The sequence below is a fragment of the Sprattus sprattus genome, assembly GCF_963457725.1.
Source record: "Sprattus sprattus genome assembly, chromosome: 1".
NCBI lineage: Eukaryota > Metazoa > Chordata > Actinopteri > Clupeiformes > Clupeidae > Sprattus > Sprattus sprattus.
In genome coordinates, this window is record NC_137920.1 from 20,169,134 (window position 1) to 20,240,817 (window position 71,684).

Genomic DNA, 71,684 nt, shown 5'->3' on the forward strand with positions numbered 1-71,684 from the left:
CACTTCTCGCATACTTCCTCGTCTTTTGGAAATTTGAAAAGGCTAAAAGAATGGGAACTGACGTTCGAGCAATATGCTGCAACACACCGTGAAGGCATATTTACAACTGATCCTTAAGAAATAGCCGGTGGCTCCCTGAGAAAATGTGTTTTCTGTCAGGAAAAATGGCGACCAAGTGCAACAGAGTACCTCCGTTTACGTAATTTAAGTTTTTTCATGCAGGGTGGAAGTGAGTCGCTTGGGAAGTCGGTAGCTCAGTGGCGCTGCATTCAAATGATGATTTTAACAAGTCAAATGTGTATATTTTTCCTCAACATATATATATATCGATTGTGAAATACCACCTTCGTTCTATTTATTAAAAAAAAAATAGTACTGAGGTGTCATATGCACTTTAAGTCATCTTGAACAATTAAACTGGCTTCAGTTACTATCCATTGCATAAAAGTTATAAGTGCATTTTCCCCCCTATCTTTCTGAATGCGAACCAACATACCATCACTGTTGTTCCTGGTGGTTGAAGGATTTTCCAGATCCTCAGACAACTCCAACGCAGCAACCTTCATTAGCTTAGGGATGATGTTCATCTGCCATTTGCGAAGGAAAAGATCAGCTTTCCCCTCAAACTGGCTGGGGGGGGGGCTTCAAAGGACAGATTCACTGTAGCTAAAAATGAATGAATCCGCTGTGTGAGGCTGGATCAAAGTAGTGTTCCTTTTCATGGGTTGAAGGTAGAGAGTGGACATGAGGCATCAGTCAATAATACCAACAATACAATGGCCCTTATTTCTGAAACAATAAACATTTGGTACATCAGTAAAATGTGGGGTGGGAAGGTAAACATCATTTTTTTTCACTCACATATCCCTCATTGTGTTCCTGGATTTTGACACTCAATTTAGGAAACGTGGTGACAACATTCTTGTCAAGACGCACCTTGTCATCACTGGATGGGTAACTGAAAATAACAGACAGCATCAACCAAACCATTTCTAAACACACATTGAAGAGTTCAGAAGTCCACCTGACCTTTTTTGTGGTAAATTGGAAAAAACACAGCTGGCATGATTATCGTATAGTAGGCACTGAGAATATTTCCCTTTATATCATACCTAAATTTTCACAGAAGTGTTTTTTGCACCTGAACTCTTCAATTAGAAACATGTATTGCCATCAGTTATACTCACACTTCACATGTATTGACTAAAATATTAATTTTAAGTATGAGATATATAAGAACAAATTTCACTCCACTGTCAATACTTTTGAATCTCACAATTTGACAGTGTCGTCAACTTACAATCCTCATCTCTCCTCAAGATTGCTGACAGCAACCCTCACAAGTAGCACCCTGTTTTTTGTGCATATGGTACCAGATTTCTCATATTCTGTGAGTATGTTTGGAGCTTTTGATTGAATTAGTACTTTGAGTGCCTCCAATCCACTGTCGTCCAGCCTGTCATGGGAAGGTAGAAAATGTGTCTGTCTTGGCAGGGGAGGAGGCTGGAGAAAAACACAAACCAAAGCAAAAATGTATGAGCCATTGGTGCAGTTTAAAAACCCGAAACAAACATTTAAAACACATATTTTCAACAGGACTGCACAATTACTTAAAAAATTAGCAACAACTATTCAACCAAAGTTTTCTTATCTTACAGCCTTACCGGACATATCAGTTGAATTTCTGCGTCCGCTAGCTCAGAACCCGTCCAGAAAAAAATAACTGAAATGTATCAAGTTCGTTGATGTCTGTGTTACGATCTGTATCAATAAACTCATTGAAGTCGGCATTATACATGAGAAATCAATCTATATATACACTTCAGAAGGTAGGCCATCTTGAGATTTTCATTCATCAAGTAATTCCTTCGCATTTCTTAGGTGGTAACTATCTTGCAGATCTCTCTGCCATCTAGGTAGATAGATGCCAGTATTTTTTTAAAAGCTAGCCTCCATTTGCTGATAAAGAGAAGAAAAACAAGGTTTTAGTCATTATTCACTACAGTAAAAAAAAAAAAAAAAAAAAAACAGACAGCCACTTCTACCATTGCCATTGTTTTGCTAGCTAATCAAACCATGTAGCAAAATTAGATTGATAGATAGTGCCGTATTTGAGTAATGAAATCTTACCGAACTGTGTTTTATTTGAACCGTTCAAGGCTGGTTACTCTGTTGTAGAATTGAACAGAAAAAGAAAATGTAGCAGGTCAGGAACAGACAATACAATGACCAATACACTCAAGCTATGCATTCAAGTTCACAGGAGATTGCTCCCGATTCCATTGTGCCTTGTCTGTGGGGGGGGGGGGAACTCGAACAAACTAAACTTAAAAGGCATTTCACAACCAAACAACACAATAACATGTAATGCTGGTGTGCCGTGAGACTTTTTTCCCCATAGAATACATAGATTGTGCTTCGAGAGAAAAGGGTTTGGGGAAAACTGATTTCCACCACTGGCGTTGCCCCTGCTCTATGGTTATAATATAAAATGGAGCAAACTAGCCAACACGATATGCTAAATAGCTAGCCTTAAAGCTATGGCAAAAGAGTATCTATGATATGTGCTTAAAAGAGCCTTCGTCATTAGAAAACGCAATATGTTACTAGCCAGGTTTCTACTTTCTCTCACTCTGCATGTTTTCAATAGCAAATACAAAATGCCAACCCATTTTACAGATTAAATTATCCAGGTTGGCTAGCTAGCTAACTTGAACTGTTAATGTTACCTTAGCTAGCTACTATGGCTTACATTACCTAACGACTACGAACTGAAGGTTGTCAGTGCAAGCTAGCTAGTCAAAGTTAGCCAGAGCCTCATGGTGTTGGCTACACTCACATTACGGCCCCCATTCAGCACACCAGCATGACAGCACGACAACCTATACACAATGAGCCTTTCATCGTCAAATACAATGCCAGGGTATTAAGCTTTTTATTTTTGAGAACTCAATTAAAGTACAAAGACATTTACCTTTTGTCTTCTGCTGTCGTGTCAGTGTTGAAACTCCGTGGTAACCAGTGCAAGAATGTTCTATTTGGGCGCGCGCAGACCCTACATCGGCCTCAATGCGGGAGGTGTATGAGAGCATAGACATAATACATGTATATGTCTATGTATGAGAGCATAATCTGTATGCTAACGGTATACTTTTAGCAGAGAGGCTAGCTAGCTTAAGCTACTATGTGTCTTAATGGAGTTTTGGTCTACGCGAAATCAGCAACCTAAAATAATATTTGAGAGCTTCAGTTAAGACCACCAATACCAAGCACCATCCGTGTAGCACATAAACAACTAACCGAGTCAATGTAGACGTATAAAAAGTCGTGTAGATAGCTTAATTCACATAAAATATAAAAACAGGCTACACGCCGCCATCTTTGTTCAGTTTCGATGTTTTTGAGTGACTCACTCTCAACCAATCAGAATGCTTGATTTCATCTACCCGTGTTACAACAGTAAATAAACGTATTTCTAATGGGTTTTTTCTGTGTAAAACAACAGAAATATCGTGTGTTTTCACAGTTACAGTGATTTCATGCTATTTTACATTTGTCATGTAAAATCACAGTCTCTTTTTGTAAATTGAATGGTATTTTAAAAATACAGAAAAAATCTGTAAAATAAACAGTGAAATTCTGTTTTATTGCATTTTTTTTTTTACAGTGCAGAGCATTCCCTTTGAAAACATCAGTCCTAGTTAAAAGTGGTTCTGTAGTTCATTCATATCATGTGTTTCATTATTTTTACAATAAAGTAATTTGGGTACTGAAAAGGTATTGTGCTGATAGGGAGCTTTTTTAGTTTAACTTTGGGAATTAGTGTGAGAATTAATTATTTATTTATGTATTTATTATCAAAGTTGAATTTAAATAGCCACTTTATCAACTTTGATAAAGGTCACTTCTTTTATGTAGCTTCCAATATCTGATGACACTAGAGGTGAGAGACTGACTCCAGATCAGCCTGTAGGAGTTAATCTGATGACACTAGAGGTGGGAGACTGACTCCAGATCAGCCTTGGGTGACATTCACCCTCCGATCTTTTCAGTCAGTGATCAGTGGCGTCCAATATTTAAGCAATAAGGTTCGAGAGGCAGTACTGTATCGTCAATAATGTACTTGTTCGAGAGAGTTGTTAGGCCCGACGCGCAGCGGAGGGCCGGCAAACCCTCGAACAAGTACATTATTGACGATACAGTACTGCCTCTCGAACCTTATTGCTTAAATATTGGACGCCACTGCCTCGAGTACCTTATTGCTTTTATAACACGGTTGCCAGCGACTTTATAAATATTAAGTACAATTAAAGTAAACAGTAAGCTGCCTTTCAGCACAAAAAAAGTTGTAGACACCAAACGTTGTGTATCGCATTTCAGTAGCCAAGAGAAAATAGTCCCCCTTTGTGAGGCTGTTGCTATGCAACAGACAAATAACATTGGGAACTTCACGTCTTTAAGACTAGCGCAAAAGCTACGTGTGTTTCAATGGGTTTTTGGTCTAAGCGTTTACAGTCACCTACAAATAATATTCGAGACTTTCAGTAAAGACTTACAATACTCTGCAACATTCATGTAGCACAGAAACAACTAACCGAGTCAATTTAGACATATAAAAAGTCGTGTAGATAGCTTAATTCACATGAAACATTCCCCACTACATTAGCCACAACACGCCGCCATCTTGGTTAGAAATGTCTTTTTGAGTGCGCACTGATGTGGAACGCTCAGGTAGATGAAAACAGGTCGTACAGTTACTATATCGTTGATTAAGGCACACCCCGGAACTAACTCTCAGAATGGTGGATTCCATCTACCCGTGTTATAATTCCATCTATCCGTGCTATAATGCAAAATAAGTGGTCCAGAGGAATGATGCAAGGTTAAGAGGTCAGGCAGGGAAGGTGTCAGGCAGGTTAGTGGACTGCCAAGTAATTCATAAGTCCAAAGCAATTATATTGTTGCGAAGTGGTTATATTAGTCAAAAGTTGAATGAATAGGCAGTTGGAAAAGGTAAAAGGAGTGGCATATAAAAGCATCCAGTGGAAAGTGCAGAATGATTACAGCTGGCTGGGACATAATGACAAGTCCTGGAGTCTGGAGTTTGGTAACATTTACTCTGCCAGGCACAATAATGAAGACACTGCTACACCTCCCCCCTCTTCCCCCTCCAGGAGAGTAAGAGTGTACCTGGAACGGCTAGCAGGCACTCTGTCTTTCTAAAGCGTCTCCTCTGAAACACTCACCCACCTCCACACATTCGATCTAAGACAGGGACTCCTCAGTGTCCCTGTGCCAGATCACATGCTGCAGTAACACAGGGGTCACCCACTCCTATTCATATGTGATGCTGTGATGCTATGGTGAGAGACTCCAGATCAGCATGTAGGAGTTAATCTGATGACACTAGAGGTGAGAGACTGACTCCAGATCAGCCTGTAGGAGTTCATCTGATGCCACTAGAGGTGAGGGACTGACTCCAGATCAGCCTGTAGGAGTTCATCTGATGCCACTAGAGGTGAGAGACTGACTCCAGATCAGCCTGTAGGAGTTCATCTGATGCCACTAGAGGTGAGAGACTGACTCCAGATCAGCCTATCGGAGGTAATCTTATGACACTAGAGGTGAGGGACTGACTCCATTCATGTGTGATGCTGTGATGCTGTGGAAATAGTGATATGTGTATTCTGTTTTTGTCCTTGGATTGTCTGGTGTTTCTATACAGCCATATATTTTGTGCCTTAGCCTGGTTCTTTAAACAACCGTTTTATTTCTGTACTCATGTCATCTCTGCTGTTGGATGCCACCTACACCGCTTTATGAAAGCAGATCTGAGTCACGATTTATCAAGTACAATACTTAATTCCGTGAGCCTCAATGAATGAATAAGATGACTGACTCCAGATCAGTGTGTGGGAGTTGATCTGATGACACTAAAGGTGATGGACTGTCTCCAGATCAGCCTGTAGCAGTTCATCTGATGACACTGGAGGTGAGGGACTGACTCCAGATCATCCTGGGGTGACATTCACCCTCCGATCTTTTCAGGCAGTCATCAGTGGTGCCTGTGTGGATTCCTGGGTTTGGTGTTACTTTGAGTGTGAATATGTGATCAATTAACACCCTGAACAATGTCTGCACCCAAATCTGAAAGAGGATACCCAAGTGTTCGTCCCAAACACTTACAGCAACCTAAACCATGTTACTGTTTCTTTAAAAATATGAACTCAAGGCTGAAGGAGGGTGTTTTGATGGAGACGGTGTTATCTAAGCTATAAAACCTTTTATAACGTCTTTTTACAGAAACACAAAGTTCACTCCGAAACCGTGAACAACCTGTACAGGTGGAATATGTCTTAGTTGGCTATACTTATATCAAGGTAAGTACATTTACCTGTTTTTCCTGAAATTGAAATGGATATGGGTGAAAATGAAAAATGAATGTACATTTGAATCGATAATTGATCTGGATTGTCATGCATATGAATGCTCTAAACAAAAGCGTATAGACCTGTTGGCTAGAGGATTGTCAAGGTAGATTATACACAGAATCTGATGGTCTCTTAGATTTTACAATAGACTTGGCATCATTATGAATAGTTTCATAATATTATCCTTGCTGGTTTCCTGCCTGCTGTTGGTATCAGGTAAGAAACTACAAAGGTAGAGACGAGGGTTGAGGTTTTTCCTGTGGTCACAGAGACCCTTATGGTTAAGCCTGATATTATTAACTCTTATTAACTCTGAACCTTAAATTCTGATTCCTTCAAGCCTGTCCCCATATCTAAATCAGGGCTGCCCACGGGGCACAGAGTGTGTTGAGGTCAGTGCTGTGTGTCAGTGGGAGTTTATCTGGTCGTACCAGAGGAGAGGGGCTGACTCCAGGTCAGCATGGTGACTCATGTAGTCTCCCTTTTCAGCGTATCTCACCATCGAGTTCAAAGGTCATGAGCAGTGGCGGTTCTACACGGAGGCCTGGGGTGGCCCGTGCCCCCGCAGACATGTCCCTGGCCACCCCTGCGGCCACCCCTTGCTGACCAAATACATTTTTTTTTACACCCGAGCGCCAAAAGCGGTACTAATGCGACGCAACGTTCTACATGGGTAAATTAAAGCGGCGCACCAGAACACTGAAGTTTGTTTGCCATGTGTGGTGCTTGTTGGAGAGAGGAGCTACGATTGAAATTTTTTGGCTCGCTCTCTTTCATTAATGGATCGCTGGTTCTTAAGAGGAGATGGTAGTCTGCCTGTGCCATAGTGATCATATACAACTGTCTACCGGCTGAGCTGTTGATTTTTCTGCCACATGAAAGCAGGGAAGAAGGAAAAATAACCACAGCGCTATTTTCAAAGAACCAAAAGATGGAAATATCCTATGCCCAGGGGCGGACTGGGACAAAAAATCGGCCCGGGCATTTTGAACCAGACCGGCCCACTAAATTCGATAACACACCTTTTTAATCTCGAATGTCTACACCAACCAGGCTTATAGCTAGCAGGGCGTCTGCCCTATAGTCTACTAAAAAATAAGAAGAAACGGGACGCCCTACTTTTAGGCAGGACGGCCTAAAGACGCCCTATTTTTCTCCCGTTTTACCTGTTAACTTCGCTGAATGTGATCAAAATTCACCGTTTCAGTCGCTTCAGTGCTTAGCGAAGTCTAGAATCATAGATATGACCTGCCAATTAGAAAATACAAATAGCATTGCTGTATTCCCGCTACAACAACGTTACATCATGATTCCAACGAAACATTGATTCACGGGCTCACAGAAGCTCCAGAAGACAGCTGTCTCACCGCACGTCACTGAACCTACTACTGTATGAGTTCAACAAGAGTTTGTGTGTTAAGGTGGTGGTCTTAATTAATCTAAATGCAATACACATCATACACTTTAAAGCTTTGTTCAGAATACGGAGGTATAAGATCGGTCGATATTTTCCATGAAAATAGCGACTGAAGAACCCCCTGTTCTCGTCTCCGAGAGGACAGGCTGTATTGCTCCCTTTTCTAGAAGGGAGTCTATTTCCTCCTGTAGGAAACGCGCTTGATGAGGTGGCATTAACGTTTGAACTACGCCCCTGAACTTCGGGGGGGGGACGGGAAAACTGGAGCGTATAACGGGCTATCATAATTCGGTATCTGGACAAATTGGCATATTTTCGGAATACCAGGGTTTGGGATTACTGGGCTTTCGGAACAATTGACATGGCACCGCGCACCACTCAAACACACAACATAGAGTGTAGGCTAACGGCTGGCTGTTTCAGAGTACAGTAGGCTGAGGGCTAGCAACAGCTACAGACTTGTCTTGTATTTAGCTATGCAAACGAACTTGGCCATAGAACATAGGTTCTAAGTCAAACATGTTTTAGAGACGTTTTAATTCATGATCAGTAAGCTTACCGTAGGTCGTTGTATCGTATCTCCCTGGCTGTAGCCACCAGCACTGTCATCCACGGGAGCTGATGGCAAAGTTTAGCTAAAGGTAGAAGGTGTTTGCTGATATGATTGGACGAGACCCTAGTCACTCAAGAAGACGGCCAATGGGCCGCAGACTAGCGTGCGCGTGTCAAGCATGTCAAGGCCATGGGCCACGCTGTTTACCGTCCTAATGCATTATGTAGGCAGGTCCAAATCGAAAGGGGTTTGTGTTGGGTCAGCCCAGGGGATGTGATTGGGCCAGCCCAGTGTCAGTAGGGCCGCTGATGAACTAATTTCGTGGGCCAGCCGGTCAGACCATTATATGGGGAAAAAAATAAAAAATTTAAATTCGGGACCATCGGCCCATATTGCACCCCGGCCCAGCGGGCAAACGCCCGGTATGCCCGATGGCCAGTCCGTCCCTGCCTATGCCTGTTGACTTTCCCAGATCTTATGTGTATTCAAACTGATATAGACGAACTGAACAAATTTGATTTCATGACGACAAGAATTCGTGTGGGTCATACAGTCTTTCACGATCCCTTTATTAATTCCAGGATAAAAAAGAGTCAGTTCTCGTGACATAGTCGCTGTTATCTGCCAGTAGGTAACATATCTAGCTACTAGCTTGCTTTAGATTCCTGCGCTAGCAAGAAGCCTTTGATTGCTTACTGATGTAGCCAGCTCTTGCTGCTGAGTTTTCAAAGTTGACTTCAATGTTGTAATTGAATGTATCCCATGATCAGGGTGTTTTCACTACTTTCAACACTGCAACCTACAACAGTTAGCAATACAAGCAAAGGCTTCTTGCTAGCGCAGGAATCTTAAATCAGCAGTAGGCTAGCTAGCAGCTACACAATAACATTTAATGATATGAGGGGCAGATAACATCGCCTGTCATGAGAACTGACCCTTTTTCCTGGAATTAATAAAGTGATCCTGGGTCAAATGCCACAATCACCACAAGTATTTAATCAAAACAGGTTTAATGGGTACCGTTACTTCGGGTCGTCATTAAATGGCAGTCTTCACCATACAAAGACATATGTAGCTACTTAACGGAGTTTTGGTAAACAGTTGTCGTGAATATGAGACTCCTGCTGTCAAATCAGGACCAAACAGAGAAGAGCCCGTCCTGCTTTGGTTCCCGCCCACACAGTGTCAAAAGTTGAATTGATGCCCTGTATTTGCACCCTGTACTGTATTTTTCATTTTCATTTTTTATGGCCCTACCTCTCTTGCACCTGAACTCATTGCTATAATGATTAGTTAAGTAATAAATGTTTATATGTTTTTAAAGTAATTCAAGTTTATAATCTTTAAATATCATTTGTTGCGTTTTTTTTATGTGCCCCCCTGGTTAAACCCTGGCCCCTCCTTGGCCCCCCTAGTAGAAATGGTCTAGAACCGCCACTGGTCATGAGGTAGTGGTAGACGCAGCATTATCAAGACTGTAACTCAGGTACAGCACGAAGCCCGTTCGCTGAGCTCATTGCCTTATGAAATTAGGGCCCAGTGTATGTAAATGCACTAATAGTATAAGTAGTTCATCTTCTTCTGTCTGTAAATTATAGCTTTAATCTTTACCAGATTATCTACCAGAATCATGGTCACCCTTCTACATGCAGCACAGTTATCCAATTACTGTGGACCATCTGGTCACATGACTTTGTTAATCATTGTCATAGTCTGGCAGGTGGCTGCCACGAAAACACTGAATGATGACTGGTTTAATATTTGACCAGGTCAAACTTTATCAGTGCAAGTAAAGATTATGAGAAATCAGTGTCAGCTTTTCAACAGTAGGGGGAGCTCTAAAATGTATTGTTTTAAATCAGTGAGGCTAGTTTGAGTTTATTCCTCCATATCAGTCTTGAATTTTCTGAAGTCCTACGAAGTCTTGAGTTCTTCATGAGTGTGTAGTTGTTAATAGAGGGGGTAATAGTGAATAAGGCCAGTTGTGTCTCATGTTGGGCTCACCTGCAGCTGTGCCTATAGCAGAGGATGTGTCTCTGGACGTGCATGAACAGACACTCCACACAGACATAGAGGCTCAGAGAGACTTTTGGAGGCGTCCCACTATAACTAGCTTTATCTAGTTTAAAACTCTATTTAATTCATAATAGAAATTCAATAAAGTGCCAAAAGTGAGTGTGTGTGAGTGAGTGCTATATTGCTTTTATAAAACAATTCTACCGTCAACAAATTAACATTTCAACACGAAGTTATTGATGAAAAATGTTTATTTCGCCATTGTTTCTCCGCAACAAAATAGTTCCATTGTCAACGTCTTGGTTTTGTAATTTTAAGAATTTTGAATTAACAGTTATCATCAACGCAAATTTTTCATCGTGGAGTGATTCATTATTAGCTGTGAAAAGTCCCGTAACTGTTGGTATGTTGATGAATAGCCTATAGCATGGAACATCTCTCGTCCAATCAGAAACAGCTAAATTACACGATAGAACCCAATTGTTTTATAAAGGTATATGCCCATTGGCTCACATTACTTTGTATTAGTCTGTGAACCCTGATCTGCATCATACATATCTCATCTCTCCCGCCTCGCTCTCTCTCTTTCTGTCCTTTTTTCTGCTTTTCTCTCTTTCTATCTCTATTACTCACTCTCTCTTCCTCTCTCTCTTTCTCTATCTGTCTCCATCTCTCAACCTCCTACCTTCTTTTTTCTGTCCCTCTCTTACCTCTGTTTGTTTCTCTTCATTACTCTCTTTTTTTTCTCGTCCTTCTTCTCTCTAACCCTTCTATTCTCTCTTCCTCTTCTCTTGCTCTCTCTCTATCTATTTACTCACTCGCTCTTCCCCATTCACCCTTCTTCTCTCTCTCCCTCTCCTTCTCTCTGAAATGCAGAGGAACACTAATGCTATCTGATTTTTGAACAATAGGGGGAGCTCTAACATCCCAAGGGCCCTGCAGCATCTGTGTGTGTGTGTGTGTGTGTGTGTGCTACAAAAGTCTGAGGGCAGCAAAGGAGATAAGGATAAGGATAATATTATCATATCTTTTACTTCACTGTTTCAAATACTTCTTTGAACTGTTATGTATTTCTTGGAATTACAATACATTGCTAATTGTTAATCTGTAGTGTTCTCTCTTACTAACTTCCAAAAGTTACAAGGAGTCTGTTGTGTCGGGCGTTCACTGGATAATAATATTACAGCTTTGATTGCATGATGGACCCCCAAGCTATAGCTCCCCCTGGATTAGCCAAAGCACCCTCATAGCACCCCCAAGACAATAATGGTTGATTTATAAATTTTATTTAATTTAATTTTGCTATATTTATTGTGTGATAATAATATTTCCCTCACAAAAGATAATAATAACAGATTGGAATAAACAGATTGTTTAAGACCCAGGGCAATCATTCCTCAATAACCTTTGACCCAATTTTCACGTTGCACGCTAAACGTTGACATTCCCCGGACGGTTGAAGGGGAAATCGTGCATGCATTTAAATGAGCATGGCTATGTGTGTTCTGTCGGAAGCAGCCTAATGATAATAATACAATCGATTTGTATATTGCTTTTCATGGCCCCCAAAGACGCTTTTGAGAACAGACGATATGGTGGGGAGGTGTTGTAGTAGAGGACCATGTGACACATAGGCTATCGACCTCATGTCACAGCACGCTTAGTAAAACGCTGAGCTCCCCCATAGCACCTGCAAAAATAAAATCTCTGGCACCGCCCCTGAACAGAGAGGATGGCCTGTGAAAATGGACTGTGGTCAGGTTACCATGGCTACGGGGCCTATCATTCTGCTGCTCTCAGTTCCATTTCTTCTAAAAAAAAACAGCCTCTATTTCCCAGAAAGGACTGTGAGGTTGGAAATGTATATATACAGTAAGTATATATATATGCTTTTGGTAAGTAAACTTACAGTTTCATCAGTCAGATCAGCAAATAAATGACAGTCAACCACAAAAGTCTGAGGGCAGAAAAGTACATAAGGACAATAATATTACAGTTTTGACTTTAGTGTTTTCTAATACTTCTTTGATCTTTTTTGTAGTTCATCATTCTTGGCATTACAATAAATAGTTGATTGTTAATCTGTAGTATTGTTTCTTGTAGAGTTGCTAACTTCCAGTAGTTAAAATGAGTATGTTATGTGATGGGTTCACTGGGTAGAGGCGGTCCTAGATTGAGGCAGAATTGCATGATGGTATAAACACACAAAATGTTACTGCTTGTGTCAGGATACTAACAACAAATGTTATACGGTAGAGTCAGTCCCTGAACTAGTTTACAGACAGCTGGATAATAATGTGGATACATCCGTATGTGATTCCTTTGTGAACACAGATTAGTCCTTGGTGAATGAATGTGTAAACTCTAAGAGAGATATAATATTACTGATTACCCTTTCGTAACTACAAGCCACGAGCGTGTCTGTAGTGGTTAATAATATACGCATTGGGAACATATTGGTCAAGAGAGAGCTTATGCCATCTGAGCAGTCTCATCAGGGCACTTGATAAGACAGATCACGCATAAACCTAAAGCCTCTAGATAACCATCTCTCTCTGCGCCAGCAGTGGCTTCTTCTAATAACATATTCAAGAGAACTGAAAAACATTTTTAAAAACCAACATGTGTGCTGAAGAAGACTTCATATCCACACTGTTAAAGTAAGCAGTTGTATCACACCATAGCCATACTTGTTGAATAACTATTTGTTTAAAGGGAAAGGTTTGAGCCCCTCCCCTTGACTGATGGCAGGAAATATGTGTTTATTTCCTCTCACACAGAAATGTTCTGTTAGGATTTGACACACGTCTTGAACCTCGAGGTCTACAACACTGGAAGTAAGACAACAAACAAAGTAAGACAACAAACATTTCAATCTATTTCAGACACTTGTTGTAGAAAATATGTACTTTATGACAAGCATAAACAAGAGGCAGTGGTATTACTTACAAGACATCTAAAAAAGTTGGCAAACCTGTTGAGGTAAGGAATTTAGCACTGCTCTTAAAAGTGTTATTGTGGCAATATACCCCAAAACATGTGATCTATGCTCCACTCTCCCCTCTGATTGTATGACGGCTGAAGAGATGTTCATGTTGTGAAGCAAGAAAGAATGGTGTCATACAAATCCTACCTGTTAATATATGAATGTATCTCATTTGAGAATGTAGTTGCAAGGGTTTTAAATAATATAAGAATTTAGGAAATACATACATACAACGATATGCAGGGTCATTTTACGTATGCTGAAAGGCAACAGACTAACTGTTGTAGCCTCAACAGCAATGATTTCCTGTGAAAAGGGTCTGTGGTCAGGTAACCATGGCTACGGGGCCTATGTGTGAACTGCTATAACCTCTGAGCCTGCACAGTAACATGCAAAAGCCAACTACTGTGTTTTCTTGCTGGCCTATGCTAATCAAATCATCTATTAATGTTTTTACTTATTATTATTACAAAGTAACAATACTTTTACACAAGGACAGCCTCCTTTACCCACTTCAGCATTGCATAGACTTTAAACCACATTATCCATATAACTGGCAGAGTTCACTTGTTTTATTGACGTGGTTATTTTTCCAGACTAGCTTGTTTTTTGTTAAGTTTAATGTAGGACTATTGTCTAAGTTTGGCTATTTTGCCCATTGCAGTCAGCATCAAATTGTTTCAATAGTGGTTTAATTTCACACTAGTGTGACAAACTTGTGGGCTTAGTGCACAGAGTGGTTACCTGGCTGTCACCAATGATGGCAAGTTAGGGAGATGTGGATGCTGCTATGCAGGGTGCTTTATTACACTTCATAAAAGAGAAACACACGCACATAATGCATAGGGATATAAACATGAAGCCTAATGTGACAAAAAAAGAGGAAGAAAGAGTTGAAATCACATGATGCCAGGATCAGCATGTTTCACTTCAAGTCACATGCTTTCCCACAGCAAGTGGGTTTGCGGTAAAAGAAACAGGAGAAAACTCGACAATAATAACTTGAAATGAGTTAATGTATATGTTCATGTGAATCCAATGCGTGTGTAGTATTCATTGATAGACAGTAACTTCATTAAAGATTTTTGTGACTGGTGGGTTACACTTTCAGAGGAGACTCATCTGCAAGAGTAAGGAATACACAAAATGATATTTAAACAATGAGATCTTGAGTGTTGAACCAAATTATCAGCTTCTATCTTTTCTGCCATTAGAAAGAGTATGGTGTGTTCTTAGTCCATTAACATCAACATTCTGTCACTGTGACACTCAGCTCTGATGTTTGTTTACCTTGCCTGCTGTTGCAACACTGGGCTGCAGACAGAATTTAACAGAAGCAGAAGTCCAAATGAGAGAGAGAGAGAGAGAGAGAGAGAGAGAGAATGTGTGTGTGTGTGTGTGTGTGTGTGTGTGTGTGTGTGTGTGTGTGTGTTTTAAAATGCCCAAGGGCAAAAACAAGAGAGGTGCTAATCGCCTCAGGTTGTCTGGTTAGAACACAGATGTCAAAGTCCCGATGCCTATGTAAGAAGATGATGAATGCCATGAATGCCATGGACCGTGTAATAATGATCCGTGATAGCATTGAACTGAAGCGTCTAACCGTGGTTTCTACAGAAATTATATAAATCCCAGCCATACAAATATCTACAATTAGGGAAAATGAACGTGGGTACAATTGAGCATAAATGTTCATACCGCCCTCAAATAATATATTAAATAGTGAAATAAAATACTCAGTCTATGGGAGGCCAAAAGATCAATCAATGTGCTGCAGATCAGCATAGTGTATGTGTAGTGGTAAAATGGAACAAAGAGAGGACTAAAGAACAGGTGCTGCAGGCCCTCAGCAAGCAGAGAACATCCAAGAGGATCAGAGAGAGCGAACTCACATCAGGAAATCTTTTTAAATGTCCCCGCCAATCAGCTGCCATCTAGCCACGTTGGCCAGACCAGACAGCTCCCCCTGTAGCCTGGAGGGAGAGGGACGGCCCCAAAGTCTTATTTACCAGGGTTTGAGTGAGGCAGACCCAGCACGGGCAAGCTGGGCGTTACAGTATTTACAATGTAATTATGAGTCACGCAATGTTCCAGAAGGCCGTCTCTTGCCAGGAATGTTTTGATGTGAAGTTGAAACCTGACACTGTGACATTTTTGTTTTTCACTCATATAGCTGACGTTAAATTCCAGTGATAAAAGAAGCTCCACCAGTCTGGTGCTGTGGGTTTTCTGAGCAACGCTGAAATAAGCTTTGACTGTGGCATGAAGCCATCAGTAGGTAAGTAAGTGTTATCATGTGGTGAGAGTAAAGGGTGGTGGGTCTACAACTGCAGTCGGCAAATCAGCTGTTTCAACCTTTTTGATCCTGGAGATCAAAGTGATTGACATGTGATGTAACTGATGAGGAATTTGATTGAATCAATCCAACCATTTTGCACTTCAACACTTAAGTCTACCTCAGACTCCCGAGTTGTGTATGAGGATAATTTTATTCAACAACAACAAGCTTGTCTGGCTCACTCATGTCTTAGCAGACAAGAGAGAGACACAGAGAACCTGTTCTCCCAGAATGCTCTGGGTTGGGCCTTTCTTAGCAAAGGACACACACACATAAAGAACACACAAACACCCGCATGCACACACACAGAAACATACATATAATGTACAAACAGAAATAGAAGTTATTGTTAATGTTATCTTTTTTAACTTACTTTAAACATTTCAGACAAACATGTTTTTGTGGTAAACTTACTGCATTAGAGGCTTTTTCTATTATATACAATTTAATTATTATTAGTCAAGCAATGTTCCAAAAGCTGCTCTACAGCAGTAAAGGCGTACTGTCTCTTGTCAGGAATGTTTAGACATGAAGCTGAAACCTGAGATTGTGACACAATGACGTTTCTCTTTTTTTTTCACCTCTTCAGCTGACGTTAAATTCCAGTGATTTGAAGAAGCTCCACCAGTCCTGTGCTTTGGGTTTTCTGAGCAACGTTGGAATTAGATTTGACTATAGCATGAAGCCGTCAGAATGTAAGTCAGCTTAATCACTCTTGTATGTGTTCTGGGTTAAACTTGCAGATATTGTGCGGTTAGATGTAGGCCTGGCAGTGGTGACTGCATTTGATGATTTTAGTTGATTGGTGTGGATCATTGAGCGCAGTTGTGAAATAGTCGGTTTTTGGGTCCATTTTCCTTGCTGTTTTGTCACGATCCATTTTTCTCAAATCTTTCTAGAATAATTGTTGATCTAGTACAGAAATCATGTGACTGAGTTTGTATGTGAACTGTGTCTGTTCTGTCCCTTTTGTGGTGTTACTTGGCTAATCCTCTGGAATAAAATCGCTGTAAGGAAATAAACGCATGGCTGAAATTCATGCGTGCTGTTAAACTAGTCTGCACATCTCATCTTGGCATCTTCTCCAGTCATAGATTACTCCAGTGGAATAAAATGTAGTTATGGATATTGAGATGACTACCTTAAAAGCATGCAAAATTTAGCTAACACCACAAACAGCCCAGCTGGCACTAATTGAATCTTGATAACATGCTTACTGGTGTCATTTTAGTGATATTGTTGGCAATGTCGTGCTGTGAAAGTTTTTCGTACATTGTCACTGGGTTTACAACCCTTACCACAAAACTACATACTGCATAGTCTGGATGGCCTGTGGGCAAGATGGCCTGTGTTTATCTTTGTCCTTCTTCTGACCAAATACCATCTAAATTAATTTGAAGATGATGCCAAAATGTATTACTTGTATAAACGTATTTCAAAAAGTGGCAAATTGTTGTAGTGTTGCTCTAATAGCAATCACACATTCTCCCATGACATGTCTATCCCCTATCTCTCCACTCACCCTCTCGCACACACTCTCTCTCTCTCTCTCTCTCTCTTTTCATACATAGCCACACACATTCTGTCATTCCATGTCTATACCACCCCCTCTCCCTCTCTATCTCTCCCTTTCTCTCTTTCCACACACACACACACACACACACACACACACACACACACACACACACACACACACACACATACACACACACACACACACACACACACACACACACACAGGCATGTGAGTTATTGTAAATGTCAATACAAAGTAATGGATGATAAATGGATTTCAATGATTATGAATCGAGATAAGGTTCCAACAGGCTCCCCTAGAACAGTAGAGGCATGTTGTCTCTTGTCAGGAATGTTTAGACGTGAAGCTAAAACCTTAGACTGTGGCACAATGATGTTTACCAGGCATGTGCACAGATAGACCCCTAGTGGTGCTCAAGCACCTGCCCTTTTGCCCTGGATGAGAAAAGTGCCCCTTCTCCTGGAGCCTAATTTGCATTTATTTGAGTTCTTGTGAGAATTTCACCCGATATGCTCCGCGGCGTTCACAAGCCCACGGCGCGCCCCTCCCTCCTCCTCCTCCACTTAGTGCTGAGCGCCAGGCCAAACGGGTGCAGCTTTTTTCTTCTCTGACCCGCAGCATCAGACAAACAGGTAATGACGGTGTTTGTGCAATCCCCGGACGTTGTTTGGTGATAAATTAACCACATAATTAGCACCACTGAAAACATTACCTCGCAACTGGTCCAACGTTTCCAAATAAATTAACAAACACAAAACTCACGAAATCCGTGATTTCAAAGCTTTGTCCAGCTGTTTACTGACGTTTGTCATGTTTAATGAAGAGAGAGAGAGGGAGAGAGATACAGGCAGGCAGACAGACAGACAGACAGGCAGGCAGGAAGGCAGAAAATATAACATAATTATTGAAATGAAAGGTAGGTCTTAAGTTGAGCTACATTACAGTCTGGTGAGGTATATTGTGGTATATTTAGTGTAATGCTGCTTATGCTTCAACTCAGTCAGAAAACAGAAAAAAACGATGTGTATACTGTGTTGTCAGCTCTACAGAGATTATGTAAGTCACCCTTGATCATTATGCACAACATTGATTTATCTCATTTACAAAATAAGCTGCATAATGCCAAGAAAAGAGAGACTCCAAAAGCAGAAGGACAGGGAACTGCAGCAAGCAGCTCAGGGTAGCAGCTCACTTTTTATCTTGGATGAGGCCATCAACTAGAGGGAGAATCTTGGATGTAGCTGATGAGGGATACGTTTGAATCAGTCCAAACATTTTGTGCTTTTCATGTTTGTGTTTGCATGGCTTCGTCATTCACAGAGTCTTGTTCATTCTTTCAAGCCTGTTGTAGGACTGTATTTGTACTGACCTGATACATTTCCAAAGTTGCCCCTTCATAGGAACAGCAGCTTGATTCACACTGCCACATAGTGGCAGGCTATTTGGTTTCCCCAAGCTGTTGGTTCAACTATGTGAAAACATCACAACAGTTTCTTCAGTCTTGCGTTCTGGGTTAAACCTGCAGATATTAATGCTGTTAGGTGTAAGCCTGGCAGTCATTCTGAGCTTTGGGCGTTTTTGTCCGATAGTCGCTTTATGGGTATTTTGTCATTTCTCTTTTGTCAAGATCTGTTTTTTCTCAAATCCAAACCTAGAATAATTTAGTACAGAAATCACGTGACTTGACTTTGTATGTGAGTTGTGTCTGTCGTGTCGTTTCTGTGGGAAAATCCTCTGGACGAAGTTGCTGAGAAGAAATAACCACATGGCTAAAATTCATGAATGCTGTTGAACTAGTTTGCACATCTAATCTTGGCAGATTCCACTGTCATAGATTACTCTAGGCAACAATACGGCTTTGCTAAATAGACAATGATTAGATAAGTACAAAAAAATAATAATTATGGATACGGAGATACGTAACTACCTGAAATGCATGCAACATTTTGAAAACACCACCAAAAGCCCAGCTGGCACTAATAAAATCTTGATCACATGCCGACTGGTGTCTTTTTAGTGATATTGTTTTTCGTACATTGTCACTGGGTTTACAACCCGGACCACAGAACTACAGCACATACTGCATAGCTTGGATGGCTAGTGGGCAGGACAGTTGTATTTATCTTTCCTTCTAATGACCAAATACCATCTAAATACATTTGAAGATGATGCCAAAACGTATTAATTGTACAAATGAACTTCAAAAAGTGGCAAATTGTTGCACAGTGTTGCTCTAATAGCACACACACATTCTCCCATGACATGACTATCCCCTCTCACATGCACTCTCTCTCTCTCTCTCTCTTTTCATACATACATAGCCACACACATTATGTCTGGTCATATCCATCCCCTCACATTATATCATGCCATATCCAGCCTCTCTCTCTCTTCCCATACACCCACACACTCACACATACAAACCCATAATGTACAAACAGGCATGTGAGTTATTGTATATGTCATCTAATACAAAGTAATGGATGATAAATGGATTTCAATGATTATGAGTCAAGATAAAGTTCCAACAGGCTCCTCTAGAGCAGTAGAGGCATTGTCTCTTGTCAGGAATGTTCAGACATGAAGCTGGAACCTGAGACTGTGGCACAATGGCGTTTTATTTCCAGTGATTAGACATACTGGTGTGCTATAGGCTGTTTGTTCTGTAAGAAAGATGTTTGTCTCAGTCCATTTACTTCATGTTCAATTGCTGTTCTCACATATTGATCAGATGAAATTATTGTGTCCTCAGGGACAGCTGAGGAGTGGCTAAGGGACAAGTCCTTTTGACACTGAGGTAAGGTGGATCATGACATGAATGTTGATGAATTGTGGGTTCAGAGAGATGTTGTATGCATTGTTGGTTGACTTGCAGACTTCAGCATGTGTATAATGAGATAAAACAATGTCATGGTCGCAGTGTTATTGTTCACAGAAATCGACAGAAATATAGTAAAGTAGCTCCATCTTCAGGTTCATCATTGACACTGTCACCAGTTACTTACAGGGAGCACTGCCCTCCAACAGTTTGGACTCTATAATCCAAATTATGTATTGTGACTGTCAAATTATTTCACAAACACACACACACACACACACACACACACACACACACACACACACACACACACACACACTGTTTAATGTTCACATGAATACAGACCAATCAGCATATTGGTGCTTAAAGGTCCTGAAGAGACAATCAAATCTACAAATTGCATTACAGGGCATTGTGTCATATCACTATTAACTAACATACTCTTACTGTAATACAACCAGCAATGTTTTTGGTTGTTTAATTCACTTCAGGGCGGTATTTCAGGTATGTGTCTTAGTGACAGCCATGGGTACGTTGATATAGAGTCAGTGAACACTCACACACACACAGCTCCTGTCTGTCACTTCCACCAAGTGATATAGTGTACCGTTGTAACCATACTTCTGTGGGATTATAATCTGTCATCAAACACATATACCTTTATTAACCTACAATAAACACTACTGCAAAAGCTTGGAGGAAAACAGGCATTTATTTCACAATCATAAACATATTAGCAGGTAGATACACCTTAAGATTACTTTAATCCCTTGACAATAAAGTGAGTAAATGGTAAGTATTTGTAGCCTATCTATATAACGATCTTGAAAATGTTTCACACTTTAACATTGCACTGGTGTTACCTCTGACAGTAAACATATCTGAAAATGGAGGTTCTAAGAGGGCGTGTCAGTAAAAGAGTGTAGAGATGCTGTATGTTGGAAGATTTTGTGAGACTATGTTTTCTACTGTTATGTCTGTCTGAAAAAACGCCATTTTATTGTCAGAATGTTAGGAAGATATTGTTGGAAAAATGGATCCAGTATTTACCACAGTGACTATGGGGCAGAGCAATCCATAATTATCTGTGCTCACGTGAACCATCTCTGATACAATGAGTCCAGCCATGTCTGTGAACAGTTTGACTACAATTTGAATCTTTTGATACAGTTTTCCTTTGTGTATTTCCTGCCGCAACAACAATTGTTCATGAAAATTGCCCTTTTTTACAGCTGGCCCAGCCAGACCCTAAGCATCCAGCTTAATATGGACCCCACAATGACCGCATCCCTGAAGGAAGTGCTGAGGAACACCCTGGACAGGCTCTCAGGGGCAGAATTTAAGAGGTCTAAGAACTACCTTCGGGACCAGGGCGAAATCCCATGGGGAAAGCTGGAGAAGGCCGACACAGACGACACTGTGGACTTGATGGTGCAGGTGTACAGCATGGGAGCTGGGGACGTCATGTTGACCATCTTGAGGAAGATAAACCACAACCAGTTGGCCATGGACTTGGAGAGAGATCTGGAAGAATGTAAGTTTGTAGTTCTCAGTCTCTGATGAGGTCCCTGTGTATGTAGGCCAGGGCTGGACTGGGACAAAAAATCGGCCCGGGCATTTTGAACCAGACCGGCCCACTTAATTCGATAACACACCCTTTGGTCTCTCGAATGTCTACACACCAACCAGGCTTTTAGCTAGCAGGGCGTCTGCCCTATAGTCTACAAAAAAATAAGAAGAAATGGGACGCCCTACTTTTAGGCAGGTCGGCCTAAAGACGCCCTATTTTTCTCCCGTTTTACCTGTTAACTTTCGCTGAATGTGATCAAAATTCACCGTTTCAGTCGCTTCAGCGAAGTCTAGATTCATATGCCCTGCCAATTAGAAAATAGCATTGCTGTATTCCCATTCCTCATGGGCTCGCAGAAGCTACAGAAGACAGCTGTCTCACCGCACGTCACTGAACCTACTACTTTATGAGTTCAACAAGAGTTTGTGTGTTAAGGTGGTGGTCTTAATTAATCTAAATTCAATACAATACAATATACATCATACACTTTAAAGCTTTGTTCAGAATACGGAGGTTTAAGATCGGTCGATATTTTCCGTCCTTTTTTGGAACCAGAAAATAGCGACTGAAGAAGCCCCTGTTCTCGTCTACGAGAGGTACAGACTGTATTGCTCCCTTTCCTAGAAGGGAGTCTATTTCCTCCTGTAGGAAACGCGCTTGATGAGGTGGCACTAACGTTTGTACCACGCCCCTGAACTTCGGGGGGCAAACTGGAGCGTATAACGGGCTATCATAATTCGCTATCTGGACAAATTGGCATATTTTCGGAATACCAGGGTTTGGGAATACTGGGCTTTCGGAACATTGACATGGCACCGCGCACCAATAGGCTAAGGGGCTAGCCCACCACTCAAACACACAACATAGAGTGTAGGCTAACGGCTGGCTGTTTCAGAGTAGAGTAGGCTGAGGGCTAGCAACAGCTACAGACTTGTCTTGTATTTACAATGCAAACGAACTTGGCCATAGAACATAGGTCCTAAGTCAAACATATTTTAGAGACGTTTTAATTCATGATCAGTAAGCTTACCGTAGGTCGTTGTATCGTATCTCCCTGGCTGTCGCCACCAGTATCACTTTCATCCACGGTAGGCTACCTGATGATGGCCCTGCCGTGGCAAACATTTCCGATATTTTGGCACATTTGGCAGTGTAGGCTTGAAAAGCAAGCCTCTTCTTATCTCGCAGTTTCTCCGCACCCTCTTTTCGCTTTCTCTCCATTTTGGACTGGAGGATTCTAACGAAACGTGCGTTTCTGTGCACCGCCCAAGCCAAAGGTAGAAGATGTTTGTTGATATGATTGGACGAGCCCCTTGTCACTAAAGAAGACAGCCAATGGGCCGCAGACTAGCATGCGCTTGTCAAGCATGTCAAGGCCATGGGCCACTCTGAGTTTGTTTCCCGTCCTAATGCATTATGTAGGCAGGTCCAAACCAAAAGGGGTTGGTGTTGGGTCAGCCCAGGGGATGTGATTGGGCCAGCCCAGTGTCAATAGGGCCGCTCATGAACTACTTTCGTGGGGCAGCCGGTCAGACCATTATATGTGAAATTTTATTTTTTTTTTTTAATTAAAAAAAAAAAATTATAAATTCGGGACTCTCGGCCCATATTGCACCTCGGCCCACCGGGAAAACGCCCGGTATGCCAGATTGCCAGTCCAGCCCTGATGTAGGCACATGTATTCATCATATCTCTCTCTCTCTCTCTTTGACTTTCTCTCTGCTTACTTTCACTGTGACTGTTTTCTCTCATTCATTTCCTCTGTCTGTCTCTTCCCTCTGTTTGACTGGGTATCTATCTGTCTCTTTGTTATCTATGTATCTTTCTCTTTCATATCTCTCATTCTGTCTATAACCCCCCCCCCACTCCAACTCTCACTTTCAATTTTTTTGTTTGCTCTTTCTTTCTCCCTGTCTCACTTTCCCTCACTTTCTTACTTTCTATCTCTCTCTCTTTGCTATCTGCCCCCCCTTCCACTCTTTCTAAGTGGGAGGCCAGCAGTGTTCCTCAGGTCTGGTCAGAGGGGATGGTGGGGTCAAAGCTGACACCACTGCTCACTCTGGAGGAGCCTCAGCCATGACACAGCAAGGAGGGGGTAAGGACCCAATGTCAGCCATTTCACATTTATATCGAGTGGCATATTTTTTTTTCAACACACAAACACACACACACACATATTACTCAAACCTTGGTCTAGTTTATGGCTTTACTTACATTGGTTTTGTTTCATACATATTGGTCATTATGCACTTGTATTGAACCTTGACTGAAACTGTTAGTTATGTGTTTCACATATGAAAGAATGTGAACCTTGGTCAATGTATTTGTGAGACTTGGAGATTGATACAGACAAGTTAAGTATAGGGATACATAAAGAAAGAAAAAATGTTTAAAACAGTGAGAGTTGCTTAGAGAAAATTAAAATACAACTACACAAATAACTACAGGAATGGTGCAAGTTAAATGCTACACTGATGATGCGTACAAAGCTAAAAAGTGAAAATCATGTATTAAGATTAAGGTGTCATATGCAATATAAACAACTAGTTATTCCCCATTTCACCATATAACATCTGACTTGTGTTGTCTTCAGATGACAATGCAGCAGAGGAGGTTAAAAAAAAAGCATTAATAAAACTGAAGCTTCAGGAGCAAATGAAGAAAAGGTTTCCTGTCATACATCAAGAGTCTGGAGATTCCAGAGTAGAAGATATCTACACTGATCTTAACATTGTAGAGGGCTTCCCAAGCGGTACACATGAAGTGGTAACAATTAACACAAGACAGGTTGGGAGAGGACCAAGCTCTGAAGATAAACAAGTCACGTTGGATAAAATGCTCACAGACAAGTACACAAATGTTTTGACTTTGGGAATTGCTGGTGTGGGCAAAACCGTTGCAGTGCAGAAGTTTGTCATGGACTGGGCTGAGGAAAAAGCGAATCAAGACATAGATTTTGTCTTTGTTCTTCTATTTCGGGAGTTAAACTTGAAGAAAGAAAAATGGTACAGCCTTTTTGATCTTCTTGAGGTATTTTACCCTGATCTCAAAGATTTGAAAAACTTCCCCAAATTCAGTGAATGCAAAATTATTTTTGTCTTTGATGGTTTGGATGAAAGCACACTCAATTTTGAAGTCGAGTCTGAAGAATGTATCTCTGAGCCAGGAGAAAAATCATCTTTGAACATTCTCATAACAAGTCTCATTAAGGGTAGGCTACTGCCCTCTGCACGCATCTGGGTCACAACCAGACCAGCAGCAGCCAGTTTGATCCCTCGTAAGTGTTTCAACTTGGTCACAGAGGTGCGAGGATTCAATGATTCCCAGAAAAAGGAGTTCTTTAAGAAAAACATAAAGAATGAAGAGAAGGCCAACAGAGTCATTGACCATGTCGACAACAATAGAAGCCTTCACATCATGTGTCACATACCAGTATTTTGTCATATTATAGCCAGTGTGCAAGACGAAGTACTGGAAGGGGACTCAGCCAAAACTTTGACAGAATTGTACACATTGTACAATGTCACTCAGATAAAAAGAATGAATGACAGATTCCCGGACAAGAAGATGAATGCAAAGGAAAAAGGTCAGTTCCTTGTTAAACTTGGGAAACTGGCATTCAAACATCTGGAGAAAGGCACCCTGATCTTCTATAAAAAGGACTTGAAAGGTTGTAAAATTGATGTCAAGTGTGGAGCTTTGGAGTCTGGAGTGTGCACACAGATCTTCAAAATGGAAAGTGCCGCAACTGGAGAGAGCATTTTCAGCTTTGTGCACCTCAGTGTACAGGAATTCCTAGCTGCTCTTTATGTTCTCCATAAAGGTGTTCATTGGGCAAATCCCTTCCTCAAGACTTGGAGGGAGAAGATCAGCTGGCTGTTCACACACTCAAGGTTCGACCTTTACAGATTTGCTTTGGAAAAGGCCCTGCAGAGCCAGAATGGACAATTTGATCTTTTTGTGCGTTTTCTCATCGGCCTCGCTCCAATGTTGGAGCCTGAAATCCGGTCCCCGCTGAAGGTGGTCCTTCCACAGTTAGCTATCAGAGAAGTGAGCATTGCGAAAACAGTTCAATACATCAAAGACAAGATCAGGGAAGATATCTCACCAGAAAGGACCGTCAACCTCTTCCACTGTTTGAATGAGCTAGGGGACAACTCATTGGTTGAGGAGATCAACAGGTAAATACATTTATTTTTTAGTTGATGAAACATAACAAATATCTTAACTACTAGAGTATGTTGGTAAAAAATACTGATGACATGGACATATTCCAGATAAACACATGACAATAAAATGTATTCTTTATTTGTAAATTAATTCAGCTAATTTCTGCCAACTGAAATAAGAAACGATCAATTCAATGTTATTATATAGCGCAAAAACAATACAATTGTCTCAAGGCGCTTTACAGAGCCCAGAGCCTGGAGCCCCTTAAGGCCGAATTATGCTCTGTTTTAGACGTAACGCCTAAGCACGTAATTTACACAAGGAACTTGTTTTAGACAAGTTTTGATTTAAGGTTCGTTTTAGACGCAGAGCCGTGTTGCAAGGCTTGTGTTGCGTGTTGCAAAGCAAATTGACGCCAGAACTGTAGATTTATTTTGAGTTAAGTAGGCCTAAGCCTATTTATTGCAGCAGGACAAAGGAAAAAAACTTACCGGAGCATGAAAGTGTAGTGGGCGAAAGGCTTGATGTTATGAATACATGTGTTACACAAAATACAAATGTTGGCAATTCAGTACCAGTGGCGAAAAAGACAGCACATGGCGCAAAAGTTCGTTTATTGACATCTTTTAATGACTGCGACAGGCTTTAAACGATGTGTTTATGAGTTACATTATTCAAAGATGAGGTGGTAAACGGTGAGAGAATCTCATCATGTTGTCAATGCTTGTAGCCTAACTACAATGGTGCTGGCCATCAGTTAAGCCCACGTTAATGTTAACTTTTGTATATGAGCAGACCGGGCTCATTCTATCAAAATCGCGGGTGCAATTGATTGATTCACGTCAATATGAACTCAATGAATGATACCACCATGACTCACAAGTGGTGGAAAATGAATATGAAAGTATTTGTTCGTGAATTAGCACATTCTCTCCTAACAATCGCGGGTGAGAATGGGATATTCTCTAAGGTAACGGCAGGTTACTGTTAACTTTTGTATATGAGCAGACCGGGCTCATTCTATCAATCTCGCTGGTGCAATTGATGATTCACGTCAATATGAACTCAATGAAAGATATCACCATGACTCACAAGTGGCGGAAAATGAATATGAAAATACCTATTTGTTCGTGAATGACCACATTCTCTCCAAACAATCGCGGGTGAGAATGGGATATTCTCTCCATAAATTCGTGGTAATTTAAGCGTTCTATAAGTGTTTAAAGAGGATTTGTAAAGGAGTTCATGTCTTTGGACCTCTTCTGTTATGTTTGTTCCTAATCCATAAGAAAAGGCTTGTGAGACGGTCTGCAGGGTATTCATGATTTAAAAAAATGTCTGGGTCTAAAAAAGGCTGTAGTATGCTATTAACACGGAAACGTGAGACTCTGTGAAAGGTTGTGGTAGCCGGCCAATCACAGCCTTTGCGAGCTGTGTAGGGCCGTAGTGTTTTAGTCGCATAGTCAGGAATTTTGGGCGACGCACTTAAGCACGTAAGGGGGGATATTTTACCGCTCAAGGGGGGGTTATGTATCTTATGTGCTTATGCGTTACGTCTAAAACAGAGCATAATTCGGCCTTTAGTGCAAGCACAATGGCAACAGGGGCAAGGAAAAACTCCCTGTTCGTCAGGAAGGAACCTTAAGCAGAACCACGGCACATAAGGGGGGACCCATCTGCTTGAGGTGGTCCAAGTGGAGATAGGAAGGGGGGGATAGGGGGAGGGTTGTGTGGCAAATGGGGAAGGGAAACAGCAAGTGTTACACAGCATGCATGTGGTAGATGTATATAATACATATACAGACATCAGGTGGTGTATACATGATAAATACAAAAACAGCTTAGTGGGTATAAACTGTGCTCATAGGGTTATTGTTACAGGGGTAAGGAGAGTAGGAATACAAAAACATGTCGGTGGTGACAATAATATATATTGCATATAAATGCTAGCATAGGGTATAGGGTAGGGTAAGTGTACGGCAGTTCGGTGGCGATAGGTGCAGTGGGCCGAGGGATTCTACAGGTAGATCGGATGGAGAGACTATAGCAGCGTCCCATAACGAAGATAGTCTAGACTAGGAGAGAAAGAAAAGACCGAGTGAGTGGGTAGAGTTTGGCTGTCCATATGCGTAGATGAGGAGTAGTGGTGGTGAGGAGCAATGTTTCCACATCCATCAGCAATTGGATCATGCTATAAGAGAGAGAAAACATTTTTGTTTGTAGACATCAATTTGGGAAACAGATAAGAAGATACTTTAAGTAAACGTTGTATTGGTTTACTTACACATACTGTATATACTGTGTGTAACTGCTTAAAGAAACAAAGCTGGGTAGAATTTATATAAGCATTAATGCACTGGAACCGGTAACATAGGGGCATCTTCATTTGAAGGTTTGAATTTGCATCTTCAGAGCCAATCATACTAATGCAAATGTGTATATGTGTTTTGATGCTTTGGCAAAGGAGATGTTTATTTGTTGCAAAAAGATAAGCATATACTGAATATTTTTTTAAATGGTTAATCAATAGCTATTGCCAAGCAATACAAGCTTTTTTGTTGGATTGACAACAGCCCTGTACACCTCAAACCATCACAGCAGCAAAGCACATGACCCACTTCAGCTGTCATCTTTGCCTTGGAAGCAATAGGGATAGACGCACCATGTATAAGCTTGGACACGCTCACTGTATATTATGACGACCCCAATGTGTTAGTGCCCACTACAATCTCCAGAATGTATGTTGTTAAGGAAGTTGAGTAAATTGCATATTGAGAAATAGAAGTTAACTTTGTGTGTTTTTGAACAGGAGGATTCTTAAGTGAATGAAATATGATAAATTGGTGTCTTTCTTGTATGTTACCCAGATACAGAAACTCAGCAGATGAGGCGAATAATCTGACTCCAGCCCAGTGTTCAGCCCTGGCTTACCTGCTGCTGATGTCTTCTAAAGACTTGGATGAGTTTGATCTGAAGAAATACCTGAAATCAGAGGCAGGGCTTTTCAGAATGCTTCCTGTAGTGAATGTCTCAAAGAAAGTTTGGTGAGTACAGTTTTGAGTGGGCTCTGTGGGTAAAGACTTGTTAACAACAATGATCACCTTGGGACCATTCTGAAAATGTATTCTGACATACTGGTCTAAGAGAGATCCTTATTTTATAAACGCTGTGTGTAACTGTGCATGGACATGAATGGATGGGTTATAATTGTATGTAACTGAGATACCTTGACAATATAATGTTTAATTTAAATTTCTAAACAGGCTAAATAATAGTGTCAATGCAGAAGTGTCAATGCAGAATAGTATTAATGTGTGCATACTGTATATATTATTACATACATGCATACATCCTTTTTTTTAAACAGGCTAAATCAGTGTCGACTCTCTAAAGCCAGCTGTCAAAAGATGGCATCAGTGCTGCAAGGGACACCTTCCCTTCTGAGAGAACTGGACATGGGTGACAATTACCTGCAGGATGAAGGAATGGAACTGCTCTCTGTGGGACTAAGAGATCCACAATGCAAGATAGAGACATTGAGGTCAGTTATGAGGCATATATGAAAGACTCAATAGGTGAAATTCAATGACAATTCCTCCAAAATTGTGTGCCTGTGTGTTTCTGTTTATATGAAACATAGAGAACACGCAAAAGAGACAGAGACACAGAGAACACTGCATCTGCTGTCTTTATGTACAGATGTGTCCTGCTGTATTCATCTCTATGAGAGTGTGTGCCGTTTATAAAGTGAAGGGATAAACTTATATGTCTACATTACATCATACATTTTGTAGAAAAGGAATTAACCCCTTTAGAATTGACCACAAGCTCCTGTTCGCAGGTCAATGTGCTGGATCATGAATATTTTGGTAAACCAGTGTCAACACTTTATAAACAAAAAACATCTCAATGATCATTTAGGCCCAAAAGGGAGGATATAGACGAGTTATGTAAAGGAAATTATAAATGTATGAACAGAAGGCTGTATAGTGTAAAATGTGCACATCAACTTTTATTTTTAAACAGGCTAAATCGGTGTGACCTCTCAAAAGCAAGCTGTGAAATGATTGCATCTACACTACAAAGGACATCTTCCCATCTGAAAGAACTGGCAATCAGTGGAAATAAACTGCAGGATGAAGGAGTGGAGCTGCTCTGTGTGGGACTAAGAGATCCACAATGCAAGATGAAGACACTGAGGTCAGTTATGAGGCATATAAGAAAGACTCAATAGGTGAAATTCAAAAGCAATTCCTCAGAAATGGTGTGAGTGTGTCTGTTGTTTCTATTTATGAAACACAGAGAACACGCAAAATAGACAGAGATACAGAGAACACTGCATCTGCTGTCTTAATTTACAGATGTGTCCTGCTGTATTCATCTGTATGAGAGTGTGTGCAGTTTATAAAGTGAAGGGATAAAATTCCAGGTCTACATTAGTTCATACAGATTGCAGAAAAAGTCTAAACCCTTAAGAATTGACGTGAGCTCATGTGCACAGGTCAATGTGTGGGGTCATGAATATTTTTGTAAACCACTTTTGATACAATCACATATTCACGGTCATAGCCACGGTTTGTGAAAAGGTGTGTAAATGTATGAATTGAGGTGCTGAATAATATAAAATGTGTACATATACATATTTACATATATACATAATATATTTTTTAAGCAGGCTTGAAGACTGTGGACTCTCTAAAGCAAGCTGTAAAATGATGGCATCAGTGCTGCGAGGGACACCTTCTCATTTGACTGATCTGGACATGAGTGACAATGACCTACAGGATGAAGGAATCGAGCTGCTCTGTGTGGGACTAAGAGATCCACAATGCAAGATGGAGACAGTGAGGTCAGTTATAAGGCAAAGAAGAAAGGCTCAATAGGTGAAATTCAATAGCAATTCCTCAGAAATGTTGCGTTGTGTTTGTGTGTCTGTGTGCCTGTGTGAGTGAGTGTTTGTTTGTGTATGTCAATTTGATTATATTTTTACGAAAAACAGAAAACAGGCAAAAGACACAGAGATATAGAGAAAACTGCATCTGCTGTCATTATGTACAGATGTGTCCTGCTGTATAAGAGTGTTTGCAGTTCATAAAGGGAAAAAAATCAGCATTTTGAAATGAATTAGAGATCCTAAATGCAATCTGGAAACAGTTTGGTCAGTTATAAAAGATTACCTTAAACAATATAATTTATAAATGTATAGTCTGATTCTGTTGACTGTAATTGTGAAGAGAATCATTTTTTTCAGGCTGAGCCGTTGTGTCATCACACACGTTGGCTGTTCTTTCTTGGCCTCTGCCCTCAAATCAAACCCCTCCTACCTGAAACATCTGGATCTGAGCTACAATCACACAGGAGACTCAGGTGTCAGAGAGCTCACAGACTGTAAACTAGAGACTTTCAAGTAAGTGCTGGGTGTTTATCTGGGTGTAAATAACATTTAGATCTTAGGTGACCATATTCTGGACGGACTGGCTATTCTCCTCATTTGTGTGTGGGTTTTCTCCCACATCCTAAAATGAACACAGTGGCGGTTCTTGGTGTACGTGACACAGGCTGTTGCTGAGGGCACTAAGTTTCAAGGGGTTTGGAGGGAGTTTTCTAATGGAGGGGATGGGAATAGTCTTTTCACTAAGAGAACTAACTGAGGCTATATCCACACTAATACATTTACCTTCGGAACAATCTCTGTGCAGACGAGCATTTTATAGCATGCCTCAAAATGTATATCACATGACCATTTACGTACACTGGCATGCGCTCTATGTTGGGCTGATAACTCTGCTGGACACGGCATTGTTGCAGATCGCTTGAATAATAGCTCACCTCCTCTGCATGTAGGCAGTTGCAGCTTTATGATGATAGGCAGAATGTAACTGACCATCAGCTGCTAGCAAAGACAAGGTCAACTACCCTTGTAATTTGTTATCCACGCTGCATTCGCCTGTAGTAGTCAAGTCTGATGCTGTTGTTTCCCTCCGGAAAAGGGTCACATGATATAAGCATGACAAATCAAGGATGTGTTTTGACAAAGACCAAATCATAAAGCGAATGTGGATGTCTGCATCATCATTTCCAAAAGTGTTTTGACTAATAAGACCCAGTAGTGTAGAGTAGATGCCAGGCGTGAACATAGTTACTGTTTTGAAACTAAAACGTATTGGTGTGGATGTAGCCTTAGTCTGGAACACTATGAGAGGTGCATCTTCTTTCTATTCCTACTTGAATGTGCATATATTGCTCCTTTAAGTCATGGGTGCACATGTCCTGCTAGTATCACCAGTCAGCAGCAACTTCTATTACCCTCATTTTTCTCTCAGTCACAGCATGCTGCAGCCAGGGCTGATGGCAGTCAGTGCTGCTGTTAGATGTCTGTCCCATCCAAAGCTTACCAGAAGTGCTGTGGGTGGATCTAGTTGGCTCTGGTGCCTATACCAACAGTGTTGCTACACTCCTTCCTCCCCTTTTCCCTTCTCCACTTCTCTGTTTCCAGCAGGCTGCCAGACTGGTAAACTTGGTAAACTGGCTAAATGATCTGCGTTGGTGTCAAAACCCTCTCTAGGGTCAGAGGCAAACAGGACAGAAAAAAAGAGAAAAGAAACAGTGACACAAAGCCTGTGAACAATGTTGAAAAGAAAACATACGAAAATAGAAAAAAATTCTTTCAGACTCCAAATAACTTGTAGCATATGGTCACAAACCGAATGGCAATTGAATGTCTGAATTCACTCCATTCAGTCTCATCTAGTTCCCGATTCTCACAACATGGAGTACACTTACAAAGGGTTGAACCCCAGTAAAATGTCAGCAGGCAGAGGAAGCAATAAGGTATCTTCGGCTCATAAAACAAGCTGAAAAACTCACATATAAACAAGGAAATGCAGACACAACAGCAATCAAGCACAAAACAGGCATAAACACACACAGGTACATGACAGCATGGGATTGGTGGGATCCTTTGCTATGCCTCAGGCCTGCCTGCAGACTCTCTGATAGTAAGTGAGCTCCGGGGTTGTTAGTGGACCTCCTCCTCTGCTGTCTTGATGACTCTCTGGTGGTCCTGAGCAGTGCTGACTGAGCAGTGGCGTAACATACTGTAGTTACGACGGGCCAAGGTGCAGGCTACTATGATGGGCCCTAGTCAGTGGCGTAAGGTAGTTATGACAGTTCCTAGTGCATGCCAGTTAATAGTCATGAGGCGTGCACACACACCGTTGTTGTTCTTATGGCACCATGTCTCTCAGCTTGACACCTCACTCCTGTACGCTGTTTTAGGGCTGAACGATTTGGGAAAATAATCTAATCGCGATTTTTCCCCAAAATATTGCGATTCAATATGCGATTTTTTTCATTTTATCCTCTTTTTTTCCAACAAAACGTACTGAATGATTTAAATGTGACCAACACAATATAAGATACATTTAGTGTAAAGTATTCTTTCCCACATTACATTTTTTTATTGAACTACTCATTACAGAAACAAATTGGTGGCTTTGCCACTGTGTATTTAAGTAATTTAATCAAAGTCAAGTATAAACACAAGGCATGCACTTTTTAAAGTGGCTTTATGCAGTAATTGTACTTCAGGGATAGGGTTAGGATAAGCAGTTTTACCTTAAAATAACAGCTTTGAAAAAATTGGGGCGCTACAATGACTTTTAATATGGAGAATCGCCTCTGTGCCATTGCCATACCAGGGTCCGTAGGCAAACGACTGCGTTATGTAGGTGTGCCTGAAGCCGGCCGGTTTTACTGTCTGCCGAACTAGTTAGTAGCCTAATTGCCGTCTTGTGTTGCACTTGCTTGATGTTTGACTGTGTTAGGACAGTTGTTGACTAACTAGTTTGTCAAAGTATCAAAGTAAGCACATTTCAAGAGATTTCGCTAGTTTGAGCCACTAGCATCTCGTTAGCGATTAGCAATTGATCCGTTGTCCTGCTTTAATCACTGTGTGCAAAATGTTCAATCTTAAAAAAGATTTTTTTACACCACGTTGTAATCGTGGACGTTGCAGTTAGAAAATCGTGTTTTACCATATCGCGATTTAATACGCTGTTTCATCACCACCAGTGATCATGCCTATGACAGTAGTGTCATCAGCAAACCTGATGATAGAGTTTCTCTCATAGGAGGCAGTGCAGTCATGTGTGAAGAGTGTGTAGAGCAGGGGGCTCAGCACACAACCTTGAGGGCAGTCAGTGTTCATGTTTAGTGTCTTGAGGAGAGAGGCCCAATGCTGACAGATTGTGATAGTGAGGAAGTCCATGATCCAGCTGTAGAGTGAGGGGATAAGGCCAAGCATGAGAAGTTTATCTGTTAGTGTAGTGGTCGAGGATGGTGTTGAGTACTGAGCTGTAGCTAATGAACTGCATTATAACATGGCTGTCTTTGTTTGCTGTGGAGATCCTTGGTTGATCTAATTTGATAGGGAGAATGAAGGGGGTCCAGTGTGTCTGTTTACAGCTTTATGTCAGCTGTCCTGAACAAAATATCCCAGAAAAAATAACCAGGCTATTAAATATATAACTTTTTTTGTATAGCAGCTTATTTTTTTCCCTGTTGATCTACACAATGTACATACAGTAGTTTTGATTGATGCAAATTATACACTAATAACAAATCAGTTCACAAGCTTAACTCACAGTTTTGTGCTTCAACTGTATTTTCCTCTTTCCTTCTTTCTTGAGGTATGACCATGGCGGAGAGTGCAGGAGTAAACCAACAAGAAAATGTGAGTGTTTTTATAGGTTTTTTTTCCTGAGAAATACATGATTGTACACCCACACACACACACACACAGTATAAGAAACCCTGCTGGTTTCGCTAGTTTGCCTACTTGCAATAGAAATGTGTGATCTTTAATTGGAATGGTAGGTCTTTTTTAACAGTGAGAGACAGAATATCAACAAAAACTTCCAGAAAACTGCATTTCAAGTGCAGATCAAAAAAAAAAAAAAGGTTTTCAACAGCTATGAATTGATCTGCATTTGATTGCGGTAAAAACGTATTTTGTCCCCTAGCATAACAAGACTTAGGGCCTGATTTACTAACAGGATTGCGCCCATTTCTGGCACAAAATGGCGGTCGTAAACATAAAACGGTATTTACTAAGGGGGCGCATTTGAGTAAAGTCGCATATTAACGCTTTGAGGATGTGTCCTGCCGACGGGTGGGATGGCACGGAGACGTGGGTGGTAACGTAGGCGGAAGCGCACTTTAATGGGAGGAGTGCGCCTAATGATGTATTGTGTGGTATTTAATAAACTGCCTGGCGAGCGCACGTCTCCGATTTGCGCGCTAATTCTCCGCCTCATAAAAGCACGTCTTAACCAGGGAGCGCATTTCCATTGAGTCTGAAAACGTTGATATGGCAGCAGTGATAACAGCAAGGCGAAGACAGAGACAGCGCACAGAAATATTTTTTTCAACTCGTATAACACATTTTCAGTTAAGCGAACCACAAATCATTAGACGGTACAGGTTAACCAGCCACGCAATACTTCAATTACTGGACCAGATCAGAGAGACATCCAACCCTCCACCCAGTGATCACATTCCATTCCATCAGTTGTTAAAACTAATTTGCAAATATTGGCCTCCAGATAATTTCAACCAGTTTGTGGAAAAGTGAATTCCCCTTTCCACCGTCAACATTAACATTGACTTATAACTCACGTTGCCCCGCAGACACGGGAGAAAGACACTTCACTCTCGTTGCCCGCAGGAGCGAGAGAGAGAGAGAGAGAGGCATTGAACTCGCGCACACACACACACCCACACACACACAGAGCCATGACTATCGCTAGCTACCCATACAATGCCGCGAGTTCGGCTCTGAACGCAATTGTGGACTTTGAAATCGCAATCTTTCCGAACGTAATCGGAACCATTGATCCCACGTCCATATATATTGTAGTGAACCAATGTCCCTTCTAGAAATTATTAATCTCGCCATGTACACATCAATTGTGTTATAATAGACAGTTAATGCATTAATGCCACCAATAGCATATTCTTTATAATCGTGTTCTTTTAAACATCTCGCTGTAGGTGATGGCGGGCAGAACAACAATATAGCAGCGCACAAATTGAATCAGGTTCAGTGATTGAGCGAACGTGAACCAATATATATATATATCTCCACCTCGCTGAACCTTCATTTTCTCTTCCTAAATAAATACCACGGAAAATGCGCAAAAACGCTGTGCGTTAATATGCGACAGCAGTTTAAGCAGCGGTCGCAGTGTTAGTAAATCAGGCCCTATATAGGGCGGAGTAAACACAGATTGCCCAGCGCGATCTGGTTTGATAAATACCAAGTAAAATGTGCAAAAACACTGTGCGTTAATGTGCGAGCGCAGATTAAGCAGCGGTCGCATGTTAGTAAATCAGGCCCTTAGTACTTGGTGGAGTAACCCTTGTCAGGCACAGACGTTTCTTGTAGCTGGTCCCCAGGTTTAGACACATCTCAAGAGGGATTTTGGTCCACTCCTCTTCGCAGAGCCTCTCCAAATCCTCAAGGTTGCTTTTACGACCCGGCTCTTGAGCCGCAACAAATGAAGAGCCAGACCACAGAATTGTACGAAAATACAATTTGTCCCTATCTAACACAAAACACAGAGTAAAATAGTGAGTGCCAAGCACCAGCACCAAAAACAAATAGTGAGTGCCAAGCACCCAGCCTCAAAAGCATGGGGTATATGCAAGGCCTCCCTTCTGAGGACCAACGGCATGGCTCCCCAGGTGTGGACAATCAGGCTAATTATGCCCTTTCACCACGTAAAAGCTTTTGCACTGCCACTGCAAAGCCAGTAGGGGTTTAGAGGGGCGTAACAGTTGTGTTTTCAATGCCCTGGCTGAGGGAAGGACGTTCTCGCCCACGGCCCATGGCCGCATCCAAAGTCCCCCTGATGCGGTGGAGTCGTCCTGTACCCTTGGCAGAGAAACAGCCCCAAAGCATAATGTTTCCACCTCCATGCTTGACGGTGGGGACAGTGTTCTTGGGGTCATATTCAGCATTCTTCCCCCTCCAAATGTGCCGAGTCGATTTGATGCCAAATAGCTCGATTATGGTCTCATCTGACCAAATCACCAATCCTCCTTAGAATCATTCAAGTGTTCATCGGCATGGGGTAAAATACTTATTCTCCCCACTCTATCTGAACATCTGTATGATTGTGTGTGTGTGTGTGTGTGTGTGTGTGTGTGTGTGTGTGTGTGTGTGTGTGTGTGTGTGTGTGTGTGTGTGTGTGTGTGTGTGTGTGTGTGTGTGTGTGTGTGTGTGTGTGTGTGTGTGTGTGTATGGGTGCAGGGAACAGTCCCTTTCCTACACCATATCCTGATGAGGATGTTCTCTCCTCTTGTCTACAGATGCCTGTGAGGTCACACTGGATCCAGACACAGCACACAGATCACTTTCCCTCTCTGATGGGAACAGAAAGGTGACACGTGTGAGAAAGGATCAGCCGTGTCCTGACCACCCAGAGAGATTTGACTACTCAGATCAGGTGTTGTGTAGAGAGGGTCTGTCTGGACGCTGCTACTGGGAGGCTGAGTGGAGTGGTGGTGGGGCTGATATAGCAGTGGCATATAAAAGCATCAAGAGGAAAGGGATGAGTGCTGACTGTGGGTTTGGACGTAATGACAAGTCCTGGCGCCTCGAGTGCGTTGGTAACAGTTACTCTGCCGGGCACAATAATAAGAGTACTGCCATACGTGCCCCCTCCTCTCGCTCCAGCAGAGTAGGAGTGTACCTGGACTGGCCAGTAGGCACTCTGTCCTTCTACAGCGTCTCCTCTGGCACACTCACCCACCTGCACACGTTCAACTCCACATTCACTGAGCCCCTCTATCCTGGGTTTCATGTTACTTTGGACTCCTCAGTGTCCCTGTGCCAGATCACATGACCTCATCACATGACCTCCCAAGCATGCAGGATCACCTGAGTCTACAGAAGAGTCACACACTCCTGTTCAAACACCACTGTGTCATGCTATGATCAGATTATATCCGTGTCTCACACCACTCTCCAAAATACCTCTTTTGAGAAGGATGTCCAAAACATTCCAGTCACAGCCAGACTTCAGATGCTTCCAGCCCAGCTTACTCTCTCCATCTGGTACCCTGACTCTCATTCTGTATTCGCCATGGACAAGACCTGGTCATAGAATCCATATCCCATATACTGAATGGCTGATACTTCTGTAGAGAACTGTATATACCTCCAGACATTAGAGGATTGTGGACATTATATCTAAAAACTTACCATTTATCTGTCCTCCTACAGTGTCAACTTAAACCAATTATGTTAAATCACAATGTTCTCCTTGTGTAATGCTGACATGTTTTCTGATACAAATGCCATCAGACCTGATATTGTTATGATTGATGAGAGCGATAAGAAAGTGTTCATTCTGTAAATAGGCTGTTGTTTTGATTCATGCCAAGCAGAAGCCTGTGGAAGATCAGTCTCTTTTACAGCAAATACCTGGTTCTGGTTATAAATGTCAGTTTCTTGTATTATTTTCTGCCAGTTTGGGTCATGTGCATAAGCTGGGCATTAGGGGTCTCAGGATAGTTTGATTAAAAAAATTAAAGCAAAAGATTTGTCAAAGTGCTGTTCCATGTCAACCATAATAATTGGTCGTCACATTCGGAGGAAAAGGGGATGTGTGTAGCCATACGATGTGTTGTGCTGCTGTATAATTACTGCTGATTGAGTAACATGATTGGATCATGTCTGAGCAATTAATGCATCTGATACATTTGGGTCCTGAAGTGTATTTGTTTTAAATTGTGGACTCAAATAAAGAATTTGAATGTGTTTGTGTGTGTGCATGTCTCATTGCTATCTCTCTGTGTGTGTGTGTGTGTGTGTGTGTGTGTGTGTGTGTGTGTGTGTGTGTGTGTGTGATCTGTCTGACTGTATGCATGGCATGTGTGTGAGTGTGAGTACGGATATTGTCTTTTCATATCCTATCATATCATACCTGCCCACACACACGCACACACAGATATCAAGAAACCCACACACCCACAAAAACACACACTCACATTTACAAACACAATGTGTCCCAGGGCATTAGTACAATCCCAGAGCACTAATAGCAGGATTGGAGCCAATGGCAGAGGTAGAGAACCGTCGCTGAGAGGGGCAATGGTGGAGAAGAACGGCAAAAGTTCTCTGTGACACAGACTTAGAAGCACAGTCTGACATGTGGGTTACGTGCTACCTCCTCTCAGTCTAACTGACAGTTAACCACAAAAGTCTGAGGGCGGCATAGGAGATAAGGACAATAGCATTATAGCTTTTATTTAAGTGTTTCTAATACATCTTTAAGTGTTTCTAATACATCTTTGATTTGTTTGGTATAACATCATTCTTGGCATTACATTAAATCATTAATTGTTAATCTGTAGTATTGTGTCTACTACAGTTATTAACTTCCAGTAGTTAAAAGGAGTCTGTTGTGACAAGCTTTCGCTGGGCAGAGGCGGTCCTAGATTGGGGCAGAATTGCATGATGGTATAAACACACAAAATGTTACTGCTTGTGTCAAGCTATTAACTGTAATGTTTATACCATAAAGTCCTTTCCTGAACTAGTTCACAGACTGCTGGACAATAGCGTGGATATATCCGTATGTGATTCCTTTATAAACAAAGATTAGTCCTTGGTGAATTAATTGGTAAACTCTAAGAGAGACATAATATTACTGATTACCGTTTGGTAACTACAAGCCACAAGCGTATCTGTAGTGGGTAATAATAAAACTAATTGGACACAGATTGGCCAAGAGAGAGCATAGGCCATCTGAACAGTCTCATCAAGACACCAGATAAGACAGATCTTGTGTTAAACCTTCAGATTATTGAAAACCATCTCTCTCTGGGCCAGCAGTGGCTTCTCTATACAAAATATAGAGAACTGAGGAACATTTTCAAAAACAAACATGTGTGCTTAAGAAGACTTCATATCCACGCTGTGTAAGTACAGAGTTGTATCACACCATAGCCGTACTTGCTGAATAACTATTTGTTTAATGGAAAAGGGTTGAGTCAACAAATCGCACCTCCCCTTGACTGTTGGTAGGAAATGTGTGGATATTTTCTCTCACACAGAAATGTTCTGTGAGGATTAGACACACGTCCTGAACCTCGGGGTCTACAACTGAAGTAAGACATTAAACATTTCAATCTATTTCAGAGAGTTGTTGTTAAAAATATGTACCTTATGAGAAGCATTAACCAGAGGCAGAGGTATTACTTAGATTACTTATTACAAGATATCTAAAAAAGTTGGCACCTGTAAAGGAAAAGTAAGGGCATTATTTAGCACTGCCCTTTAAAGTGCTATTGTTGTCATTTACCCCAAAATATGAGTTCCATGCTCAACTCCCCCCTCCGATGGTATGAAGCTTAAATGGATAATGTTCATATTGTGAAGCAAGAAAGAATGGTGGCATACAAGTCTTACCTGTTCATATTTGAATTAATCTAATTTGAGAATATAGTGGTGAGGGGTTAAATACTATACGAATTTAGGCAATACATGCATACAATGACATGCAGGGTAATTTTACTCCATATACTGAAAAACAACAGACAGATTGTTGTTGCCTCAACAGAGAGGATTTCCTGTGAAAAGGTCTGTGGTCTGGTTGCCATGGCTACGGGGCCTTTTTGTGAACTGCTATACATTGTGAGCTTGCACAGTAGCATGCAAAAGCTGAGCTATGCTAGTCAAATAATTTATGAATGTTTCTACTCATCATTATTACAAAGTAACAATACTTTAATACGAGGACAGCCTCCTCTACCCACCTCAGCATTGCATAGACTATTAATCACATTATCCATATTTACTTGTCACACATGTATTTGTTCCCTGTCAAAGGAACTAGTGGAGTTCACTTGTTTTCATTGACATGGTTATTTATTCCAGCGTAGCTTATTTATTGTTAATTTTAATGGAGGGCTTTTGTCTATTGTTGTTACCTGGCTGTCACCAATGATGGCAAGATAGGGAGGTGTTGATGCTGCTATGCAGGGTGCTTTATCTGCGTGTGGAAGCTTCAGTTGTAGTCAAGATAGATCAAAGGGGGAGGAGCAAGGGCTCATGCAGTCTTTCAGAATTAGGACCCAAATGTAGTTGTCATAGTTACAGAAAACTTGTAATTGAAAGTTGGTGCCATAATATCTTAAAAAGCTAAAATCTAAAATTAGGATTAGATTAGATTAAATTAGGTGCTTGTGGACCACCTATATGCTGACTTAGTTCACTCCAGGGTGAAGAGACTCCAAAAGTCACGCTATGAGTGAGACAATTTGGTTAGTAAACATCAATTTGATAAACAGATAAAGGGAAACATTTGTAAATAGTAAACAGTAGGTAATATGGCCACATCATCAGTATCGGTATTAGCATAATAATAATATGATATGGAAGGAGAGGGAGAGGCTGCCTGGCAAGGTTTACAGGGATTTTTTCATTTTGTTTATGAGATATGTTTAGTTATAGTTGGCAGACAAGGTGCATGCAGTTTTAGTTATACAAGGATAGCAAGGGTGGCAGGATACACAACAGTGCACAACTGGCTGGTGACAGCCGCAACATCAAATAAAATCAAGTCAAACACTTGTGTAGAGACACAGAGATCAAAAACAGGAAATGACACTTAACCACACAGCATGCTGTACCCTAGATCTGTAAAGTACGACATGTGCCGTCTGTAACCCAGCTTTATTGATATTGGGAATCTAATATGGGTTCAGTTTTGATGATTTATTTCAGTGGATTTACATTCGTGCGGATTTGTGCGGATTTACATTTGTGCCTGTTGTTCCGGGGATATAATACTTAGTTAGATGGTCCGCAAGTTTTTTTTTTATTGGCTAAGCGGTCCTTGGTCTGAAAAAGTTTGAGAAACACTGCTTTAAAAGAATGCAGTGTATTCGGATCCATGGTACCTGGATAGCAGTGCATCAAGACAAATATGTGCTTCTCTGACACAGGATGGCACAGCAACACATCCCTATGATACCAAAGAGTTCCAAAACATACCAGAATGACCATTTCAGTAATGTGGGAGACATGAGAGCACTGAAGGATGGCAGGTTTCTAGTTTGGTCATTGGTTGAAAAATTGGCAAATTCTCTTGTGCAATGTATAGGTTAAACCAGGTTGTTACATGATCTAAATTAAATCAGTCTCATACAATTTTATAATCATTACATTTATTATTTAATATTGTATAATTCAATTACTAAAATAATGGGAAACTCTAGTTGTACCACTATGCTACAATCTAAGTATGGTATCACAATACTAACGTACTACAATTTCACTACAAAGTCTTTAACACTTCATGATAACAACCAGATAAGTGAAGGCAATTGGAAGTGACGAACAGTAATTAATGGCTCATACTAATCAGGGATAATCACATAAACGATTGAGTATAAAGTGGAGTTGGTAAGTTGTCTGGTCAGGAATACAGAGGAGGGGGCGTGAGAGCCTCCTCGTCTTTGTGTGTTTGTGTGTACGTGTGCAGGTATGCGAGGTTACACGCTAAGTGGAGAAAGTTTTGCGTGGTCCTTGTTCTGCAGTGAGGGTATCTGCAGTGATGGTATTCACTGTTGAAAAAAACACCGCGAGAGAGACAGATTTTTGATTTCAGTGCTGCTTTAAAGGGAAAAGTGCGTCACCTTTTGACATCCTTGGTTACCAGGCACGTGCACAGATAGACCCCTAGTGGTGCTCAAGCACCTGCCCTTTTGCCCTGTATGAGAGCTGGAGCCCAATACTTCAGAATCAAAATTACTCTCTCTGTCATCAATTCCCCCCGAATATGTTTTGATATCTGACGGGGCATTAATTTGAGTTCTTGTGAAAATTTCGCCCCGGCATGCTCACAAGCCCCCGCAGCGCACCTCCCTCCTCTTCCTTGTGCTCATGCAGTGTTGAGCGCTAGGCCAAAACTTCTTCTCTGCCCCACAATATCAGACAAACTGGAAATGACGGGGCTTGTGCAATCCCCTGATGTTGTTTGGTGATAAATTAACCACAACATAAGTGCAGCTGAAAAGATTACGTTGTAACTGATCCAACATTTAAAAAAAAAAATAAAAATCTCATGAAATCCATGATTTCAAATCCTTGGCAGGCAGGCAGGCAGGCAGGCAGGCAGGCAGGCAGGCAGGCAGAGAATTTAAAGGCAGTTTTGCAGTTCTACAAATTAGACAAGTTCACGATGATGGAGTCTCCAAAGTGCCTGAATCTGCCCCAGAGAGTTTAACACAACTTGTGAAGAGCAGGTCAAGTCAGTGGAGTTCTCACCATGACACAAACTATACAAAATCATCTCTGTAAATCAGTTAGTTTACGTGATCCTATTCCTCCATATTAGCATTGCATACTGCACTCTTGGCATCAGCACTGCTCCATTAGTGAAAAGCCTGATTTCTCCGACACCTTTAGCCAATCACTGTCCAGACAACCTCCATATGATGATCTGTGTTTAGCCTGAAGTTGATATGTAATACTCTAATAATCTAATAGTGCATTGTGTCAGTGTGAGTGGCATATGTGAATGTTGATAGGTGTTGATGAGTTGTGGGTTCATGGAGATGTTATATGCATTGTTGGTTGACTTACAGATCTCAGCATGTATATAATGAGATACAGGATATGTCATGTTCACAATTCTTTATTCTTCAGTTTTTTGTGTCATTGTTCACAGAAATCAACATAAATATAGAACAATAGCCCCCTCTTCAGGTTCAAACTGGACACTGACACCAGTTACTAACAGGGAGTGCTGCCCTCCAAAAGTTTAGAAACTCTACAATCCAAATTTTGTATTGGAACTGTAAACTTATTTCACAAATATTCACACACGCACGAACACACACACACACACTCACACTGTTAAATATTCAAATTAATACAGACCAATATGAATATCTAGATAACCAACTAGATAAATGTTACTCCTCAAGGCTGCTTTTCCTCTCACAAATGTTGCTAACTTGGTTTCCCTGAACCCATGACAACACATATCACGGTTACAAGTAAACCGAAGAGTGGCTAAACAAAAGGGCTTCTCTTTCCTCATCTTGCATTGAGGAGAACAGAATTGCATTGGTAATGTTACTGGCCAATGAGACACTGCCACCTATTTGATGCTTGGGTTTAAACAGCAACAGCTTACGGTTTCTGGAAAGCAATTTGTGTTGCAAATCGTGGGACACATTTTTATTTTTCATTTTTGAAAGCTGCCAAAAATTGCGTGATAAGATTACACTTATGGGCATTCAAAACAAAAGTAACAAATACAAATCCTGTGGTTTTGCAAGTATGAAATGACTATTGCAAGTAGTTTTTTGTACTTTTACAGATCAAAATTTACAGTTGAAAACTCCAAAATCAAGTTGTGAATAGCGTTTCTGTACCGTTTTTGTGCCACAGTTCGCCGTTTTCAAGGGCAAAGCATACTCTGACCGTCTTTGTATTTAAGACAATTATACCTTCATAATCATGTATTGTGTACTAACACCTCTTATTTAACACGAATATACAGATTAACACACACACACACACACACACACACTAACACGAACAGAGGCACACGCACACAAAAAGAGAAAGGGAGAGTACAATTTTATTGTGAATTTTTTGTTTTGTTTTGAACATGAACTATGGCCATAACATCTGCTCTTTTTGAAAGCTGGCCCAGCCTGAACCCATACATCCAGTTCGTAGTGGGCTAATAATATGGAACCCTCAATGACTGCAACTCTGAGGCAAGTGCTGAGGAACGCTCTGGACAACCTCACAGAGGCCGAATTTAAGAGGTTTAAGCACGACCTTCGGGACCAGGGACAAATCACATGGGGAAAGCTGGAGAAGGCCGACACAGACGACACTGTGGACTTGATGGTGAAGGTGTACAGCCCTAGAGCTGGGGATGTCATGCTGTTCATCTTGAAGAAGATGAAACACAACCAGTTAGCCTTGGACTTGGAGAGAAATCTGGAAGAATGTAAGTGTGTAGCTTACAGTGTGAGGCGCCTGTTTGTGTATGTAGGAAGAATAATATGTATTCATCATATCTGTTTCTCTGTTCCTCTCTTTGCCTTTCTCTCTGCTTACTTTCTCTGTGACTCTGTTTTGTTTCCATTAATCTCCTCCATCTGTCTCTTCCTTTTCTTTGTCACCGCTTTTTCTCTGTCCCCTCCCTTTGTCTGACTGGGTATCTATCTATCGTTCTCTCTGTATCTTTCTTTTTCATTTCTCTCACACCCTTTCTGAAACCCCCTCTCCAACTCTCACTTTCCCTCACTCTCCATCTCTCTCTTTGCCATTGCCCCCCCCCCCCCCTTTCTAAGTGGGAAGGGAGCAGGGTTTCCCAGGTCTTGTCATGTGGGATGGTGGGGTCAAAGAGGAAATCACTTTTCGCTCTAGAGGGAGGGTGAATGCTGTGAGAAGAGGATCACCCATGCTAAAACAAGGAGGGAGTAAGGATCCAATGTTGGCGATTTCACAGTTGTATTCAGTGGCATATTAGCTGCAATAAACACTCATACACACACAAATATTACACAGAGCTGTGACATTTCCTTTATTGCTTATATATAACTCACTTCATGGTTTATTGGCAAGTATATTGCTTTACTTATATTAATTTAGTTTCATATGTATTGTGCATTATGCACTTGTTTTGAACCTTGACAGAAACTCGTAGTTTTGCGTTTCACATATGAAAGAATGTGAACCTTGGAAAATGTTTTTGTAAGACTTGGAGATTGATTCACAGACATGAAAAGTTATGTATAAGAATATATCAAATAGAAAAAAGTAAGTTTATCCATGCAATATGTTCAAAACTATGATAGCTGCTTAAACAAATACAAGACGGAAAAAAATAAACACAGGAAAGGTGGAAGGAAGATACTATACTGATGATGCATACAAAGCTATCAAGTGAAAATCATATATTTAGATTAAGGTGTCATATGTGAAATTAACAGCTAGTTATTTCCCCATTTCGCCATATTACATCTGCAACTTTTGTTGTCTTCAGATGCCACTGCAACAGAGAAGGCTAAAAAGAAGAAAGCATCGCTAAAGCTGAAGTTTCAGAAACACCTAAAAAAAAGGTTTTCTGTTGTACATAAAGAGTCTGGAGTTTTTAATGTACAAGATATCTACACAGAGCTTCACATTGTCGAGGGCCGCACAGGTGGAGTCAACAATACACATGAAGTGTCAACAATTAATATGACCCAGATTGGTAGAGGACCAAGCTCTGAAGATAAGAAAGTCAAGTTGGCAAACATGTTCACAGACAGGCCTGCCACAAAAGTTTTGACTTTGGGTATTGCTGGCGTGGGGAAATCTGTTGCAGTGCAGAAGGTTGTCATGGACTGGGTTGAAGAAAAAGCTAATCAAGACATAGACTTTGTCTTTGTTCTTCCATTTCGGGAGTTAAACTTGAAGAAAGGTGAACAATGAAACCTTCTTGATGTTCTGGAGTTATTTTACCCTTATCGGAAAGATTTGGAGTACATCCTTGACTTGAGTCAATGCAAAATTCTTTTTGTCCTTGACGGTTTGGATGAAAGTAGACTCAAGCTGGACTTTGGCAAATGTATTTGTACACTGGAAGCAGAATCATCAGTAGACATCCTCATAACAAGTCTCATTAAAGGTACGCTAGTGCCCTCTGCACTCCTCTGGGTTACAACCAGACCAGCAGCAGCCGGTCAGATCCCAGAAGACTGCTTCAACTTGGTGACAGAGGTTCAAGGATTCAATGACCTCCAGAAAGAGGAGTTCTTTCAGAAAAACATACACAATCCAGAGAAAGCCAAGAGAGTCGTTGATCATATCAACAAGAATATAAGCCTCCACATCATGTGTCACATTCCAGTATTCTGCCAAATTCTAGTCTCTGTGATGGACAAAATACTGCAAGATCAGAGCAAAGAAGAATTAGTTAAAATTTTGACAGAATTTTACACAATGTATGGTGTATCTCAGATAAAAAGAATGGATGACAAATACTCAGAGGACAAGAAGATGAGTGCAGTGGAAAAAGGACAGTTCCTGGTTAAACTTGGGAAATTGGCATTCAAACATCTGGAGAAAGGCACCCTGATCTTCTATGAAAAGGACCTGGCAGAGTGTGACATGGATGTAAATTGGGGAGCACTGCAGGCTGGAGTTTGCACACAGATCTTCAACTTGGCGAGTGCTGCAACTGGAGAGAAAATGTTCAGCTTTGTGCATCTCAGTGTACAGGAATTCTTGGCAGCTCTTTATGTTCTTCATAAAGGTGTTCATTGGGAAAATCCCTTTCTCAAGACTTTGAGGAAGAAGACCAGCTGGCTGTTCACACACTCAAGGTTTGACCTGTACAGATTTGCTGTGGATAAGGCCCTGCAGAGCCAGAACGGACATTTGGATCTTTTTGTTCGTTTCCTCCTCGGCCTGGCTCCAATGTTGGAGCCGGAAATCCGGTCCCCCCTGGATGTGGTGCTGCCACAGTTAGCTACCAGAGAAGTGAGCATCAAGAAAACAGTTCAATACATCAAAGAGAAGATCAGGGAAGATATCTCACCAGAACGGATCATCAACCTCTTCCACTGTTTGAATGAGTTAGGGGACAACTCACTGATTGAGGAGATCAACAGGTAATCAATACAGACCATTTTAGATTCAAAGGAATTGGTAAATAGCACAATTAGTAGAGCATGGTGTCAACAACACCAGGGCCATAGGTTTGATTCTGAAAGAATGCATCTATCTATAAATCCAGGAATCTCTGTGTGTCAGTCTGTCTAGGGCTTATCTCCCTGATGGTAGTTATGTTAGTTATGAGATTTCGCTGAAGCTTACGCATGTCATGAACCTGTGCATCCTTGATTTTGAAGATTTCTGAATTCATAGTTCGCGAGATATTTGTATTTTACCGTTTCCCGTAGGCACTATGGGTTATCGTTTCCGGTAGCAAGTCCCACTGACCGAAATTACGTCACAATCAAACAAGCTACGTCACGCTCAGAACCTATAAAATCGGATGGTCAAACTCGATTGTCAGTTTTTGCAACAAGATAATTAGCTAAGTGGCTTATTATTTACACATACTAGAACAAGAAAACACAGACTGCATACGGCAATGAAACAAGGTGAGTTTCCTATAGATCAAACATGGTCTGAATGGAAACCATATGGGACCATCATACCTTTCAGAGTATAATGAATGGTAAACTGTCAGGCTATTGGTTACCAAGGGTCTTACATTAAAGTGTTCTCAGAGATTCTAGCCCCGGATCTCAAAATAATGATATTTAAAAAGTGCCCAGTATAATTCTGATAATTCAATACAGACTTGCCTAAACTATCCTGCCTTCACTCAAAGTTCAGAATAGCGTTGGATACGATAAGGAGGTCCGCAATCAAATTCTTCTTGGTGAACAGATACAGACTTTTGCTCAGGTAATCTTAAGACAGTGATTGATTTTATCTATTTGTCTATTTTTAAGCTTCTTTATATTAAGTTTCAAAGTAATGTCTAGAGTTGTACAGTCATCTAACAGACAGGGAATAGTAATCCATCAAAATATTAATATTGTTTATTAGTATAGCGTACTTTTACAGTACATTTCTGCACTTATTTGACTTACAACTTGGCAAACTCATTTCATAAGCATGGTTGAAATGTAACCGTGATTACAGCACTTATTCATGGCATATGCAAAACGCATGAATTTTACTCTATACAACTCTCTCTCTGAATTCAGTTTGCGAGATATTTCTATTTTATCGTTTGCGTTAGGCACTGTGGGTTATGTCCATTGCTTTCCCATCTGTTGCTATGGAGTCCACAAAATACGCGCAAATCTCGCTGTAAGTTATGTTGGGCCCACGTCGTCATGTTATCCTCCCAGTCCTGCACTGAATTCGGGTGGGGGATAGTTACGCCATCTCCAGTCAGAGTATTTAAACTGTGTTCCCATTGTAAGGTCATAATTAGATTACGATCTGTCTGAGAATGGGCTGTCAAAGCTAGCATCATCGAAGTCATACAGTAGCCTACAGTACAGTATCTCAACCATAACTTAATTTTAAATCCTTTCTTTCTTTATGACATTTAGGGCCTGATTTACTAATATGCGAGCGCTTCTTAATCTGCGTTCGCAAATTAACGCACGGTGTTTTTGCGCATTTTACTTGGTATTTATCAAGCCAGATCTGCGCTGGGCAAACTGTGCTTACTCCGCCCTTTAAAGAGCCTGATTTACTAAGATTGATTTGCGAACGCATCTTTGCCAGGCGCACATTAACGCACGGTGATTCCCCGCATTTTCCGTGATATTTATCAAGCCAGATACGCGCTGGGCAATCATTATTTAGCGCACCGTTAAAAGACTGGAGAACTTGCCAGCAAGTTACTACCACCATGGAGATTCGAGGAAGAAAAAACTAAGGTTCAGCGAATAGATAGCGAATAGATAGCGAGATAGATATATTGGTTCACGTTCGCTCAATCACTGAACCTGATTCAATGGGTTATATTGTTGTTTTGCCCGCCATCATCTACAGCGAGATGTTTAAAAGAACACGATTATAAATAATATGCTATTGGTGGCATTAATGCATAAACTGTCTATTATAACAATATATATGTGTACATGGCGAGATTAATACGTTCTACAAGGGACATGGGTTCACTACAATATATCCCCACTGAAACAAATACATTTACCAAGTAGACAGGCCTCTCCAAAATCACCGTTGCTCAATCATGGATAAATGGCACTATTCCGAAAGATAAAACTGTCATGGACAGACCACTTCCACGTAAGTAATGGTCATGTTGGCATCACATATGACCTGGACATTCATTGAATATGTGTGCTTTCTGTTTCGGTAAACGTGTTCGCGGATTGAAGGTGGGACTGTTTGCAAGTGGGTGCGATCAATTTCTCCAATTACGTTCGGAAAGTTTAATTTCATATATATGAATATATGAATTATACGAGTTGAAACAAATATTTCTGTTCGCTGTCTCTGTCTATGTCTTTGCCTTGCTGCTGCCATATCAACGTTTTTAGACTAAGTGGAAATGCGCTTTTTTAAGACGTGCTTTTATGAGGCGGAGAATTAGCCTGCAAATCAGAGATGTGCGCTCGCCGGGCAGTTTAGTAAATACCACGCAGTTCATCATTAGGCGCACTCCTCCCATTAAATAGCGCTACACGCCTACGTTACCACCCACGTTTCCGAACCATCCCACCTGTTTGCAGGTACACACCCTCAAAGCGTTAATATGCGCTGCGCCAGCTTAGTAAATACCGTTTTTCGTTACGACCGCTATTTTACGCCAGAAAATGGGCGCAATCCTGTTAGTAAATCAGGCCCTTAGTTTATAGTTTAGACAGCAACTTTGACATCTATATTCAACTGCATCCACTACATAATCTCAAACTTTATTTGTTGGTATATCTCCAAAAAGGCTATACAACATTAAAACATTTCTTAATGAAATGGAAACATGCATCACAATAATACTTCAGTGTAACCTGTACCTATGTGGAGTGCAAATATGTCTTGCTATTACACTACCCAACAGCTACACCTACGTCTGCTAACACTACAGAATGCATAATTCCTACGGGCACTGCACTAGTACTAATAAAAGCGCTTAGCAGGGCTCAGTTATTGAAGGGTGACTGTTTTAAACATATTGGTTCTCCTACATGTACCTTAACTGTTTGCTGTACAAGGAAAATATCATATCTGCATTCAATATTAAAATCATCAAGTCTGTGCAATTATGTCCACCCTCATAAAGGAATAGTCCTCAAATTATGTTCTTAACTTGTGTCGTATTCATTATCTAAGTGTTCACAACAATCATCAGAACGAAGAAAACTGATGTTTGTGGGTATTGATGCTATTTACTGCTGATTCATATCATTTCAATTGCCCTATTCTTCTGGACTTTGTTCGTAAATTAAAGAAGTGTATTGTCTTTTAAAACAAGACGCTTTTGAAATATTACTTAGATTACAAATATTGCGTTAAAATGTTACCCAGGTATATAAACTCAGCAGATGAGGAGAAGAACCTGACTCCAGCCCAGTGTTCAGCTTTGGCTTATCTGCTGCTGATGTCACCTAAAGACATGAACGAGTTTGATCTGAAGAAATACCTGAGATCGCAGGAAGGGCTCCGCAGAATGCTTCCTGTAGTGAAAGTCTCTAGAAGAGTTTGGTGAGTACAATTTTAAGTGGGTTCTGTGGGTAAAGTCTTATTAACAACAATGATAACCATTGGAAATGTATTCTGACATACTGGCTTAGAGAGATAATTATAAACACTGTGTGTATAAACATGAATACAAGTGTTATAATTGTATATGTAACTGAGAAACCTCAACAATATGATGTTTAATCTTCATTTCTGAATAGGCTAAATCAGTGTCAATGCTGGATAGTATCAAATGTGTACATATATATTATTACATACTTACAAACATACAATTTTTTAAACAGGCTTAACGGGTGTCACCTCTTCAAAGCAAGCTGTGAAATGATGGCATCAGTGCTGCAAGGGACACCTTCCCACCTAAGATATCTGGACATGAGTGACAATGACCTAAAGGATGAAGGAGTGGAGCTGCTCTGTGTAGGACTAAGATATCCACAATGCAAGATGGAGACACTGAGGTCAGTTATGAGGCATATAAGAAAGACTCAATTGGTGAAGTTCAATAATCTGTATGTGTGTGTGTGTGTGTGTGTGTGTGTGTGTGTGTGTGTGTGTGTGTGTGTGTGTGTGTGTGTGTGTGTGTGTGTCTGTTGGTTTCTATTTTAATGAAACACAGAGATCAAACACTGAAAAACACTACTAATGATAAAGAAATGGTTTCTAAAGACCTGTGTGAAGGGTCAACGGAGGCATTGCTACATATGCTAACATTTGTGTATTCAGTCACGATTAAGACAAAAGCTAATACTTGTTAAAGCTGGTATTTATTTCCCACTCTTCCTTGGCAATCTGTTCAAGGCTCTTTGCCCTTTTAAGACGCCGCACCATAATGGTTGGTTCCATGCTCCCCCACATCAATGGTGGGGTTCAATTAAGCCAAAGTGGCTGCCCTATGTTAAGGGTGCCTCAGGCAAGTATGGGGAAAGAGAAAGACTTGAGAGAAAGCCAAGAGAGGTATTTGACAGCACAGCGATAGAACTTTGGGGAGAAACAGGTGTACTACTTTCCCTGATTACCTGTGTGAGGTTAAACAGTACGTGTCTAGATGTGTGGACACTGTTAGCTTTGTTTTGTTCCCTTGTTTTGTATGCCTTGTTTTGTGTGCCTTGTCTGTGTGCCTTGTCTCTGTACCGTGTTTGTGTGCCTTTTTTTGTGCTTAGTTTATGTAGGTATTTTGATTCTATGGCTAGCTTATGTACTTAGCTTTGGTGCTTAGTGCCTGGCCTAGTTTGGGGCCTGACTTGGGCCTTGAGAAGGTGTGCGTATTTGGGCCTAATCAGCCAAGCAGGTACCCAGGGTGCCAGGCACTGGAGTTCCGGTAAGTATGGCCTGACTGTGTAATTTGTTTTGTTTATTTTGTTGGCACTGTGTTGGGGCTAGTACCTGTGTAAATAAATATATATGTTTTTATGACAACCACCATCTCCTTCACTGTTCATCCACACTTCACCACCCAGTCCAGTCGCCACATCCCCAAACAATGTGGGGTGACCGTCCGGTCCCTCACACATGTGCTTATGTAAACAGGAAAATGGCTTTTCTGCATTTCTGTGTGTTTGTAACTTTTTTAATTTGGTGCTAATGGCATGTAGTCTGCATGCGAGTATTGTGCGTAAGGAGAGGGACCTTCTGCGCTTGTTCTACCCTGCGTAAAACTGACATCCTTGCATTTTAGAAAGCGCAGTGGAGAAGACACAAAGGGTCTTTTAGTCGTGAATGGCTATTTTTAAAGATGTCAGAAACATTTATGGCATCAGAGTTAGATAAATCTTAAATATATAAACCCTGTACAATGTTTGTGAAATTGCTTCACTTTCATTCTTGTGCTGTGAGTGAGCCCGATTGCAATTGTTTTTTTATAATAAATATAGCGATCTACAGCTCCGGAGTCCTTTGATTACGTGAGTGAATTAGAATTAGAAACAGAAAAAGTCTGGTAAGTATAAAAACCATTACCTCAAACAATATATTTTATAAATGTATAGTCTGACTCTTTTGTCTCTTTCTTCAGGCTGAGTCGTTGTCTCATCACACACAAGGGCTGTTCTTTCTTGGCTTCTGCCCTCAAATCAAACCCCTCCTGCCTGAAACACCTGGATCTGAGCTACAATCACCCAGGAGACTCTGGTGTCAGAGAGCTGACATGCAGACGGTCTGATCCCAGCTGTAAACTAGAGACTTTCAGGTGAGTGCTGGTTGTAAACTGCATGTTGATCTTAGGTGACATATTATGCATAACTGGCTATTTTTCCCATGTATTTGTGGGTTTTATCCCACATCCTTAGATTCAATTAAATTCAATTCAATGTTATTTATATAGCGCCATAACAATACAATTGTCTCTAGGCGCTTTACAGAGCCAAGAGCCTGAACCCCCTTAGTGCAAGCACAATGGCAACACGGGCAAGAAAAAACTCCCTGTTAGTCAGGAAGAAACCTTAAGCAGATCCACGGCACATAAGGGGGGACCCATCTGCTTGAGGTCGGCCGGGTGGAGATAAAAAGGTGGGCATGGGGGGAGGGTTGTGTGGCAGAAGGGGAAGGGAAACAACAGGTGTTGTACACAGCCTGCATTTGGCAGATGTACATAGTATACAGACATCCGGTGGTAAATACAGGATACAAAGAAGACTAGTTTAGTGGGTATACACCGTGCTCATAGGGTTACTATTACAGGGATAAGGGGAGTAGGAACAGAGAAACATGTCGGTGGTGGCAATAATATATATTGTATATCAATGCTTGCATAGGGAATGGGGTAGAGTAGGTTTACGGCAGTGCGGTGGCGGAGAGTGCAATTGACCGAGGGTTTCTGCAGGTAGCCTGGTTAAAGAGACTACAGCAGCCCAGCAGGTGATGGGTTTGTCGACGCAATTACTTGTGGCTATAGGATGCACTAAAGAGGAATGTTCTTTAGTCTCGATTTGTATATATGTACAGTGTTAGCATCTCGGGATGGAGGCAGAGAGATTGTTCCAGAGGAGGGGGGCTTGGTAGCTAAATGCTTGTGGTTGTGGTTTTTGATATTCTATAACAATAACACTTTTAAGAGCAGTGCTAAATGAATTCCTTACTTCACCAGGTTTGCCAAATGTTTTAAGATATCTTGTAAGTAATACCACTGCCTCTTGTTTATATTTGTCATAAAGTACATATTGTGTCTGAAATACATTGAAATGTTTGTTGTCTTACTTCAGTTTCCAGTGTTGTAGACCCCGAGGTTCAGGACGTGTGTCGTATCCTCACAGAACATTTCTGTGTGAGAGAAAATATCCACACATTTCCTACCAACAGTCAAGGGGAGGGGCGATTTGTTGACTCAAACCTTTCCCATTGAACAAATAGTTATTCAAAAAGTACGGTGTGATACAACTTCTCTCTTAAACAGTATGGATATGAAGTCGTCTTCAGCACACCTGTTGGTTTGCGAATGTGTTTTTCAGTTCTCTTGAATATGTTATGAAGAGAAGCCACTGCTGGCCCAGAAAGAGAGGGTTATCTAGTGGCTTTAGGTTTAATATGTGATCTGTCTTATCCAGTGCCCTGATGAGAGTGCTTAGATGGCATAAGCTCTCTTGTGACCAATCAGTTCCCAATTTGTTTATTATTAAACACTACACACACGCTCGTGGCTTGTAGTTACTAAATGGTAATCAGTTATATTATTTCTCTCTCTGAGGGTTTACTCATTCATTCACCAAGGACTAATCTGTGTTCATAAAGGAATCACATACGGATATATTATCCAGTATATTGTCCAGCAGTCTGTAAAGTAGTGCAGGGACTTACCGTATAACTTTTGAAGTTAGTAGCCTGACACAAGCAGTAACATTTTGTGTACTTATACCATCATGCAATTCTGCCTCCAGGACCGCCTGTGCCCAGTGAATGCTTGACACAACAGACTCCTTTTAACTACTGGAAGTTAGTAAAAAAAATATATTTTATAGAAAATATGCTAAAATAGACTAAATAACTTTCAGACTCCAAATAACTTACAACAGTACATGGTAACAGTACACAGTTGAGGCTCATCTAATTAGTTCCTGATTCTCACAACATGGAGTAACACACTTACAATGGGTGGCAACCCAATGACACAAAAGGTTGAACCACAGTAAAATGTCAGTAGGCAGAGGGTGGCCACTTCAACTGAGGAGGTACAGCTGCTCCTGGTCCTTCTTGATTTGCTGGTCTGTACTGTATAACCATGTTTTTTGACAATGAATGTTATGGTGCCCACCTTCTCCAGTGCAGACCTGTCTATGTAAAGTAACTGATGATGTTGATGCTGATGTCCTCTGTTCCTTCTCCTCAAATCCACCATCATCTCTTTAGTTATGCTGACATTAAGGGAAAGGATGTTCTTATGGTAACATGTCACTCAGCTTGACACCTCACTCCTGGCCGCTGTCCCATCACCACCAGTGATCAAGCCTATGACAGTGGTGTCATCAGAGAACCTGATAATGGAGTTGCTCTCATAGGAGACAGTGCAGTCATGTGTGAAGAGTGTGTAGAGTAGAGGGCTCAGCACACAGCCTTGAGGGAAGCCAGTGTTCATGATGAATGTCTGTGAGGAGAGAGGCCCAATGCTGAAAGATTGTGTTCTGCTAGTGAGGAAGCCCATGATCCAGCTGCAGAGGGAAGAGATATGGCCCAGCATGAGTAGGTTGTCTGTTAGTGTGGAGGGGGTGATGGTGTTGAATACCGAGCTGTAGCTAATGAACCTCATTCTAACATGGCTGTCTTTGTTTTCTGTGGAGATCCTTGGTTGAGCTGATTTGTTGAGATGGACCGAAGTGGGTCCTGTGTTTCTGTGTACAGCTATATGTCAGCTGTCCTGAAAAATATCCCAGGTGTATCTACAATATGAAATATATAAGTGTTTTTGTATTGCATGCTTACTGTTTTCCTTATTGATCTACAAACCTATAAAGTTTTGCCTGATTAAAATGATACACTAATACCAAATCAGTGAAACTGCTAAACTCACAGTTTTTTTGCTCAACTTTATTTTTCTTCTCCCCTTCTTTCTTGAGGTATGACCATGGAGGAGAGTGCAGGATTAAACCAGGACTGAGAAAATGTGAGTGATATTATTTATTTTACTCTGAAAAAACGAATTCACGATTGTATGAACACATTCAAACACAGAATTTATATCTGACACTTACTGAACCAAGCCTGTCAGTGTTTGGTCTGTTACGCATACCTTAAGGGATACACACCTGAGAGTGTGTGTGTGTGTGTGTGTTGTGTCATTAGGTTTTTACTTGCCTGCCATTGTGTGTATGTTGACAGATTGCACACACAAACACAAACATAAAAACAAACACACACACACACACCCACACACACACACACACACACAACCAGGAAAGGGTCCAGGATGAGCAACACAAATCACACACACACACACAAGGTACATTTAGTTATACAATCTCACACACACAAAGATATACTAGTTCTAGTTCTAGTCTCATGCGTGCCTCGTGGCACATAAGGCCTCCACAGGTTCTCTCTATCTCTTTCTATCCACTGCTGTCACTCGTGCCTCTTCCCATGAGTTCTAACCCACTTTTCTTCGCTCTTTCTCCACTGTACGCCTCCATGTGTTTTTTGGTCTTCCTCTCTTTCTCTTTCCTTCTTGTGCCCAAGTCAGCGCTGTCTTTAATCTCACAAATGCACCCCTAGCTTTTGAAAGACGATTCTTTAAATCCTTCATGCCACCTCCTTTTTTACAGACTGTGGCTCCTTGGTAAACAAATTCCAGAAACACACACACATTCACACACAAGAGATTAAACGTATACTACTAACTGGCGCACACACTCTCAAATATCATAAATACACAAGAATGTACTGTACACACACACACACAAACCCACACATACACCCAGACACACACAAGAGGTCATACATCCTGACACACACACACACACACACACAAACTTCCTGACTCACAGATATTGTATTTTGTTACCATTTGAATATGCTTTCATAGGCCATTGATTGCTGGGCGTGTACAAAAATCCCATATTTTCCAAAACATATTTTGAGAAAATGAGGCAGAACACCATCACAAATTGTTGATACAAATATGTAATCTTTCCAAAACAATTAGTTTCATGTTGATAAATGCTGTTCCTTTTTTACAGTTTTCAAGCTTTAATATCTTCCTGACCATTCATCACATAAGGACAGTTTTTTAATACAACAAAGAGAGCATACATAGAAGGTCTGTGTATAATATCAAGTATATAGCTTTAACATTGAGTTTTCCACAGGCCTTCAAAGATGCTGTAACAGAGCGTAGTGTAAAATTTTCGAGCAAATTCAAGCACCCCGGATAATATGATATACCAAAGCCACAACCTTGGATGTCCATATTCTTCAAATAATGGCATCATATTTTAAGCCAAGACAGTTTGAAGGAGCTAGCTTAAATATTTTTCTAGTTATAGCAATTTGAAAATGGCTCCTCAGAAAACGCTGCTAAAAGGCGTCTTAAGTACAGGCATCCCTCCCCCTAAAACATCTTTTTGTGACAAAGCTGTTGGGAGAAGAGAGATAATATTTGGAAAAATAATTGCCCACCCCTGACATACAGTATATACTCCCAGTTGCCTTCTTGAAACACACAAATATACAAACTCGCAATGCTCCTTCCATAATTTTGAACACAGAAACACATCTGGATCTTTGTGTGATGGTGTGTGTATGTAAGTTAGAGCTTGCATTTGGTTGTGTGCAAGCAGGAAGAGGTGTGTATCTGAACATCTGCATGCTTGTGTGTTTCTGTGGGTGTGTGTGTGGGTGCCGTGAACAGTCCTTTTCCTACCCCATAGTCTGATGAGGATGTTCTCTTCTCTTGTCTGCAGATGCCTATGAGTTTACACTGGACCCAAACACAGCAAACACACGTCTCTCTCTCTCTGAGGGGAACAGAAAGGTGACATGGGTGAGTGAAAAGCAGCCGTATCCTGACAACCCAGAGAGATTTGACTGGTCTCAGGTGCTGTGTCGAGAGGGTCAGTCTGGACGCTTCTACTGGGAGGCTGAATGGAGTGGTAGTAGTGCTGGGATAGCAGTGGCATATAAGAGCATCCTGAGGAAAGGGGAGGAAAAGAGTGACAGCCTGTTTGGACGTAATGACAAGTCCTGGAGTCTGTATTGCTCTGTTGACAGTTACTCTGCTCATCACAATAATGAGAGGACTGACATACCTTTCCCCTCCTCCCGCTGCAGGAGAGTAGGAGTGTACCTGGACTGGCCAGCAGGCATTCTGTCCTTCTTCAGCGTCGCCTCTGACACACTCACCCACCTTCACACGTTCCGCTCCAAATTCACTGAGCCCCTCTATCCAGGCTTTAGGGTTTGGAATTATAATTCCTCAGTGTCCCTGTGCCAGATCACATGACCTCCTGATCCTACAGGAACACCAGAATATGTAGAAGAGTCACACACTCCTGTTCAAACACCTGTCATCAGATGCTGTGATCAGATTATACATCTGTGTCAGTTTGTGTGTATCTGTGTGTGTGTGTGTGTGTGTATTTGTGTGTGTGTATCTGTGTGAGTATTTTGATGAGCCAGTGCGCCCCAGCTGAAACCATCTTCCCAAACCCTGTGCAGGCATACTCTGACCATATGCTATGTCCTCAAACCAAGAGAAAATCATAACAGATGTGCTAAACAGGACTGATGCCTTCCTTGAGTGGTCTGATCTGCAGACAAAAGAGTCCAAATGTGTAACCATATTGCACAATCACTGAATGCAGTCGAGCAGTCCTGATGTCAGCCAAACATCGTCAGCTTCAGAAAACACTGGTCTGGGCTTAAACTTCAGGGAAAGCTAGGCTGCATGTCCTCAGTGGACCATTCCGTGTCTCACACCACTCTCCAAAATACCTCCTATTGACGAGGATGTCCAGATCTTTCAAGTCACAGCCAGACTTTAGTTGCTTCCAACCCAGTTTACTCTCTCCATCTGATACCATGACTCTCATTCTGTATTCGCCATGGACAAGACCTGGTCATAGAATCCATATCCCATATACTGAATGGCTGATACTTCTGTAGAGAACTGTATATACCTCCAGGCAATAGAGGATTGTGGACATTATATTTAAAAACTTACCATTTATCTGTCCTCCTACAGTGTCAACTTAAACCAATTATGTTAAATCACAATGTTCTCCTTGTGTAATGCTGACATGTTTTCTGATACAAATGCCATCAGCAGCGATAAGAATTTGTTCACCCTGTAAATAGGTTGTTTTGATTCATGCCAAGCAGAAGCCTGTTGAAGATCAGTCTCTTTTACAGTAAATCTCTGGTTCTTGTATTGTTTTCTACCAGTTTGGGTCATGTGCATAAGCTGGGCATTAGGATAGTTTGATTTAAAAAAAATGAAAGTAAAAGATTTGTCAAAGTGCTCTTGGGTGTCATCCATAATTAGAGGTTGACACATTTGGAGGAGAAGGTGCTGTGTTTAGCCATTAGATGTGTTGTGCTGCTGTATAATTACTGCTTTTTGAGTCACATGTTTGAATCATGTCTGAGCAATAAATGCATCTGATACATTTGGGTCCTGAAGTGTATTTGTTTTGAATTGTGGACTCAAATAAAGAATTTGAATTTGAAAATAATGTGTGTGTGTGTGTGTGTGTGTGTGTGTGTGTGTGTGTGTGTGTGTGTGTGTGTGTGTGTGTGTGTGAGTGTGTGTGTGTGTGCATGTGTGTGCTAGGAAAGGTAAGCTAGGTGCACTTTAGATTAGACACTACACTGCCACGTTCCCATCCCATCCACTAGAGGGCACATTGATATGCCTGCCGGCTGCTCATTGGGGATTTTAAACAGCTCAGGTGATCAATGGCAGGCTCATGATTTTGATGCAAGGTGCTTGCCGGCCCTTTCCTGGACTCTGCAGCTAGATGAGTGTCCATCACCTTGTCTGGGAACAAATACAGGCTTATGTTGCACAGACTACTAAACAAGAAGCCCCTATAGCATAGGCTAATGTTTCACAGCCTACTTAACAAGTAGCCCCTATAGCATAGGCTAATGTTACAGAGACTACTAAACAAGTAGCCCCTATAGCATAGGCTAATGTTACAGAGACTAATAAACAAGTAGCCCCTATAGCATAGGCTAATGTTGCACAGACTACTGAACAAGTAGCCCCTATAGCATAGGCTAATGTTACAGAGACTGCTAAACAAGTAGCTCCTATAGCATAGGCTAATGTTGCACAGACTACTTAACAAGTAGCCCCTATAGCATAAGCTAATGTTGCACAGACTACTGAACAAGTAGCCCCTATAGCATAGGCTAATGTTACAGAGACTGCTAAACAAGTAGCTCCTATAGCATAGGCTAATGTTGCACAGACTACTTAACAAGTAGCCCCTATAGCATAAGCTAATGTTGCACAGACTACTAAGCAAGTAGCCTCTTACTTCCTCCATGGCTCAGGGAAGTTTAGCTTCCGACTTAATGCTGTTAATTACTGATTGGGCCTCTGAATATTGCTTATTTTAATACTTTTATCGGTACAAATGTACTACTATTCTGTCTGTCTCTCCTATACTGGGTTATTACCACAAACGATATAAGACCTTTACTGGTTCATTACCACAACTATATGACCTTTACTGGTTTATTATCACAAATATATATGACCTAATGTGGTTTATTATCACAAATATAAATTACCTATTCTGGTGTCTGTTGTAAAGAAAGTATTATTTGAGTGCGCAATGAGCTCTCCAATGAGAATGGTGATGCCTATGTTGACCAACGAGTTAAGGCAGGATGACAGTGAAGTTTGTTTCAATCATCTACTCCAGCTGACTGGTTGGGGGTCGAGGTGAAGCTGTTAGTCAAACAGTTAATCAAGGGATTGTCAGACTTCTACCCAAGCATACATGTGAAAAGGAGTGTGAAAACAGACCTGAGTCGGGTTGGTTCAGACGGCTGTGTTTCAGGGGACATATACATTCCAATGCTTGCAATGCTTACATTAATATTAGTATTAGTAATATATCTAATATATGCAATGTATACAGTATGTGCTGATACTAATAACGGTAGTAATTACTAATAACTACTTACATTAATGCTGATAATATACATTTGGCCTGCACATTGGTAATACAAATACGAATTACTATTTACTGATATTAATATACATGATACCAGTGTTTTGCTTTAAGGAGAGGTTGGGAGTACTGATTGACTGACTGATTCCTCAGTTTTTGCCTGAACTTTATTGGATAGTATTGGACAGAATTTGAGCTAAATAGGGAGAACACCCTTATCTCCTCACTCACATATCTCACAGCTGCAGTCAGAATTTGTGTTGCTTGGCAACCTGGTTTGAGTTTCATTGAAGTCACTCTAAAGTATTCTATTGGGGCTAAAATATAGACAGAATGTGCGTTGCTTGGCAACGGGGTTTGAGTTTCATTGAAATCACCCTAAAGTAATCTATTGGGCTACAATAGACAGAGCAACACCTGAAATATGACTTTTATTTGTGGCGGCAGCATCCTTACAGAACTGTTGGATACCAGTATAAGCTTTTAGGCAGATGGAATCAGGCATATTCATCAGTGTTTATTGGTACACAGTTTTTAGCCCAAACCTCTTCCAGCTGTTACCCACTAGAGGGCACTAGAGACCATATGGTAACAGTCACTGAACACTACAGTCGTGGCCAAAAGTTTTGAGAATGACACAAACAGGGGCGGAGTGGCCATCGGGAGAACTGGGACTTTTCCCAGTGGGCCGGTCTGCTAATTAACTCACATTGATCATCCTGCAGGCCGGCCTTCGCAGCCGTGTCAAGTGTATGAGAGTTACACGTAGAGTGGTCCAACCAATATTTATTGCACTTTTTGTCTCTCTTCATCTCACTCACGGTGGGTGTTAAACACACTCTCATGAATCCAGCCTGATTTCTGTTTAGCCTCCTATATTTATGTAATTCTTTTTATTCAGACGCTACATTACTTTCATGACCACAAATATAAATTGGCCAGCGATTTAATTCGTTTTTTTTGTTCATAAATTAATTTACAATGGTCGGAGCAGAGCCTCATGGGAAATGCGTATCGTTCTGCCTTTATCAAGTGAACGTAGGGAGTTAAATTAGCGGCTATCAGGGAGAGAGAGAGCAGGTGAAGCGTACCTGATGGAGGGACATAAGAGAAAGGAGAAAGGAGGGGCCGAAAAGGCCAGACTGAAAAAGAAGCGGATGCTGGAGGAGAGTGCATCAAAATGTACAAGAATTACGGATTTATTCAACCAGCCGTCAACTAGTGATGCGAGTGAGTTGACAGGACACATTGTTGCGAATTAGCATAACATTTGAGCCAATACGGGACGCGATTTGTTCCATATTTCCATAGTACACATACAAATACACATGTCTGTCACCCACACATCAACACTAAATCTAACAATAATTGTTTGTGTAGTTGATAAATGGGAGGTGGAGGGGATGGGTTGGGCCAGTTTTGGGCTCGTTGTGGGCCGGTGGTGGGCCGGTGCAGTCAAAATAGTCCCGGTGGATTTTTGTGTCCCACTCCGCCCCTGGACACAAATATACATTTTCATAGGCTAATGTTACAGAGACTAATAAACAAGTAGCCCCTATAGCATAGGCTAATGTTGCACAGACTACTGAACAAGTAGCCCCTATAGCATAGGCTAATGTTACAGAGACTGCTAAACAAGTAGCTCCTATAGCATAGGCTAATGTTGCACAGACTACTTAACAAGTAGCCCCTATAGCATAAGCTAATGTTGCACAGACTACTAAGCAAGTAGCCTCTTACTTCCTCCATGGCTCAGGGAAGTTTAGCTTCCGACTTAATGCTGTTAATTACTGATTGGGCCTCTGAATATTGCTTATTTTAATACTTTTATCGGTACAAATGTACTACTATTCTGTCTGTCTCTCCTATACTGGGTTATTACCACAAACGATATAAGACCTTTACTGGTTCATTACCACAACTATATGACCTTTACTGGTTTATTATCACAAATATATATGACCTAATGTGGTTTATTATCACAAATATAAATTACCTATTCTGGTGTCTGTTGTAAAGAAAGTATTATTTGAGTGCGCAATGAGCTCTCCAATGAGAATGGTGATGCCTATGTTGACCAACGAGTTAAGGCAGGATGACAGTGAAGTTTGTTTCAATCATCTACTCCAGCTGACTGGTTGGGGGTCGAGGTGAAGCTGTTAGTCAAACAGTTAATCAAGGGATTGTCAGACTTCTACCCAAGCATACATGTGAAAAGGAGTGTGAAAACAGACCTGAGTCGGGTTGGTTCAGACGGCTGTGTTTCAGGGGACATATACATTCCAATGCTTGCAATGCTTACATTAATATTAGTATTAGTAATATATCTAATATATGCAATGTATACAGTATGTGCTGATACTAATAACGGTAGTAATTACTAATAACTACTTACATTAATGCTGATAATATACATTTGGCCTGCACATTGGTAATACAAATACGAATTACTATTTACTGATATTAATATACATGATACCAGTGTTTTGCTTTAAGGAGAGGTTGGGAGTACTGATTGACTGACTGATTCCTCAGTTTTTGCCTGAACTTTATTGGATAGTATTGGACAGAATTTGAGCTAAATAGGGAGAACACCCTTATCTCCTCACTCACATATCTCACAGCTGCAGTCAGAATTTGTGTTGCTTGGCAACCTGGTTTGAGTTTCATTGAAGTCACTCTAAAGTATTCTATTGGGGCTAAAATATAGACAGAATGTGTGTTGCTTGGCAACGGGGTTTGAGTTTCATTGAAATCACCCTAAAGTAATCTATTGGGCTACAATAGACAGAGCAACACCTGAAATATGACTTTTATTTGTGGCGGCAGCATCCTTACAGAACTGTTGGATACCAGTATAAGCTTTTAGGCAGATGGAATCAGGCATATTCATCAGTGTTTATTGGTACACAGTTTTTAGCCCAAACCTCTTCCAGCTGTTACCCACTAGAGGGCACTAGAGACCATATGGTAACAGTCACTGAACACTACAGTCGTGGCCAAAAGTTTTGAGAATGACACAAACAGGGGCGGAGTGGCCATCGGGAGAACTGGGACTTTTCCCGGTGGGCCGGTCTGCTAATTAACTCACATTGATCATCCTGCAGGCCGGCCTTCGCAGCCGTGTCAAGTGTATGAGAGTTACACGTAGAGTGGTCCAACCAATATTTATTGCACTTTTTGTCTCTCTTCATCTCACTCACGGTGGGTGTTAAACACACTCTCATGAATCCAGCCTGATTTCTGTTTAGCCTCCTATATTTATGTAATTCTTTTTATTCAGACGCTACATTACTTTCATGACCACAAATATAAATTGGCCAGCGATTTAATTCGTTTTTTTTGTTCATAAATTAATTTACAATGGTCGGAGCAGAGCCTCATGGGAAATGCGTATCGTTCTGCCTTTATCAAGTGAACGTAGGGAGTTAAATTAGCGGCTATCAGGGAGAGAGAGAGCAGGTGAAGCGTACCTGATGGAGGGACATAAGAGAAAGGAGAAAGGAGGGGCCGAAAAGGCCAGACTGAAAAAGAAGCGGATGCTGGAGGAGAGTGCATCAAAATGTACAAGAATTACGGATTTATTCAACCAGCCGTCAACTAGTGATGCGAGTGAGTTGACAGGACACATTGTTGCGAATTAGCATAACATTTGAGCCAATACGGGACGCGATTTGTTCCGTATTTCCATAGTACACATACAAATACACATGTCTGTCACCCACACATCAACACTAAATCTAACAATAATTGTTTGTGTAGTTGATAAATGGGAGGTGGAGGGGATGGGTTGGGCCAGTTTTGGGCTCGTTGTGGGCCGGTGGTGGGCCGGTGCAGTCAAAATAGTCCCGGTGGATTTTTGTGTCCCACTCCGCCCCTGGACACAAATATACATTTTCACAAAGTTTGCTGCTTCAGTGTCTTTAGATATTTTTGTCAGATGTTACTTTGGAAGACTGATGTATCATTTCAAGCATTTAATAAGTATCAAAGGCTTTTATTGACATTAACATGAAGTGGATGCAAAAAGACAATATTTGCAGTGTTGACCCTTCTTTTTCAAGACCTCAGCAATCGGCCCTGGCATGCTGTCATTAAACTTCTGGGCCACATCCTGACTGATGGAAGCCCATTCTTGTAAAATCAATGCTTGGAGTTTGTCAGAATTTGTGGGTTTTGTTTGTCCATCCACCTCTTGAGGATTGACCACAATTTCTCAATGGGATTAAGCTCTGGGGAGTTTCCTGGCCATGGACCCAAAATATCGATGTTTTGTTCCCCAGGCCACTTAGTTATCACCTTATGGCAAGGTGCTCCATCATGCTGGAAAAGGCAATGTTTATTACAAAACTGTTCCTGGATGTTTGGGAGAAGTTGCTCTTGGAGGATGTTTTGGTACCATTCTTTATGTATGGCTGTGTTCTTAAGCAAAATTGTGACTGAGCACACTCCCTTGGCTGAGAAGCAACCCCACACATGAATGGTCTCAGGATTCTTAACTATTGGCTTGACACCGGACTGATGGTAGCTGTGACTGTTACCCACTGGAGACCACATGGTGACAGTCACTGCATACTAGTATGTTGTCAGGGAATTACCCCTAAACACTTACTATGTTTCCTCAGAATAAAGACACCACAAACCAGAGCAAAGTTTACTCAGACTGTTTATGACCGGGCCCGGTGGAGAAAGATAATTGTTTTAAATTCTTCCCAAACAGTCCCTTTATTTTAAATTAGTGGTTACAGAATAAATGAATCATTAGCAGTGGTTTCACAATATAGGAGTAAGACACGCAGGTGCAAATCGCTAACTTACTTCTACCTAAAAACAAGTCCAGTTTCAGGTAATGGAGCAATCCTGCTTTCTTGGAAAAATGTGGGCGGGGGAAGTGGTAGAGCACTGCTCACCCATGCCCACATCCACGGCTGAAGTGCCCTTGAGCAAGGCACGTAACCCCAATCAGTGTTTGCCGGGCGCTCAAAAGCTGCTCACTGCTCCGGGTTAGTGTGCTTCACTGTGTGTATCACTGTGTGTATCACTACCCTGTATGGGTAAAATGCAGAGATCGTATTCAGAGTGTGTGTGTGTCACTATCTCTGTCATAACATAGTCACTAGTTCAACAAGAGCAAAACTCTCACACACAGAAGTTTTGAGCATTCCCTGTTAGTCAAATGAAAAGTGTATGTGTGTGTGTGTTGGGGTTGGTGTTTGTACACTATACACTTAGTGGTTGTAAAGTGAATGATCGGGTGAAAGTAGTGTTGGACAGGGTCCACGAGGAGCCACACACACACACACACACACACACACACACACACACACACACACACACACACACACACACACACACACACACACAACACACTCACACACACACACACACACACACACACACACACACACACACACACACACACACACACACACACACACAGTACGAAGTACGAAGTAGTGTTGGACAGGGACCTGGAAAATTCCAGCACAAGATTACCCAGGCCTGCGGTTGAAACACAAGAGAGATGTGTGATTTTTAAAAAATTCCCTTAGGGGATCATATTAACTTTTTTAACATTGGTTCACACTTGCTCTGGCATGACAAGCTTGGTAAATATGTAGTGCTTCAGAGAGACCTTTATTATGTAATTGAAGAAATCCGCTAGTAAATATGTAGTGCTTCAGAGGGACCTTTATTATGTAATTGAAGAAATCTGAAATGAAATGATCAGAAGTCTATTACAGCCTTCTTTCAGATTGTCCTCTCATCCTCCCGGAAAGATGGCATAATCTTCATTTTCATTGGTAGACAGTTCAGATTGTAGTCTCACCCTTACGGAAAGATGGCGTATTCTTCATCGTTCATTGGTAGACAGTTCAGATTGTAGTCTCACCATCACGGAAAGATGGCATAATCTTCATTTCCATTGGTAGACAGTTCTGATTGTACTCTCACCCTCACAGAAAGATGGCATAATCTTCATCTTTCATTGGTAGACAGTTCAGATTGTAGTCTCACCCTCACGGAAAGATGGCGTATTCTTCATCGTTCATTGGTAGACAGTTCAGATTGTCCTCTCACCCTCACAAAAAAGATGGCATATTCTTCATCGTTCATTGGTAGACAGTTCAGATTGTAGTCTCAGCCTCACGGAAAGATGGCATAATCTTCATCGTTCATTGGTAGACAGTTCAGATTGTCCTCTCACCCTCAAGGAAAGATGGCATAGTCTTCATTTTTCATTGGTAGACAGTTTTGAGCCCAAACCTCTGCCTGCTGGTTACCACTAGAGGACACTAGAGACCATATGGTAACAGTCACTGCATACTAGTGTAGTACGTGTGTGAACTGTTTCTGGATGATTTTAAACCTTGCATGACCTGGCTGCCCTTTAAAAACAATTAAAAACAATTTATGTCAAAGTTATGTGAAATTGCTGTCTGAGATCACACGTTGCGAATGTGTTTTTTTCTCTGCATTTTCAAAGTGTTGTACTTGGATGTTCCTCTCCGCTGTTTCCTCATAGGTCCATGTTTCCTCTGAGAGTATGTAACGAAATAACACGTCCTTTGTGACGTCTGTCTTGGAACGATTGCCGGCGTTCGTGAATGAACGAGGCCAGAGGAAAATGCCAATTCTAAAACTGATTGTTCCAATCCTTGATTGTGATTGGCTAAATAATGTTCCATGCCGTTGTGATTTCAGCATAACCTTTCAAGTTGTCCTCACAACATTCTATAATAACATTCCATATTACTGCACATGGAATATTTCAAATAAAAAATTACGATACAAAGTTACAAGGATTAGCTTCATTAACTTCGCATCGTGCCAATCAACTCCCTTTACCTGTTCTAAAATCAGCCCAAAACACAGCCTCTTGGGGCTTATTGCTTAATTCTTTTGGAATGCATACTTTGGTTGTGTCTCAGGGAGGAGTTACGTTGTTTAGTAGCGGAAGAGTGCTGGTTAGGATGGCCGTATCCATGAGTAGAATCTGTACAACAGCAACTTATAAGACTACGCTTAAGTTCCGTGTGTGTAATGTCTTGTCTTGAGATGAGGTAAAATTTCCTCCTTAGTTAGTTACCTTACGATACAGTGAGCTTAGCTTCAGAAAAGTTTAGACGTTTTCATCTGAGGTCAACGTGGAAGACATTAGCAAGTTCACAAAAACTGACTGACAGGGCTTGAGGTTGAACTTTGATAGCAAGGGTCTCTAAGTATGGCGTTATTGGTGTGCCGCATTCCAGAACATTCAGAGGGCACCAGGATAGCAAAATGATTCTGGCCAAACTGGCTTATACACAGAAAACTGACACAAATAAATTACTCTGGCCCTCAAACTTTAAAATGACTCGTATTGTTTCTTTGGGCCCAGATCCGATAAAGAAAACCATCTGGCTGAGTGCCGGCTCTTTGTCCCTTATATTGACAACTGGTGTTTCATTTAAAAATTGTGTTTACAAAGTCAATGACTCAGGGGAAGTAGTGCTTGACAGATGTAATCCGGTATGGATGTTGCAAGGGTGCAGATAATAACTAGAATGCGTTTCGTGAACGAACTGCGAGAGTGTGCTTGCTCTGTTTTTCTCTCATGTTTGCTTGTTTATTGTGAAAGGGTCTAGTGTATTCGTTGGCATAAAAAGTTAGTCTTCTCTTATAAGCCTAGTTAGTACATCTGATTAGAGCTAGCAACCATGCATTGCAGATTAAGGGGTCCCCTATCAGTGTTCATTTTGGCAGCTATTTTAGATTCAGTCTTAAGACAAAAATGCATATTAGTTTTAGTCACATTTAGTCATAGTTATCCTTCTTAGTTTCAGTCTAGTTTTCGAAAACTGAGCACACAACAATACTATTACTAACCATTTCACATTTACAGACATAAACCTATAGACATGACACAAAACATCTTCCAAAGACTGTATTATCTCAGCTGCATTATTCAGTAGCACAAAGTAGCCTATTACATTCATATTTACTTCATGTAACCCTGCCATAGCGATACAACACCTTTTTGACAGCCTATATAGCCTAATTGCAAAATTAAATATATAAATAAATACTACACTGAAATAACGCAAACAAAGTGAATCTACAGTGAGCCAAGGCTCGTCCACTGACAGTGTGGAAGAATGACAGCGACGCCAGCCAGTCTTCATTCCAAGATTACGTTACTAGAAATGTCACTTTACATGAGCTTTGTTCATAAGCCATGCAGTCCATAAAATAGGAATACTCTGTGTACTAACAGTATAGTAAGACCGGTCATATGTTCAGAGAGCTTTCTAGCAACCAACAAGTTACAAGTAGGATAAACATCCTAGCGAAATCTGCGTTGTCGACAGACCATCGTTTTGACTGGAGTTTTGATGTGCTTGCTAGCACCAAGTGGATTACCTCATCTACAATACATATGGGCTTGGACTCAAATCACTAGTAGGCCTACTTCACGATCTTCTATGGTTACCAGCAGATAAGGTAAATAATATTTGCCATATTTGCTTTAATGTTTTATAGAGTAAGAGGCTATGTGTAGGCTAACTCTCTATTGAAAGACACTGACCGGCGCATCAACACAAACTAGGCTCTGTGAGTCAAATTAGCGTAGCTAATCAGAAATGTTGTAGATGCCAGAGTTGGCAACTATGGCTCAGATTTAGGTTGTTATCCATCAACATTCATTTTACAACTTACATTAGTTTCGTTGTCATTCGACTCGAAAATCTCTGGCTCAATTTGGCAAAGCACTACTGCTCCCTTCAGGGTAAACATACGTGGACGTTTCGGTGCTGTCATTTTGCCGATCTGGCTGGCTGAGGTAATCGAGTGATTAGAGAAGGCTACAAAGTGGAATACTAAGCAGTTTGTAGCGGGAAATATTGAGAGTGAAATGTAACAAATTATACTGTATAATTACCAATGTCACAAATAGCTTAGCGGTAATATGAATAGCTTAAATGGGATGGCTACATTAGCCAGCTAGTTAGGAGAATCTCCGCTCTCTTTCTCTTATACCATCCTGTTCTGCAGCGAAGGCACATCACGTAATAACGTTATCATTTCTCAAAATAGTTAAATACAAATATATAGCTTTTAAGATAAAAATATGTTCAATAAGGCTTAAAGAATTAAATCAGGTGTGTAGATGAAGTTCAGCAACAGCTTTTCTAGTGTTTATATCCATGATTGTTTGCTGGTCGTCGCTGGCCGTCAACGGCCGTTACAGGAGAATACAGAGCTTCGCCTTAGTGGGTGACGTCACAATGGCTCAACCTTTCACCATGTTAGTCAATGAGAGAAAAAGGTGATGAAAAAGAGGAATAAAAAAGGAGTGGCAAGGAGTACCGCCACGAAAAGTCATAGCGGCTTGCACCGGATCGAGCCGGACATTTCAGTGTTTGAATGGCGTCTCTATCTCAAACGGGCGAGGAGTAGTTAGCTGCAAGAAAAACGGGGAGAATAAATAAATAAATAAAGAAAACTTGACGATAACAATACTGTGCTTCCCTTCGGGCAAGCACACTAATAATAATAATACCTTTTATTTATATCGCGCTTTATCAATGACTCAAAGCGCACAGTCATGCCAGTGACGGAGAGCGAGGCAACCAAGCCCTTACTTATTCTCTCGCTCACATACTCACTCTCTCATCACACGCACTCACGCACTCACATACATTGGGCTTGGCAGTCTGCGCTACGGGCCCCTCCGACCACCAACATTCATTCTAACAATCATACGGTGATGCATGTCTTTATGATGGTGGGGGAAACCGGAGTACCCGATGTTTGAGTGTGTCTGGGGGGGGGGGGGGGGGGGGGGTTGTAAAGTGAATGATCCAGTCGAAGTAGTGCTGAACAGGGTCCTGGAAAAATACAAGATTGCCCAAGTCTGCGGTTGAAGCAAGAGAGAGATGTTTGATGCTTAAAAAAGACTTTGATGACAAAATTCCCTTAGGGGATCATACTTGAAAATGTTCCATAATGCACACTTACTCTGGCATGAGTATACAACCCAGACCAAACCTCAGATTTGCTTACAAAATATACACAACATAAGGAAAATTAAACAGATGTATTCAGTGACACGTGTCAGGTGAGGGCGGGGTCAGAAGCACAAAAGGCATTCAAAAACAAACAAAAAACTAATTCACAATACGTACTTGATAGAGAAATTTTAATGAAGACATTGTTATGTAAGGGATAACGGCCGACGAGCTGTCCAGTTCTACGAAGTTAATGGACGCTGCGGGGCAAAGAACACCACGACGCGGAGCGGAGTGGTGTTTGCTCCGCAGAAGTCCATTAACTTCGTAGAACTGGACAGCTCGGAGGCCGTTATCCCGCTTATCTCCCGTTTACAACATCCAAAAATGTTTTTATTATTATTATTATTATTATTTAAAATTTCCTTTATCTTTAGGAAATTTAATATGCATAATAACCTGATGAATTCT

At 41.1% G+C, this 71,684-nt stretch overlaps 1 protein-coding gene and 1 pseudogene across 2 annotated transcripts; both read left to right on the forward strand.

Moving 5' to 3' along the window:
* Positions 1-21,371: 21,371 nt before the first annotated feature.
* Positions 21,372-37,742, forward strand: LOC308368381 (NLR family CARD domain-containing protein 3-like; the record flags this gene model as incomplete). Its single annotated transcript, XM_080842553.1, has 8 exons — positions 21,372-21,627; positions 23,651-23,758; positions 24,257-25,844; positions 28,701-28,877; positions 30,509-30,682; positions 31,085-31,240; positions 34,524-34,567; positions 37,207-37,742. The coding sequence occupies 8 exons, from the start codon at positions 21,372-21,374 to the stop codon at positions 37,740-37,742; spliced, it is 3,039 nt and encodes a 1,012-aa protein (XP_080698679.1).
* Positions 37,743-44,623: 6,881 nt separating this feature from the next.
* On the forward strand, positions 44,624-58,538 carry LOC308368392 (NLR family CARD domain-containing protein 3-like; annotated as a pseudogene). The gene is made up of 7 exons: positions 44,624-44,879; positions 45,921-47,532; positions 50,942-51,118; positions 51,400-51,573; positions 53,127-53,300; positions 56,158-56,204; positions 58,000-58,538. The product of its transcript is annotated as an NLR family CARD domain-containing protein 3-like (transcript).
* Positions 58,539-71,684: the final 13,146 nt, after the last annotated feature.